Here is a 60,948-nt window from a genome sequence, read left to right as displayed (position 1 = left end):
GACCACACAGATCTCATTAAGTTCAATACAAAAGAGGCTGAAAACCATCAGCTCTGTGGTGGTAATTATTCAAAGTAACTATAGCATACATTCTTATGATAGGGTTATGAGCCATAGAAGATTGCAGGCTCATGACTGCATTGTAAACAAGCATGTTGTCTGCTAGTACTGGCCTCATCTCTATTCATGTACATTCATCATGAAGCATATCACTCTGTCTGGCACACATACAGTACAATAAAATAATCTGTACGAAGAAAAATATCAACAACAAAAAATCATTGACCAAGCATTTGTGGTGCTATATGTCTATTGGTCAGAAAAGGTTAAAACGTTAGAGTGAGAAATTACTTTGAGTATGCTCTTCTCCGTTCAACAACTCGGCCTATATGCAGGTCCAGCATTTGAAATCATGTCTGGCCACCAAAATCATATTTGAAGCTTCTGATGGAATAAACTACTGGCCTAGATTCTTAATTGTGCTTTTACCAAGTCGGACCAATTGGAAATGGAAGAACAGTAGAAAGAAGATGGAAACTTCCCTGAGACGATAACTATCTACAAGTTTCTATGAGCAGTCATCAAACATCAATCCATTTTGAAATCACATCACAAAACCATGCAGACGAGTGTTGCCCTCAACAGTGCAATAACAAAACTGCACTCATTTACAAATGTCAGTCAAAAGCCTGGAACTGAAGATACAAAACATTTAATTTCTCTCTTTTCTGAAAATAACAAAACTAAGCAAAAGACCAATGGAGTGCAAGCACTTGGTGACTAACTGATATCATGCAATGTTGGAATAAACAGACATAGTGGGTGAAATGTCACAGGATATTGTAAACAAACATAACCTGCTTCTTGTCACTGATGCTCCCTCAGTTGCTGCAGATATGAGTTACAATGTCTTCTATGGAAATAAATTAAAGCACTCCACTATCATGGGGTGACATTTGAAAGTCAGGTACAGTAAGAGCTATATATTTTTTATAAAAGCCCATTTGAAACACCTATATAGATATGAATGTGTGAATAGCATGACAGTAATAATGAAAGTAAATGGATAGTCTGATGGCAGTTTGAGTAAGCTGGGTGATCTGTTGTTCAATAACAGTACAAATGATTGGGTGACATTATAGCAGTCTGGCAAATCATTTTCATTATGACAAGAGCAATAAACTCCTTTTATTGGCAACATTTTTTGAGAGTTTATGAAGACCTGTATGAGAAATGTTGAGAGCAAAACTAACAAACAAGAAAATGACAACACACAGAAATTGTCTAAGGGGCAAAATTCCAAACCCAATCCATAACATCAACAGACTTCAAAAGGAACACCAAAAGGGTCAGTTTCAGCCTCCCTTCACACAATCAATACTTGAATTTCCTCCGTATATACAATAAACAGACATTTCTCCTTATGTACAACACATGACCTATCACCAATGAGATCATCTGTCAACATCCCTGACAGGGAAGGGGTTAAAACAGGTCTCATTCCTGAATCAAGGAAAAACGGTAAATGGGTGATTTGATTTGAACAATCTTAAATTTCAAAAGTAAAAATATTAATTTTCAATCGTGGATACGTCATAATTTGAGAGGTAGCAAATCAACCATTTACATGTAAATCCATTTTAGAAGGAAGAGTGGTGTGTTCCAATTCCCCACCCTTCTCCCCAAAGTGCACTTGGCTTGCTCCCTCTTACGGAATACATTTTAAAACATTAAAATATATTTCCTACACCAGTCGGTCCCTTCCTTTTTAATGATTGTGCGCAAAGAGCACACTTTGGGGAGAAGGCTTCAGAATAAGATTGAAGCTGGTAATAATTTCCAATAGTTGGGAAATTGACGGATCAATGTGAAGCCTTGCAAATCAGCTAGTTGCTTAAAGGGTTGATTTCAAATCTACCCCGACTGTCTGTTGAAGCTCATATCACAGCACTGGGTCATCATCAGCCTTCTCTTTTCTACTGATACATCCAACAGCATCTTTAATCAAGATCAATGCCAGTCCTCACAGAGGCATCATCCATATCATGTTCTGCTCTCTCCATACCCAACACTTCCCATTACAAGTGGTTCATTTCCCAATACACCACAAAACAAAACACATGTTTATCAACAATATGCACAGATGACTGATATATATGTTTATCAAATGTTTCTACTAGTTATATTGTGTACTCAATAATACTGGAATTCAGCAATATGCACCCCTCCTTCCTCAACAAGATATAAATGCTGTATTGAAAAATACATGAGAATACTGAGATATGGCAGTCAGTGTAGCTTGAGGAATATTTCAGTTCATATGAAAGCTTATGTTTATAGTCAGAATTCCTGAAATTAGATTAAAGGGAACGCTTGGCATTTAGTTACACATTGACATAACAATATGGGATGAAATATGACCCGCTAGGGACAAGTTACTATTTTGACAGGTTGGAATGCCTCTTTTATATAGGGCGCAACAGAAGGGTTTGTTGACATTTGAGCAGGGCAACTTGAATAACAACCCCATGACTGATGATATCATCTCCTGTCAAAATGCTCTGAGGAAACTCTAGATTTACAGGAGGGGGGGGGGGTCGACTATAATGTTGACTGTAATGTTAGGGTCTCTCTTTACAAGTCATTTCTGTTTCCTGAACTTTCAGGAAAAATGGGATTGAACTTGGATTGAGCTGTGATTCTAGTTAAGATGTTTAAAAACGTGCCACGTCATCACTGGTTACTGTCTGTTTAAAACTGTGACCAAATGGGCGTAGCAACACATGGCTACTGGGAGTGAACATGGTTTATTATGGGACATTTCAGAGGTGCACACTTTGGCTCAGGAGTGATCTATCCCAGCCATATAAAATAGATTAGACTGGTAACACTAGATGAGTCCATATGGTAAGATCAGCCTCACCAAGGCTGCCATGCCTTCTGCAATGGGGGTTAAAGGGAGCGGATATATAAAAAAAATACAGAACAGTCAAAAGACTAATGCATCTTCCCTTTACATATTAAATCATATATTAACTAAGAGTTATAATACAGAGATTATAATGGTAATCCAATGCGGTTATGAACAGTCAGAGTTAAGGAGAGGTGGTGTGTGGATAGCAGTTTGCTTCTTCTCCTCCTGGGCGAGTGGGTGGTCCCATGTCACTTCTTGGCCTGGGATTAGCTGGTCTGTGTTAGGGGAGGGAGGAGCCGAATTATTGCTTGGCCACCAGCCATGGGTCATTCTGCTGTCACCATGGAAACCCTGATGTGGCGCAGCCTTGGAGAATCTGAAATGGAGGAGGAGGTGACATGTTTGTCAGATTACAGCCAAAAGTCGATCTATAAACAAAGGATTTATTTCAACCAACTTTCAAATGGGAAATTTGCACATTCTGAAATTGCATTTTTGTCCCCCCCCAGTTTTATCATTTGGAATGTGATACAAAACAATGCAACGGTGTGCTTTAGGACCATGCGGATGCCTCAGAGCAGTCGGGTAGGCTGTGTGGAACATTTATACGACTGAAAAAAATAACTTATGTCCCACCCACTTCTAAAACCAAAGTTGTTTGATTAGAGCAGTTATAGTAGTTACACAGAGTAAAGCCATACAATTCCCAACAGGGAAGAACACAGGTTTTCACCATGACAACGGCTCCTTGTATGGCACATCATCTTCCTGAGTGTCTGATCTTCTGGGCTGGCCATCTTCTGGGCTTCCCTCCACATCCTCCAGGAGGTTGGCTGTAGAGTTGGCTATGCCCAGTCTTAGTGGGGATATGGTCGAGGAAAACACCTAAAGGACTGGATATGATACATAGAGTGCATTCGGAAAGTATTCAGACCCCTTGACCCTTTTCCACATTTGTTACGTTACAGCCTTGTTCTAAAACAGCAATCTATACAGAATACCCCATAATGACAAAGCGAAAACAGGTTTAGATTTTTTAAGAACATTTATATAAAATAAAATAAAAAACAGAAATACCTTATGTAATGAAGCTGATGTAATGAAGCTGAGGTGCATCCTGTTTCCATTGATCATCCTTATTAAGATGCTTCTACAACTTGATTATTTCTGCAGCATTGAAGGTCCCTGAGAACAGTGGCCTCAATCATTGTGTAACCTTTATTTAACTAGGCAAGTCATCATTCTTAAATGGAATAAGTTTGGAAGCCACTCCTCGGGAAAAAGCACACGACAGCCCGCTTAGAGTTTGCCAAAATGCACCTAAAGGACTCTCAGACCATGAGAAACAAGATCCTCTGGTCTGATGAAACCAAGATTGAACTCTTTGGCCTGAATGCCAAGCTTCACGTCTGGAGGAAACCTGGCACCATCCCTACGGTGAAGCATGGTGGTGGCAGCATCATGCTGTGGGGATGTTTTTCAGCGGCATGGACTGGGAGACTAGTCAGGATCGAGGCAAAGATGAACAGAGCAAAGTACAGTGAGATCTTTGATGAAAACCTGCTCCAGAGTGCTCAGGACCTCAGACTGGGGCGAAGGTTCACCTTCCAACAGGACAACGACACTAAGCACACAGCCAAGACAACGCAGGAGTGGCTTCGGGACAAGTCTCTGAATGTCCTTGAGTGTCCCAGCAAGAGCCCGGACTTGAACCCGATCCAACATCTTTGGAGACCTGAAAACACTCCAACCTCACAGAGCTTGAGGTTGGCAGAGAAGACTGGGAGAAACTCCCCAAATACAGGTGTGCCAAGCTTGTAGAGTCATTCCCAAGAAGACTCGAGGCTGTAATCACTGCCAAAGCTGCTTCAACACAGTACTGAGTAAAGGGTCTGAATACCTATGTAAATGCGATATTTCTGATGTTTATTTTTGATAAATTAAAAAATGTCTAAAAACTGTTTTTGCTTTGCCATTATGAGTTATTGTGTGTAGATTGATAAGGGAAAAAAACAATTTAATCAATTTTAGAATAAGGCTGTAACCTAACAAAAGGTGGAAACCTAACAAAAGGGGTCTAAAAACTTTACAAAGGCACTGGACATCTGTATTATACAGTATGTGGTACGTGATCATTGAGTTCTATAAAAAGCCAACACTGCTAAATGGAACCCATCCAATGTTTCTAATTGGAAATTAGAATCGACTGGCAATGAAGGATACGACTGGTGCTTCAGGAGCGTTCTTCTTTTTAACTTTCTTCTCTTTGTCTTGTCAGAGAATGATCTGGCGATTTCAAACAGCTTCTTTCTTGTTGCTAGGTGGGAGAGACAACAATAGTATCATCACAAAATAAATTACCAGAACAAAGGATTGTAAAAAGGGTTTGCCTAAGTATGCTGTTCTCTTGATTGAGTTAGTTAACAAGCCATTGCCAGAGAGACACGGGATGGTAATAATGTGTAGAGGTTGCCTTACATTTGCCCATATGTTTGAGTTTGTCTCTAAACATGGCGTCATCTGACACAGCAGTACAAGCCTCCATCGACCCTGACGCACAGTGCTCTCCTGGAAACAAAGAAAGAAGTTGTAAAAGACAAACATAAACATTTTATGCACACACACACACACACACACACACACACACACACACACACACACAGTGCCGACAACATGGATGGTAAATTGCTGAAGTTGATAAAGGAATAGATGTTTGCGCCTGTCTGCCACATCTTCAATTTAAGCCTAGAGGACAGTGTATGCCCTCAGGCCTGAAGGAAGGCAAATGTAATTCAATTGGCCAAGAATAGCAATCTCAAAATAAAAAACATAGTTTTTCGGACAAATCACCCATTCAACCTTATCTAGGATCTATTATTGAATAATGTGGCGATTGAGCAAGTTGAGGAGACTAAACTCCTCGGTGTAACCCTAGATAGCAAATTGTCATGGTCAAAACAATTAGACTCAAATGGTTTCTAAAATAGGAAGAGGTCTGTCAATGTTTTGTCGCACCTGAACTACTGCCCAGTTGTGTGGTCATGTGCGGCAAAGAAGGATATACAGTACCAGTCAAAAGTTTGGACACACCTACTCATGCAAGGGTTTTTCTTTATTTTTACTATTTTCTACACTGTAGAATAATAGTGAAGACATCAAAACTATGAAATAACACATATGGAATGATGTAGTAACCAACAAAAGTGTTGAACAAATCAAAATATACGTAATATTTGTAATTTTTCAAAGAACCACACTTTGCCTTGATGACAGCTTTGCACACTCTTGGCATTCTCTTAACCAGCTTCATGAAGTAGTCACCTATAATGCATTTCAATTAACAGGTGTGCATTGTTAAAAGTTAATTTGTGGAATTTCCTTCTTAATGTGTTTGAGCCAATCAGTTGTGTTGTGACAAGGTAGGGGTGGTATACAGAAGATGACCCTATTTGGTAAAAGACCAAGTCCATATTATGGCAAAAACAGCTCAAATAAGCAAAGAGAAACGACAGTCCATCATTACTTTAAGACATGAAGATCAGTCAATGCTGAAATCTTCAAGAACTTTGAAAGTTTCTTCAAGTGCAGTAGCAAAAACCATCCAGCGCTATGACGAAACTGACTCTCATGAGGACCGCCACAGGAAAGTAAGACCCAGAATTACTATTGCTGCAGAGGATAAGTTCATTAGAGTTACCAGCCTCAGACATTGCAGTCCAAATAAATGCTTCAGAGTTCAAGTAACAGAAACATCTCAACATAAACTGTTCAGAGGAGACTGATTCAATCAGGCCTTTATGGTCAAATTGCTGCAAAGTAAACACTACTAAAGGACACCAATAAGAAGAAGAGACTTGCTTGGGCCAAGAAACATGAGCAATGGACATTAGACCGGTAGAAATCTGTCCTTTGGTCTGATGAGTCCAAATTTGAGATTTTTGATTTTAACCTCCATGTCTTTGTGAGACGCAGAGTAGGTGAATGGATGATCTCCGCATGTGTAGTTCCCACCGTGAAGCATGGAGGAGGTGTGATGGTCTGGGGGTGCTTTGCTGGTGACACTATCAGTGATTTATTTAGAATTCACTTAACCAGCAAGGCTACCAAAGTATTCTACAGCGATATGCCATCCCATCTGGTTTGCGCTTAGTGGGACTATAATTTGTTTTTCAACAGGACAATGACCCGACACACCTCCAGGCTGTGTAAGAGCTATTTGACCAAGAAGGAGGGTGGTGGAGTCAGATGACCTGGGCTCCACAATCACCCGACCTCAACCCCATTGAGATGGTTTGGGATGAGTTGGATTGCAATTGGTTCCAGAACAGAGCAGCATGTATTCCATGAAGATATACATGGAGGGTGAATGTCAGTGGTACGCATGTCAAAGTTGAGGAGAGATTGACTGCATCACTATTGGTCTTTGTGGGAGGTGATGATGGGTTAAAAAGGTACTGAACTGTCTGTTCAAGCAGTTGGCACACCGTTAGGACACTCATCGGTACCAAACAAGACATTCAGCCAGAGGTCTCTTCACAGTCCCCAGGTCCAGAACAGAGGCTGGGAAATGCACAGTATTAAATACAGCCATGACCCAGGTAACTCAAGCTAGCAATACAACCAAATAAAAAAACAGATAAAAGAAAACCTTACGGAACGACGGGGACTGTGAAACGACAGACATTTTAAAAAATCTATTTAATATTATTATGTAATGTTATGTATATTACTGTTTCCTGGCAGTGGCTAATTGGGGATCCTAATAAAATACTAAATTAATCATTAATAATAGAAAGCTATTTATCGTGTCAACAACTACTTGGAGAAGATTTCACCAAACCCAGTCTTAGCAAGTAAAAAAAAGGATAGGTGGTTAGATATGGGATGTGATAAAGTGAAGTTATCAAAACAAACCAAGTCATTGAAATGTGTAGGCCTATTGTGTGTTTGAAAAAGAATGCGCACCCACACACACATTTACTGGTGAAGCTTATGAATGATATCTACCTGCTGTGGAATTCTCCATGTAAGTGGATGAATGATTGGACTTGGATTTCTTTGATTCATACTTCAAGCGATCTAAAACAGAGAGAGCTGGATGTTATGATGCAATACGGGACACTAAGAAACATTTATGAAGTGGGACATGGTTCCCAAATGTATACTATTGTAGGATAAAGCATCATAAGATACAAAAGGGACTTTGTAACTAGCATATCATGAAAGAGAGAGGAGCATTTTCAACAGTGGCTGACTTGCTCTGTAGAAAGCATAAACTTCACTACTGTACTAGCCTACTGTGTCCTGAACATGTATTCAGTGTGTTAAAGTATATCGTGCAGGTGACCATGTATGCATATCTGTGTGTGACACACACACACACACACCTCTCTCCAGGGCGACGAGGAACTCGCGGTTGCGCTGCAGCTCTCTCATGAACTCCTCGTTCTGGAGGAACAGGGCGATGCGCTCATCATCCAGGTACTGTTTCAGTTTACGCTCTTGCTCTGTGCCTGCCACCTCCATGCCCTCGGCACCACCTGGCCCTCCAGGGGCCCCTAGGGCTCCACCAGCCCCTGGCCTGGAGATACCTCCCTGGGCCGTCCGCTGGGCGACGGAGGACAGAGAGGAGGAGGAAGAAGGTTGGGACAGACTGCTCTGTGAGCCCAATAGGAGGAGAGATGGAGAAAGAGAGGTTTAATTTAGTTGCTATTGATTTCTGTAAGCAGGATGTCACTCTGCTGTTAATGATGATGTCATTATGGGTCGGCAGGTAGCCTAGTGGTTAGAGCGTTGGACTAGTAACCGGAATCCCCGAGCTGAAAAGGTAAAAATCTGTTGTTCTGCCCCTGAACAAGGCAGTTAACCACTGTTCCTAGGCCGTCATTGAGGTAAAATAAAAATAAATAGGGGCCTCCCGAGTGGTGCAGAGGTCTAGCTGTGCCACTAGAGATTCTGGGTTCTAGTCCAGGCTCTGTCGCAGCCGGCCACAACCGGGAGACCCATGGGGCGGCGCACAATTGGCCCAGCGTCGTCCGGGTTAGGGGAGGGTTTGACCAGCAGGGATGTCCTTGTCCCATTGCACACTAGCAACTCCTGTGGCGGGCCGGGCGCAGTGCACATTGGTGCGGCTGGCTTCAGGGTTAAGTGGGCATTGTGTCAAGAAGCAGTGCGGCTTGGTTGGGTTTCGGAGGACGCACGGCTCTCGACCTTCGCCTCTCCCGAGTCCGTACGGGAGTTGCAGCGATGAGACAAGACTGTAACTACCAATTGGGGAGAAAAAAGGGGGATTTTTTTTTTGTCATAGTGCTAATGTTTTTTTGTGTGTGGTTTTCTTCACATCTACTGTGTACCTGTATACTGTCCAGTTGCTGTGGTAGGATCCGCAGGAAATCATCTGGAAGGTTGCCAAGCAATGGCGGATTCCAGTTCCTGTAGCTGCGGACCTGCCGGTGACCTGGAGGTGGCTGAGCCTCGAACCTAGGTCAGACAAGGGTCAAAAAAAGGTTACGGTCAGACTAGATAGAGATTCATATGCCATGTCATACTAGATTTAAACTAAATGCACACATCATACATTGCGTACTGATGCTGTGAAAAGTAAGCAATGCATGAAAACACAAATAATTATTCATGTCTGTTTGTCTTTACAATAAAATTATCTTTGAGCAGCAGTCACCACATTTAACACATTACTTTGTACAGTCCAAGAAATAAATAACTGACTAAATAAATTCTAAATAATGCCACTTTAATATATTGTATTTTATACCATCTACTGCACCTTGCCTATGCCGCTCGGCCATCGCTCATCCATACACTTACATGTACATATTCTAATTCACCCCTTTAGATTTGTGAGTATTAGGTAGTTGTTGGGGAATTGTTAGATATTACTGCACTGTCGGAACTAGAAGCACAAGCATTTCGCTACACTCGCATTAACATCTGCTAACCATGTGTATGTGACAAATAAAATTTGATTTAATAACTGAATCTCTTAGCTGGTGGTGTGAAGCAGAAGAAATGTGGACATGATCTTGAATCATACTCTTGGGCTTGAAGCAAATTCAAATACATGGAGGTCCAGTGATACACAAGCACCAATTACACACACACACACACACACACACACACCAGCTGGAGACAGCATTGCAGTTCTTAAAACGGCCACCAGGCGGAGCATTGATTTACAATAAGAGCATGTGGTAAAGTGTGACATCAACAGACCCCTGCTCCTAATTCAGAGCATGTAAATCCCAGAGAACCACTTCCTCTGGGCTTTAAAAAGAGTACAGGCTAGGGGATTGCATGTGAACAAAGGGTCCTGTTGGGGTTTTTAAAACACGCTTCCTTCCTCCCTTTCATAAAGTAATCAGTGTTCATGTTTGAGATGCACATATTCTATAGAGGATTAAAGAATTACCACTCCGGGCAATGCTTAGATCTGTTGAATTGTATAGTATAGTACAAAGGAGGCTGGTGGGAGGATATATAGGAGGACAGGCTCATTGTATTGGCTGGAATGGAATAAATGAAATGGTACCAAACACATCAAACACATGGAAACAATGTGTTTGACACAATTCTTTCCATTCTAGTCATTACAATGAGCTTGACATCCTATAGCTCTTTCCCTCCAGCCTCTGATAGTATGACAATTTACCTTGGTGGAGGAGTGGGCGGGGCCTCTGGGTACTTCCTGTCATAGATGTGCATGTCATAAGTGGGCGGTGAGTAGACAGGAGGCGGTTCCTCGTCAGAACTGTCCGGTTCTAATGTCCTCTCCAGAACCTGGCCCGGGGAATGGAGGAGAGCAAGAGAAAGATAGAGCATGTCCCTGATCAATAACATTCATACACATTTATCCATTTAAAATCAGTCATGTCAGTAAGATAAATAATTTCAGATTTATGAAAGAAGCTGGTTGGGTTAGTGTCTGATACGGAAACTGGAGCACACAAACAGCACTACTTTTAGGCATTAGTGCTGCCTTTACTATTTATATTCTAGTGAGATGAGATGGGTTGCAGTTCCTTTCTTTTCTGTGTGTGGTAGTGGTACATAATGTATTTTTTATTATTGATTAATAGCTAGACTACAACAAGAACAGGAGGGAGGGAGAGAGGCCAGTAGGCCAGCAGAGGATGTGGACCAGCGGTCCCCAATTACATTCAGCCATTAGCCAATTTTTCCTTGAGCAGATGGTCGGAACATAACTATAAATAATTTGTAGACTGCAAATTAACCGCAAGAATCCCAAACAGATATAGTATTTAACAAAAACATAATCATTTCAAACCTTTATTACAGTTGGGATATGATCACATATGCCTTTCTATATATGCGTGGGAATACTTGGGAACATATTTCCTAAATAAAACAATTTTGCACTAAGCTTCGGTGATATACCGTATACCGGGGCATTTAGACATACAGATGGTATGATTTTCAATACCGAAAATCCTACCATCAGTGCGTGCTACGCCACTGCTTATAACTAACTATAAGTTAACTATCATAGATGTGCCAAATAAATTACATCCAGCTCAGGGCTCCAGCTTTGCAGTTGGTTTGCTAACTTGCTAGCTAAGTGGCTAGATGGCAAGATCAAGCTTCTTGGTTACAGCAGAAACAAATCCATCCCTTTCCTGGATCAAGATCCATGTTGCCCAATTTATTTTATTTAATATATAGTGTCCTTTTTGGGCACTTCCAGTAATACCGTATACCTCAGTATGTTACAGAAAGGATATGACCGTATGTTATGGTATAGACAGTATGGTACAGAAAGAGTATGATAGTATGGTATGGTACAGACAGTATTGTACAGAAAGGATATGAAAGTATGGTACAGACGGTATGGTAAAGAAAAGGTATGACAGTACGGTATGGTACAGACAGTATGGTAAAGAAAGGGTATGACAGTACGGTATGGTACATACAGTATGGTACAGAAAGGGTATGACAGTATGGTACAGTACAGAAAGGGTATGACAGTATGGTACAGAAAGAGTATGATAGTATGGTATGGTACAGACAGTATTGTACAGAAAGGATATGAAAGTATGGTACAGACGGTATGGTAAAGAAAGGGTATGACAGTACGGTATGGTACAGACAGTATGGTACAGAAAGGGTATGACAGTACGGTATGGTACAGACAGTATGGTACAGAAAGGGTATGACAGTATGGTATGGTACAGACAGTATGGTACAGAAAGGGTATGACAGTACGGTATGGTACAGACAGTATGGTAAAGAAAGGGTATGACAGTACGGTATGGTACAGACAGTATGGTACAGAAAGGGTATGACAGTATGGTATGGTACAGACAGTATGGTACGGCACAGAAAGGGTATGCCAGTATGGTACAGACAGTATGGTACAAAAAGGGTATGACGGTATGGTATGGTACAGTATGGCATGGTACAGACAGTATGGTACAGAAAGGGTATGACAGTACGGTATGGTACATACAGTATGGTAAAGAAAGGGTATGACAGTATGGTACAGAAAGGGTATGACAGTATGGTACAGTACAGAAAGGGTATGACAGTATGGTACAGAAAGAGTATGATAGTATGGTATGGTACAGACAGTATTGTACAGAAAGGATATGAAAGTATGGTACAGACGGTATGGTAAAGAAAGGGTATGACAGTACGGTATGGTACAGACAGTATGGTACAGAAAGGGTATGACAGTATGGTATGGTACAGACAGTATGGTACGGCACAGAAAGGGTATGCCAGTATGGTACAGACAGTATGGTACAAAAAGGGTATGACGGTATGGTATGGTACAGTATGGCATGGTACAGACAGTATGGTACAGAAAGGGTATGACAGTATGGTATGGTACAGACAATATGGTAAAGAAAGGGTATGACAGTATGGTACAGTATGGTATGGTACAGACAGTATGGTACAGAAAGAGTATGATAGTATGGTACAGTACAGAAAGGGTATGACAGTATGGTATGGTACATAAAGGGTATGACAGTATGGTACAGACAGTATGGTACAGCACAGAAAGGGTATGACAGTATGGTATGGTCCAGAAAGGGTATGACAGTATGGTACAGAAAGTATGGTACAGAAAGAGTATGACGGTATGGTATGGTACAGTATGACATGGTACAGACAGTATGGTACAGAAAGGGTATGACAGTATGGTACAGACAGTATGGTACGGCACAGAAAGGGTATGACAGTATGGTACAGAAAGGGTATGACAGTATGGTACAGTATAGTATGGTACAGAAAGAGTATGATGGTATGGTATGGTACAGTATGACATGGTACAGACAGTATGGTACAGAAAGGGTATGACAGTATGGTATGGTACAGACAATATGGTAAAGAAAGGGTATGACAGTATGGTACAGTATGGTATGGTACAGACAATATGGTACAGAAAGAGTATGATAGTATGGTACAGTACAGAAAGGGTATGACAGTATGGTATGATACAGAAAGGGTATGACAGTATGGTACAGTATAGTATGGTACAGACAGTATGGTACAGAAAGGGTATGACGGTATGGTATGGTACAGACAGTATGGTACAGAAAGGGTATGACAGTATGGTATGGTTCAGACAATATGGTACAGAAAGGGTATGACAGTATGGTACAGACAGTATGGTACAGCACAGAAAGGGTATGACAGTATGGTACAGACAGTACGGTACAGAAAGGGTATGACGGTATGGTATGGTACAGTATGGTATGGTACAGACAGTATGGTACAGAAAGGGTATGACAGTATGGTATGGTACAGACAGTATGGTACAGCACAGAAAGGGTATGACAGTATGGTACAGACAGTACGGTACAGAAAGGGTATGACGGTATGGTACAGTATGGTATGGTACAGACAGTATGGTAAAGAAAGGGTATGACAGTATGGTACAGTATGTTATGGTACAGAAAGAGTATGATAGTATGGTACAGTACAGAAAGGGTATGATAGTATGGTATGGTATGTTATGGTACAGAAAGAGTATGATAGTATGGTACAGTACAGAAAGGGTATGATAGTATGGTATGGTACATAAAGGGTATGTCAGTATGGTACAGTATGGTACAGACAGTATGGTACAGAAAGGGTATGACAGTATGGTATGGTACAGAAAGGGTATGACAGTATGGTACAGACAGTATGGTACATCACAGAAAGGGTATGACAGTATGGTACAGACAGTACGGTACAGAAAGGGTATGACGGTATGGTACAGTATGGTATGGTACAGACAGTATGGTACAGAAAGGGTATGACAGTATGGTATGGTACAGAAAGGGTATGACAGTATGGTACCGACAGTACAGTACAGAAAGCGTATGTCGGTATGGTACAGTATGGTATGGTACAGAAAGGATATGACAGTATGGTATGGTACAGAAAGGATATGACAGTATGGTACAGTATGGTATGGTACATACAGTATGGTACAGAAAGAGTATGATAGTATGGTACAGTACAGAAAGGGTATGTCAGTTTGGTACAGTATGGTACAGACAGTATGGTACAGAAAGGGTATGACAGTATGGTATGGTACAGAAAGGGTATGACAGTATGGTACAGACAGTATGGTACAGCACAGAAAGGGTATGACAGTATGGTACAGAAAGGGTATGACAGTATGGTACAGTATGGTACAGACAGTATGGTACAGAAAGGGTATGACAGTATGGTATGGTTCAGACAATATGGTACAGAAAGAGTATGACAGTATGGTACAGAAAGGTATGACAGTATGGTACAGTACAGACAATATGGTACAGAAAGGGTATGACAGTATGGTACAGTATGGTATGGTACAGGCAGTATGGTGTGGTACAGAAAGGGTATGACAGTATGGTATGGTACAGACAGTATGGTATATAAATGGTATGACAGTATGGTACAGAAAGGGTATGACAGTATGGTATGGTACAGGCAGTATGATGTGGTACAGAAAGAGTATGACAGTATGGTATGGTACAGACAGTATGGTACAGAAAGGATATGACAGTACGGTATGGTATGGTACAGTATGGTACAGAAAGGGTATGACAGTATGGTATGGTACAGACAGTATGGTACAGAAAGGGTATGACAGTATGGTACAGAAAGGGTATGACAGTATGGTACAGAAAGGGTATGACAGTATGAAAATGTGGATCCCGTCCAACCTTAATCTTTTCCTGGTGATTTTACAGTATTTTACATCCAACATGATAACAATGCAGTGGATAGCATCCGTCTTACGTGCTCCTGGCCAATTTCCTATTTCATGTGTTTTTTAAGCTGATCTTAACTTTTTTTGTACATAAGGTCTCTACCATCATTTCCTATGAATGAAAACTTTGGAACATCAGAACAGCAATCACTAACCTCGATTTGGACAAACATTTCTATGTTCTGCTTACTCCGGACCAGACCCTAATCCCCGGGACTCGAAAGGAAGCTGTAGCGAAAGAGAGGCAGGCGAGCCAGAACCCTGACGTGACTAGGTCGGCGAGCAAATAGACAACCACTGCCCTCTATTCAACTGGCAACACTGGAGAACAAACTGGATAAGATCCGCTCGAGACTATCCTATCAACAGGACCTGAAAAACGGTAAAATCCTACGTTTCCCAAAGTTGTGGCTGAATGAGGACATGAATGTACATCTTTCTGTTTTTTCTATTGTGGAGGATGAATCAGAATTAGTTGGGTAACATAGATAAATAAGATGTTTTATTTACATAATATGCTTATGTGAGATACTTGTCATTAGAATGTCTCCCTTTGGACTATACTGTTGGCAGTTGCACTTTCCCTTCTCAGCTAGGGAAAAGTAACTTGGAGCCCAGAGGGGAGAGGTCAGGCTTGTCTTTTACATGTCTCTGGTAATATGCAGAATATCAGAAAGGGAGAGGTCAGAATGGAACATTGTCTTCATATGTGAATGTATCTGTTAAACCATGTGAAGGGATGGCGTGATTAAGGGGGAACCAATTATCTCTTGGCTCCACAATGTCTGTGCGCAAGTCACTCCCCTCAGTGAGCTTGTCCAGGAGTCGGGAGAAGAGGGGGTTTACTTGAGATGGGAGAATATAGAGTTGACAATTGAGTTATGCCTTAGATGAGGTAATGTTTTGGTACTATGAAGTACCAGGAACGAGATTAGAACCCCGTCTTAGAGACCAAACTGAACGATAATTTATAGCTAATGCTATCTGGCTATGGGATACTCCTTTCTCAAGTAAAAGGCCCTTTGTGAAGTTTTCCTAAGATCTGTGGTTCGTCATGTAAGTTGAGAGGTGTATCTTGGCTATAAAAGATCTTTGTATTCTACTGTAGGGACTCTCAGAATTCATTATAGACACTGAATTGATCTGGGAGTCACAGGGCTATGGTGAAGCTCATATTATTATTAAATATTAAATTTAAGTATAACTCTGACTGGTGTGTGGTTTGTAACTCTCCTCATTTGGTAATACAGGAAATTGCCACGACACTATGCATCATCAAGACCGGACTGCAAACTCGGGTATGACGAAGGGATGATGGGTGTGTCGCTTTGTTAACAACAGCTGGTGGGTGAGCTCTAATGTTAAGAAAGTCTCAAGGTTTGCTTGGCTGAGTTAGAATACCTGCTAAACTGCAGACCATACTATTTACCAAAAGTGTTCTCATCCATATTTTTCGTAGCTGTCTATTTACCAACACAAACCGATGCTGGCATAAAGACCTCACTCAACAAGCTGCATAGGGCCATAAGCAAACAAGAAAATGCACATTCAGAGGCGGCATTTCTCATGGCCGGTGATTTTACTGCAGGGAAACTTAAATCTGTTTAACAATTTTTACCAGCATGTCACCTGTGCAACTAGAGGTAACAAAACTCTAGATCATCTTAATTCCACAAACAGAAATGCATACAAGGCCCTTCCTTGCACTCCCTTTGGCAAATCAGACCATAACTCTATCCTTCTGCTTCCTACTTACAAGCAAAAACTCAAACAGGAAGTGCCAGTGACTCGTTCAATATGGAAGTGGTCCGATGAAGCGGATTCTATGCTACAGGACTGTTTTGCTAGCACAGATTGGAATATGTTCCGGGATTCATCCGATAATATTGATGAGTTTACCACATCAGTTACCGACTTTATTAATAAGTACATTGAGGACCTTGTCCCCACAGTGACCGTACGTACACACCCCAACTAGAAGCTATGGATTACAGTCAACATCCGCACTGAGTTAAAACCTCTTGACGCTAGGGGTCAGATTTTTTATTTTATTTTTAAATAACGTTCCCAAGGTAAATGGACTATTTCTCAGGTCCAGATTGTAGAATATGCATATAATTTACAGATTAGGATAGAAAACAGTCCAAAGTTTCCAAAACTGTCAAAATATTGTCTGTGAGTATAACAAAACTGATTCTGCAGGCGAAAACCTGAGAAAATCTAACCCGGAAGTGATGATTTAAAAAAAAAAAAATCTGTGTTTCCTGGCCCGTCTTTCTTCCATTTAAAGGGGTATCAACCAGATTCCTTTTCCAATGGCTTCCTCAGGCTGTGACCAGGCTTTAGACATAGTTTCAGGCTTTTATTTTGAAAAATGAGCGAGATTTTTCAAAACTAGTCAGGTGTCCTCTGATTAGTTCCTGCGCGCGAGAGGGTAGCTCTCCATTTTCTTTTTCTCTCTTATTGAATAGGTTACGGTCCGTTTGAAATATTATCGATTATGTTTGTTAAAAACAACCTGAGGATTGATTATAAAAAATATTTGACATGTTTCTAACGTTTCTACGTTATAAAAGTAATATTTATCGAACAAAAATAACATTTGTTGTGTAACTGGGAGTCTCGTGAGTGCAAACATCCGAAGATTATCAAAGGTAAGCGATTAATTTTATTGCTTTTCTGACTTTCGTGACCATGCTAATTTGGGGCTAGCTGTTCTAGCATTGATTGATACACTCACAAAAGCTTGGATTTCTTTCTCTTTAAAGCATATTTTCAAAATCTGACACGATAGGTGGATTAACAACAAGCTAAGCTGTGTTTTGGTATATTTCACTTGTGAATGCATGATTATAAATATTTTTAGTAATATTTTGCGCCCTGCAATTCAGCGGTTGTTTCGGAAAATGATCCCGTAAAAGGGATCCGTAGCGCAGAGAAGTTAAAGGATAGAGCGGTCGCTTTCAAGGAGCGTGACACTAATCTGGACATATAAGAAATCCAGCTACGACCTCCGACAAGTATTCAAAACAGGCAAAGCATCAATACAGGACTTAGATCGAATCTTACTATGCTGGCTCTGACGCGCGACTGATGTGTCAGGGCTTGCAAACTATCGTAGATTACACCGGGAAACCCAGCCGCGAGCTGCCCAGCGACATGAGCCTAACAGACAAGGTAAATGTCTTCTACGCTCGCTTCGAGGCAAGCAACATTGAGCCATGCATAAGAGCACCAGCTGTTCTGGACGATTGTGTGATCTCGCTCTCCGTAGCCGATGTGAGGATGACCTTTAAACAGGTTAACTTTCGCAAGGCCGCGGGGCCAGACGAAATACCAGGATGCATACTCGGAGCATGTGCTGACCAGCTGGCAAGGATCTTCACTGCAGCGTCTCAAGATGGACAAACAGTACTATTGCCATTTGTATTTGTATTTTTTAAGTGAAGAGAGTCAGTGACCCTGCACTGACTGACCTCTGGTGGGATGCTATCATCGGAGTCAGAGCTGTCATCTGATCCCTCTCCGTCGATACTCATCTGGAGGAGCTGGTCGATGGTGGCGTCCACCGCCCCGTTGTTGGAACGCAGGACGCACTCGATGACCTCGTAATCCATGGTGGGGAACATGATCTTGAAGTCCTCCATGGCCTGGTTGAACTCCAGGCGCCGGACTTGTCGGTTAGGCCGGCTGTTGTTGAGATCTCCTGGGGTGGAACCACCACTGCCTCCCCCTCCTCCTCCACCTCCCCTGGAGCCTCCATTACTGCTGCTGCGCCTGAACAGGCTGGTCATCTTGCTGCCCTGACTGGTGCTATCACCTAGGGGTTAGGAGGGCACCTAGACACTCACCTCGCACCCTTAATCCTCCACCTTTCTTGCCTTTCTTTCTTTCTCTCCCTTTATCACTCCGCTCCCGTCTGATTGTGTTTCTCCTGACTCACAGTCTCATCATACCACCACATGGATGGCAGTCCTCTGAATGGAGCGGAAGAATCGAATGCTCTTTCTTTTTCTCCTCCTCAGCTTGTTATTCAGCTGCATCCAACACGGCTGGCTGTAGAGAAGGGGTTCTTTGGTTTGTGTCCACTCCTCAGTCCCGTCACCAGTTTCAGGTCCGGGGAGCGCCAAATTGGGGAACCTGCATCTCTGGTCTAAAACAGTCAGCACCTGAGAGGGAGATAAGGAGGGTGGGGGGGGGGGGGGGGGGGGTATGAACGAGTTAGCAAAGCTACCATGTTTCTGTAATACGCACAGTTAATTGCTCCTTTAATTAACAGGCACCTAGGCTCTACACAGAAGCAATCACCTAGGCTCTACTGAGAAGAAGTCACCTAGGCTCCAATCCCAATAAAGCACCTAGGCTCAATACAACTACTGGCTAAAAGGCTACAGCCCCAGAGCCATTGAAATAGAATAGGGAAAACTGACATGGTTCCACAAGATTTGACATGGCCTTGTCCAAGAGGGTGTCTCATGGGGAAAGATGGACTGTGTCCCCACTCCGCCTTTCTGCTCAACCTTGCCAGGCATTACCATGGCAACCCAGACAACGTCTGTAGACTAAACAGTTGGCATTTGAATGAAAAGGTGAAACTTTACATGGCCAGCACTGTAGGAGAATATCATATTTTGAATCACGTTATACGCCCATAATCCAACAAGGCTAGGATATACAGTTGCAGTCTCACTTTCCAGTTTCTAAAACAAAGCCTGTTTCTTTCTCCCAGATACAAATAAGAGCCATAGAGGAACAAACGTTCTGCCAACCAGGCCTGAAGGAGGAACCCAAACATTGGCCTACACACATCCAGTCCAGAGAAAGTAGGATGGATGGCCAAGCTGCTGCTAACAGACGCCATGAATTTGTGTGCCAAGCAGTGGGGGGGACGAGCAACACACACACTAATCTATACAACAAGCACAAACTGGTGCCCAGATTAACCTCCAGCTTACTTTGGACGACATCAGGCCATGGCAGATTAGTCTAATGGACGTCTATGAGACCAACTAGATCACTGACTGACTGACTGAGATGCTACTGGAACGGCTGGGTAAGGGCATGGAGGGAGTGACAGCTGCAGCAGAAAATCAACCAGAACCAGCCAGCCACCACAAACCAGGACAAGCGCTCGAGAGCAGTAAAAAAAAACATGCAACAAGAGCAAAGCAAGGTGCCATTGGTGAATGAGGATTACCCACATGAAGATCTGTGATGCATTTAGCATGGGCTTGCTTAGCTGTCCCTTTTTTTCTCTCTGACACAATTGAAGGACCTTGCGAGAATTAAGCCTGGTGACAGAGGGGTCAATGTGTCTGGATGACCTTGGACTACTCAACTGATGGACTGGTTTTTCATAACCAGCAAACAATACATGGATATAAGTGAATGGATTTTTTACTGGGGATTCACTTGACATTGACACAAACAGATATTCCTTTCATGGCATTCAAACCACTGTGAAATTCTTTCCATTTAACCACTAAAAGCAAATGCGGACAGTTTTTCAAAAAGGCACCACAGAAATGTGTCAGATGAATATCAAGGAAAACTCCAAACAGTCCGTTTCAAAATGTTTTGAGCTTAGACCCATTCTAAACCAATGGCTCGAACATTAAGTGTCATGCAACATACTAGTCTGTGACCTATTGACCTTCCGACTGGCCATCTACCAGCTCTCTGGATGTTGAGCATTGGCTGACATGCACTCCAAGGTCTGTCATGCACTCCATGGTGTCATGCTTGACGGAGCTTACAAAAATGCCCCATTCCACAACTGTTAGCCTGGTTTAAGCCTACATTCAGTTGCAGACCTTCTGTCAGATTCTCAGAGGCTAGGCAGGGATTTCAAATTCATTTTTCCCTGGGGGCTACCTTTGGCCTCCAACGAGGTCTGTAGGGCCGCACTGAAAACTAGTTATATTTCCTTGCCATCAACATCAGCAAAAAATGTGCAAACAAATTGTCCTCTATCATTTTTGCTCCCTAACTGTCGAGCTTTCATTTAGGTGATTATTAGCAAGCTGGACACATTTGTTTAAAACCCCTTGGCTAAGGGTAATGTCAAATTCTGAACCTTTGAGTTGTTATGGGAGCTCACACCTAGGCTACACGTTAACATGGGTTCTCAATAACCAAACATCTGGTTGTTGCCTGGAGTCAAACTTGATACATACACTACATGGCCAAAAGTATGTGGGCACCCCTTCAAATTAGTGGATTCAGCTATTTCAGCCACACCGTTGCTGACAGGTGTATAAAATTAGGCACACAGCCATGCAATCTCCATAGACAACCATTGGCAGTAGAATGGCCCGTACTGAAGAGCTCAGTGACTTTCAACGTGGAACTGTCATAGGATGCCACCTATCCAACAAGTCAGGTCAGAACATTTCTGCACTGTTAGAGCAGCCCTGGTCAACTTTAAGTGCTGTTAATGTGAAGTGGAAACGTCTAGGAGCAACAATGGCTCAGCCATGAAGTGGTGGGCCACACAAGCTCACAGAACGGGACCACCGAGTGCTGAATCATGTAGCTCGTAAAAATTGTCTGTCCTCGGTTGCAACACTCACTGCCGAGTTCCAAACTGCCTCTGGAAGCAAAGTCAGCACAAGAACTGTTTGTCTAGAGCTTCATGAAATGGCTTTCCACAGCCAAGCAGCCGCACGCACACAAGCCTAAGATCACTATGCACAATGTCAAGCATTGGCTGGAGTGCTGTAAAGCTCACCGCCATTGGACTCTGGGGCAGTGGAAACGCAGTAAGTGGAGTGATGAATCACGCTTCACCATCTGGCATTCCGATGGCAGAATGTGGGTTTGGCGGATGCCAGGAGAACGCTACCTGCCCCAATGCATTGTGCCAACTGTAAAGTTTCGTGGATAATGGTCTGGGGCTGTTCTTCATGGTTCGGGCTAGGCCCCTTAGTTCCAGTGAAGGGAAATCTTAACTCTACAGCTTACAATGACATTCTAGACGATTCTGTGCTTCCAACTTTGTGGCAACAGTTTGGGGAAGGCCCTTTCCTGTTTCAGTATGACAATACCCCAGTGCACAAAGCGAGATCCATACAGAAATGGTTTGTCGAGATCGGTGTGGAAGAACTTGACTGGGCTGCACAGAGCCCTAACCTCAACCCCATCGAACACCTTTGGGATGAATTGGAATGCCAACCACGAGCTAGGACTAATCGCCCAACATCAGTTCCCGACCTCACTAACACGCTGTGGCTGAATGGAAGCAAGTCCCCGCAGCAATGATCCAACATCTAGTGGAAAGCCTTCCCAGTAGAGTGGTGGCTGTTATAGAAGCAAAGGGGGGACCAACTCCATATTAATGCTCATGATTTTGGAATGAGATGTTCAACGAGCAGCCATGTAGTGTATTTACATTGCTAGTTATAAAAGTTTATGCTATGCAGAGTAAACACTAGAATAGGAAACAAGATCCTTTACCTTCGGGTTACCTCTCCACAGCTGAAACAGAGAGCAGAGTTGCAGTGACGGTTTAGTTCACAGAATCCCTGACAAGTGCCAGAATTCCTGACTAGGACTATAGAATCCCTGACTAGGACTATAGCTAGGAGTCATCTCTGGGTCCAAGTACCTGGATTTTCCTCATCCTGGTTTCCATTACAAGAAAGAGGCCAGGGGGGAAGAATTTAAAAAATGTAAGGGTCCTCTGAGAGGAACTGGAGTGTCCTTTCGATGCTCTGGTTAACAGCTATCACTACTCTCCCCCTCGCCCTCCCTCCCTCTTCTCTGTCCCTGTAGTGCTGGGAAGAGAAATCCCTGGCTACGATGGGGGAACAATGCATCCAGTGCCAGCCCAACCCACATGGTAGTGCCAGGCCCCGTCCAGCAGCACAGACAGAGTCCGTCACTTCGCCCTCCTCTCTTTTACATGGAGACCGGCTCTGATGTAAACAGGGTCATCTCGCCTTGGCACTGATGATAGTGTGTGCGTGTGAGACTGAGACAGCGGGTCTTCTCACGGTTGTGGAAACTTTGCTGTAAAGTGGATTATCCCAAGGAAGGTACCTAATCTCAAAAGACATTGTTCAAGAGGACTATTGAAACCAGTGCTGCACATGACTATGTTTCACCTGGTGTCCTGTGCATCCTCTCTGCAGTAGACAGTCAGTGGGAAGGCAGGTCATTTCCATGTAAAAGGACTGTTACATTCCCCAGCAAGAAAACCAAAAAATGTTGCTCATACAGAAAGAGGAAATAACAAAAAGTCACTGACAACAACCCAACAAAGGGGGTTCTGAAAGACACCCATGGGAGTGTCCACTGAAAGTTGACTAGCAACAACAACTGGAAACTAAAAAGACACCCACCATGACTGCCCAGTACATTTGATCAAGAAGAGGTAAACAAAAGAAACACCCACACCAAACTTGAAGACAGGAAACAAACCAAAAAGGCGGAGCAAAACAAAAATCTGTGAAATCAGACAAAGGAAATCAGATAGGGAGAGTCAACTAAAGGTGTTGACCCTCTACTTATCTCAAGACAACTGGAGCACTAAGCCAGCCACTCTTAAATAGCACCTGGGCCACCACAGGTGAAACACCTTCCCACCAAGGAGATGGCAACCAGCACAGATGTAACACATACTGACCAACGAGGTGACACAAATCGGTGTGTCCTACGTGCTAACAAGCTATACTTGCTAAAGTCCAAGCTCAAAACATAAATGGTAAATCCAAAGCCTGTAACAGGACCCATGAGCACCAACGTCAAGTTTATAGGAGCCAGGGGTTGGAACCGGTTCAGGGAACAGAACCAAAAAAACTGAAAATGATTAGATAAACCGAATCAGAACCGGAAACGAAAGTGATCTATACTGTTCCGGAAGATAACCTTTATTTGAAGAGCATGGGAACCGGTTAATAACGTTATTTTATGTTCCAGGCATTTTTTTCTTGTCCCACAAAAATGGCAACAAAGTGCATATGCAAAGCCCTCATCTGTCACTCAGAAACGTATTACTGCGTCTGCATGCCAGCTGAAAATCTTTGGCAGTGTGTGCGCACGTGGTTGTGTATGCTTCCTAGGTAGCCTAGTGGTTAGAGTGCTGGGCCAGTAACTGAAAAGTTGCATGAACGAAACCTCGAGCTGACAAGGTAAAAATCGTTCTGCCCCTGAGCAAGGCAGTTTACCCACTGTTCCCCGGGCGCCGAAGACATGGATGTCGATTATGGCAGCCTCCCGCACCTCTCTGATTCAGAGCGGTTGGGTTAAATGCGGAAGACACATTTCAGATGAACGCATTCAGTTGTACAACTGACTAGGTATCCCCCTTACCTGCCCCTCCCCCTCTGAAACATAGGTTACTGTAGCCTACTGACAACGTTACAAGTGTGATTCAGAAATTAAAGAGAGAGATGTTTAATTAGAGAAGAATGTATTAACTTTTTTAATGCTAGTTAAGGACACTACACAATTTATTAACTACAAAAAGGTAAGACGTCTTTTTAACTAGTGCTGCTCTGCACACACAAGCTTGTTAGCTAGCTAGCTAGGAAATTAGAAAGTGTTTCACTTTGACCTACATTATCCATCAACTCTTTAAGCCTGTAGATGTCAATGGGAGATGTCAGTCATAATGCCAGTTAAGCAGAACTTATTAAAGTGGGTTTCTGCCCATAGTTGTTTCTACCATGTTACCCTCTGTAGCTTGTGTGGTCTGGTCTGTTGAGGTCACATTCGAACGTACAGAGTACGTGCTGCTGAAAGGGCGAGTTACCTTCCCGCCGGCAGCTTGGGACACTGGGCTCCCCAGGCAAGGACGTCACTGGCCAGCCAGGAAACAGGATGTCAGACAATATGATAAAGCGCTTTATGACAGAACACCTTGTCATGTCTTCACATTATCATGCCAGAAACATCATAATTCTTCCTTATGACTACTAAACGCTTGGATACAATCAGTGATGACTACAAAGGCTCAATCCCCCAACTTTCCAGTAAAGAATGCTGATAATATTATAAATTATGCATCTGATCCATCTCCGGGCTATATAAATACATGTAGAATAACTGTCAGCATTATGGGACCAAAATCACCCCCTACTTGTAAACATTTCCCTATCGAAAATACATATTATAGCTTCCTTCTTTTGGGCTCAAAATCCCTATTTTTGTACCAGCAGCCCAAGATGATGGAAAACTGCATATTTTTTGCAGAAAGTTGATTATGTATGTCAAGGCCTAAGCGTGCGCATCTCAGCAAAGAACCCAGGCCCAGCCACAGACTCCTCTCTCCTTCACACACAGACCTCTTCACATCAACAAGACCATATTCATCTGCACCTAAGAACCTGCTATATTTAGCATGGAATCCATTGTTCTTCATCCTCCTGGGCCTGTATGTGTGGTGGTGGCTGTCTCCCAACACACAGTGAACAAAAAGGAAACAGCAGCGCAACCCTGGTCACCGGAGCTGGGCTTACCTTCCATCCATCATATTCATTGTGCGAGAGCAGGTAAGAAGAACAAATACATTACCCTTCAAAAGAGTACTAGGAAGTCACCATCTGATAGTTACTTTAGATGAGTGTAATCTATGTGGAGCAACATACTCTGAATGACTAAATGTAGCCAGTCATTCACTTTGATGCTGGAGCCCTTTAAACTGGCCTACATTAACACAGTTAAGCAGAAAATGGAGGAGGGGATGATCATGAATTAATCTGGGTTTCAATATGTAGGAACATGATGACAACAGAAAAATACATTAAAAAAATTACAAAATTCATCTCCTCTCTAAATAGCCTACCTATGTAGTGGAGAACAGATCTCATTACTCAAGGGTTACAGTCTTCTCAGATGGTAGGCTCCATCTCCCAACACGGTTACGAGTCCCAGGCTTGTCTGTCCCCATGACAACCAGACCCTTGCATTCCATCTGGGGCCATCCTACTGTAGGTGGGACATTCTAATCTCCTGTGTTGACCACTGCTGCTAGACTATCACATTATTTAGGGCCAGAAAGCTCCATTTATACATCTCTAATTTACAGGAGAAAATATAATTTAAGCTATGATAAATCCATACTCAAGTGGCTGTAAAACACAAGAATTAAAATCTTCTCTGTAGTTCCTTACTAAATCTCCCACAGAATTGGTAAGACTGTCCGTGTCAATACTCTATAGGCCTACATCTTCACAGACACGTGACTGAAAGTCCATTGAGTCTTGGCTAGTCTAACTATAGTCTCTTCCCTCCATCTATGCTCTGCCATTCATTCTCCCAACAAGACCAGCTAGTTCACAGTCCTGCCCTGCGCCTTTCACATGTGTTCAACAGCCATTTGAAGAGAGTGAGGCCCACTTTTCTTCAGAGGGGCAGAAAGACTAAGGCAGAAATGGAAATCCCCCTCCCCCACTCTCAAGGCCCAACAATAACGACAATAAACTCACCCTTATTAGCTCTCAGGATGCAACGGCTGTTATGCCAGCCATCTGCATGAGAGAGCCAGATAGATCCAAGACACCCACTTAGACTACAGCTAGTGCCAGACCCAGCTAGTGCCAGACCCAGCTCCAAGAAGACATGCCTAAAATTGATTCAGAGCCCAAATAACACAAAGATAGATTGGTCCTACTACTGTTCAAAAGTACAAAAATATCCTGAAATGTAGCCGTACACATCAAACAACCGTCGCTTTACACAAGATATGCGCCCCACTACTGCATGTGTATCCAAAATGCAGCCGTAGCTACAATTCATTTGAGCCTACCAAACACGCCACAGATCAGCGCGACAGGATTCTTCCAGGCTTCATTGCTTAAACTACAATAATAACTATATAGGCTACATTTCTGTCCAATTTGTGACACTACACAATGAGCATAACCAAGCCGCCACTCCTCCAGGTGCGCAATATTTTCATAAAAGCAAATTATTGTGCACAATGACATCACTTTTACAGTAGCCCATCATACAATGACTGTGTAATGCAAATTAATGATAGAGGGAAAGTTTGCCTCCTTGTTTTAGTAGGCTACACACAGTATTGGTCATACATACAAAATGGAGGTCTGTCGGAAATGCAGCCATATACACGTGTAATGTTGAAGAGAAGCCCCACGAAGACTGGTAGCCCAAGATATGCACATTAAAAACGTCTTATTGCTGCAATCCCGTTAACGGGATCGATATGACAACAGCCAGTGAAAGTGCAGGGCGCCAAATTCAAACAACAGAAATCTCATAATTAAAATTCCTCAAGCATACAAGTATTTCACACCATTTTAAAGATACACTTCTTGTTAATCCCACCACAGTGTCTGATTTCAAAAAGGCTTTACAGCGAAAGCACAACAAACGATTATGTTAGGTCACCGCAAAATCACAGAAAAACACAGCCATTTTCCAGCCAAAGACAGGAGTCACAAAAAGCAGAAATAGAGATAAAATGAATCACTAACCTTTGATGATCTTCATCAGATGACACTCATAAGACTTCATGTTACACAATACATATATGTTTTGTTCGATAAAGTTTATATTTATATCCAAAAACCTCAGTTTACATTGGTTCAGAAATGTTCAGAAATGCCCCCAAAATATCCGGAGAAATTGCAGAGAGCCACTTCAAATAACAGAAATACTCATCATAAACTTTGATGAAAGATACATGTTTTACATAGAATTAAAGATACACTTGTTCTTAATGCAACCGCTGTGTCAGATTTCAAAAAGCTTTACGGCAAAAGCACAATATTCAATAATCTAAGAACAGCGTTCAGCCACAAAAGCAAGCCATACAGTTACCCGCCAAATTGTGCAGTCAACAAAACTCATAAATAGCATTATAAATCTTCACTTACCTTTGCTGATCTTCATTGGAATGCACTCCCAGGACTCCCACTTCCACAAGAAACGTTTGTTTTGTTCGGTAATGTCCATCATTTATGTCCAAATAGCTATTTTTGTTAGCGTGTTTGGTAAACAAATCCAAAGTCAGGAAGCGCGTTCACTAAAAGCAGACGAAATGTCAAAAAGTTCCGTAACAGTCAGTAGAAACATGTCAAACGATGTATTGAATCAATCTTTAGGATGTTTTTAACATAAATCTTCAATAACGTTCCAACCGGAGAATTCCATAAACTTCAAATGTGCGATGGAACAGAGCTCCCTCTCATGTGAACGCGCATGGTCAGAGCATGGTCAGGTCATGGCAGACCTGACTCATTCCTGTCTCCTTCGGCCCCACTTCACAGTAGAGGCAACAGACAAGGTTCTACAGACTGTTGACATCTAGTGGAAGCTGTAGGAAGTGCAAACTGATCCATATCCCACTGTGTATTCGATAGGCGATGAGTTGAAAATCGACCAACTTCAGATTTCCCACTTCCTGTTTGGATTTCTTCTCAGGTTTTTGCCTGCTATATGAGTTCTGTTATACTCACAGACATCATTCAAACAGTTTTAGAAACTTCAGAGTGTTTTCTATCCAATACTAATAATAATATGCATATATTAGCAACTGGGACTGAGGAGCAGGCAGTTTACTCTGGGCACCTTTCATTCAAGCTACTCAATACTGCCCATGCAGCCATAAGAAGTTAAAACAGCACACACCGTAATCATTGATTCAGAACCATGGACAGAACGAGTCAGCACAATGAAAAGATAACGTTAGATGCTCTGTCAATTTTAGAGCACAACTAATGGTCATTGTCCCTATACCCGTCAAATAACGCAAAGCTCTATATCTATCAAAAGCAATTAGATCCGCAAAAGCAAGAAATGACATTACGAATCACAGATAAATCTAAAAGATGCATTGAAGTAAAAAGCAAAATGCCTAAACTATACATTACATTTAAAAATCAGCCAAACAACCAGTGAGGGAAAACCAATAAATGTATAATTCTGGCATGGTGGCCAGAGCCATAAAGGTTGTAGCTTACTATTTAGACGAGTTGCAGCCTCCTCCATGCGGTGTTGAACCTCATGAGAAGTTTGATTCCATTCAACTTCCAGACGAAATGTATTTGTTAGGTCGCTCTCAAATGCCAGCTGGACAATTTGGGCTTTTCGTTGATGTAACATGCTGCATCTGTGTTCACTGCTATATGTTCTTCCAAGTGAAGGAATTTTCGAACAAATCCAAATCTTTTCGCACAAATCCATGTTTCAGTGCCAACAGCACAGTCGGCATTGCTGACAAAGACCTGCCGTATCTTTGAAGAACACTGAGCGAAGTCCATTTGTTGTTGCTAGCTGTGGTTCGATTTCACTTTGCAAGAACCAATAAACTCTGCTTCCCCTGGTAAGTTTTGGTTAGATCCAACATGTCGTCAGGTACTAGTGGCTGGGGTAACGGAGGTGCAGGTGCTTGTTGTGATGTTACCCTCGTACTGTTGGTGCTAAGCCCTGGCTCGTCTAGATCTTGTTGGTCAACAGGCAGCGTGGGCTGCTAGGATCCTCAACCTCGGTGGTTGGGCCAGCAGGCTGCTATGTGAGCTCGGCATCGCACTCGACATGGTGGTCCTCTGTTGCTCTTGGCAGTGCCCAGACATTTTTGATATCCATGCTGATTAACCAGCTATAATTATTCAGCTAGCCGCTACCAACACTTAACGAAGCTAGTAGCTAGCCTATTATTAGCTGTAGCTGTCTGGAAAAGTGAATAACTTTTTCCCTCTGAGAAAAACCCCCCTCCATTTTTAACTACTAAATATGACATTATTTCATCCCCCCTCCTCAGATCATGAGCGCACACCCAGCATAGACTCTGTCCCGGTCTGCGCTACTGTCAGGCCTGACAATGTTTTCTACATTGGCAAAACTGTAATTCATATATCATTTGTTATGTTCATGAGGGAACAAAACTGTGTGTGTGTGTGGGGGGCACAAATTCTATCTGGGGGGGGGGGGGGGTCCATGCCCAGCATTGCCATCCCTTAGAGCCGGCTGGCTAGGGTTGTGACGGTCATGGAATTTTGGATGACGGTTAATGGTCAGCCAAATGACCGCGGTCACCATAAAAAACACATTTTCTCCTCTCCCCCGCTCCTGCCTGTTCTGCTGCTGCAGGGAGGGGGGTGTTGCCTAAGCAACCAAAGATGTGTTTGTTACAACACCTTGCTTGTTTCAGCAAGGAGCAACAAAGTTTCATCACCTTGTAGAGTCCATGTAACAGCAGAAACAAACTCATCCACACGAATGCCTGGCAGTTCCGTCTTCAGTCAGCTGTTCGTCCCACAAAAAAATGTAATGGTTATAATGGGTAGTTTTATTTTCATGACAGTCTTCACCCAGAACCACCGGTTAGGCTACACAGTTATACATTAATAGCGCCAGCCCTAGCTACAGCCATGTCAGAGGGCAAAAGCTGCACACAGGCACACATACATTGCTATTTTGAGAATTTAAAAACATACACACGGCATGCACACATTAGTTTCTCTTTACTGTGTCTAAGGTAAAGCAAGTGTTCTCAGATTGTGCACATGATGTGAATTAAAAAAGGGATCATATTCTGCCAGCGGGCCAAGCACGACAGCCAGAAGCTGCAGCTCTTAAAAACAACATTTTGAGAAGCAGGCTTTGAATCCAGTGGTTGGGGCAGTAGCGTCATCACCGACTCACTCACTAAAGCTGCTTATAAAGAAGCAGAAGATCAATGGTATACAATAATGTACGAATAAGAGTGAAGTCTGATTCAAATAATTCATTGATCGTTCAAAACATCTGTAGATATTAAAGAAGCATGAGGACCACAGGGAATATATCCAAGTACCAAGTAAAACAATATGGTGGCCCTCACTCTCAAATCCGTCCAAGTCTACGTTTAGTTTGTGTATTAACTTAGCCTCACACAATGAACTCACAGTGGCGCCAAGCCCAGTGGCCCCCAGACTTCCAATAGGGGTGATTCCATGGGACAGGGAGTGGACTCTGTGCCCCTCTGCAAACAAGACCTCTTCCCATCTCATCTTGTTTTCACAGCTGACAAAGGAGCCCAAAAGCAACCAGAAAGGGTCTATTTCAACAGAGCCTGACCCAGACATTATCCCTATCTACATTAGCACAACAGAGCATCGTGTAGCATTACAATAGGAGCATCCGGCCATGGCCTGACTGTACTGAAGACTAATCCATAAACATAACATTTATTCAGTCATGTGGCTTTGAAGTACAAGTTTCAGGCCTTTCAGTGTAATCATATTTTCACTGTGATCTGTTATGCACACCATCCCTGCATTCATCTATTTACCTGGCTATTAGGTTTGTAGCATTATTATTTTTCAATAACTCTTATATGGCATAGTCTAAATCAAATCTCATCCATCCCTTAAAAGGGTAAAAGCTACAAGTCATTGCATGTGATGCAATCAATAAAAAAACAATATAAGGCCTGTTATCTATTGTGAAACCTAATAACATTTTTTGGAAACAATTGGCCACCATTGATTTGGTGAGGCTTTGGTGCCACAAAGAGAGGGCTTCAATCACTGTGAGGAAATGGGAAACAGGAAGTTGTCAGATGAGATAACCCTTCCACAACAGAAGCAGAAGACAGATACGCCTTTAGCGAGGAGGGGGCGAGATGCTGTCGAGAGAAAGGTCATTGCTTAACACTCTGAGACAATCACCTGGGGTCTTGATATGGGATCAAATCAAATGTTATTGGTCACGTACACATATTTTGCAGATGTTATCGCAGGTGCAGTGAATTGCTTATGTTTTTAGCTCTAGCTCTAATAGTACAGTAATACCTAACAATACACACAAATCCCCAAAATAAAAATAAAGAAATATCAGAACGAGCAATGTCAGAGTGCGGAATATAAATATGTATGTATATAATGGTGTGTATAGACAGTATTGACAGTATGCCACAGACGTTCAGTCAATACATTATTGAGTGAGACATTCACAAGAGACTTCTAGACACGTTGTCCCGTTTGCCAAAATTTCACCCATGCACACCGTAACACATAACTCTAAATTCCGTAGAAGTATCAAACAGGTAGAGTTCATTTAACAGGATTCTAAAGTTTTTTTTGACGCTTTGTCATTATTCAGAGGACCTAAAAAGAGGTTTCCGGAATAAAAACGGAAATGTTCCATTCAACAACGCTGCATAATTTGCACATTGCTCCTGCAGCCCTGGCCAACCACAACATCTTGGCGACAGGATGACAGAAGTGATAGGGAAGAGGAGCCAAGACCAAGTGATAGCGAGGTGGTGTGTAATAAATCACAGTCTGACATGTCTGGCTCCAACTGCCTCCTCCACATCAGAAGCACAAAGGCTTTCAGCAGTCACAGTAAGCAGTGGGACCTGAGAAATATGGAGTTTTAATGGACAAGGAGGAACCAGAACGGCAAATGTCTTTGATGACACATTTATTTTGAATGAAGTGCAGCTCCTGTGGAGTTGAACCCCTATTAGGCCCCAGTTCTCTTTCCCAACTCTTGCCTTTGGCATACACTGCTGATCCATAATTTACATACCACATACACACGTTCCATTAACATGTCAAGTGATAGGCCAGAGTGTAGGCCTAGGCCACTTAGAGGGTACAATAACATTCTAATATTTCTTAACTTCTTCATTTTTATGTGTATTGTTAGGTACAGTTGAAGTCGGAAGTTTACATACACTTTAGCCAACTACATTTAAACTAAGTTTTTCACTATTCCTGACATTTAATCAGAGTAAAAATTCCATGTCTTAGGTCAGTTAGGATCACCACTTTATTTTAAGAATGTGAAATGTCAGAATAATAGGAGAGAATGATTTATTTCAGCTTTTACTTCTTTCACCACATTCCCAGTGGGTCAGAAGTTTACATACACTCAATTAGTATTTGGTAGCATTGCCTTTAAATTGTTTAACTTGGGTCAAATGTTTTGAGTAGCCTTCCACAAGCTTCCCACAATAAGTTGGGTGAATTTTGGCCCATTCCTCCTGACAGAGCTGGTGTAACTGAGTCAGGTTTGTAGGCCTCCTTGCTCGCACATGCTCTTTCAGTTCTGCCCACAAATGTTCTATAGGATTGAGGTCAGGGCTATGTGATGGCCACTCCAATACCTTGACTTTGTTGTCCTTAAGCCATTTTGCCACAACTTTGGAAGTATGCTTGGGGTCATTGTCCATTTGGGAGACCCATTTGCGACCAAGCTTTAACTTCCTGACTGAAGTCTTGAGATGTTGCATCAATATATCCACATCATTTTCCTACCATCTATTTTGTGAAGTGCACCAGTCCCTCCTGCAGCAAAGCACCCCCACAACATGATGCTGCCACCCCCGTGCTTCACGGTTGGGATGGTGTTCTAACGGCTTGCAAGCCTCCCCCTTTTTCCTCCAAACATAACGATGGTCATTATGGCCAAACAGTTCTATTTTTGTTTCATCAGACCAGAGAACATTTCTCCAAAAAGTACGATCTTTGTCCCCATGTGCAGCTGCAAACTGTAGTCGTGCTTTTTTTATGGCAGTTTTGGAGCAGTGGCTTCTTCCTTGCTGAGCGGCCTTTCAGGTTATGTCGATATAGGACTCGTTTTACTGTGGATATAGATATTTTTGTACCCGTTTCCTCCAGCATCTTCACAAGGTCCTTTGCTGTTGTTCTAGGATTGATTTGCACATTTCGCACCAAAGTACATTCATCTCTAGGAGACAGAACGCGACTCCTTCCTGAGTGGTATGGCGGGTCCATGGTCCCATGGTGTTTATACTTGCATACTATTGTTTGTACATATGAACGTGGTACCTTCAGGCATTTGGAAATTGCTCCCAAGGATGAACCAGACTTGTGGAGGTCTACAATTTGTTTCTGAGATCTTGGCTGATTTCTTTTGATTTTCGCATGATGTCAAGCAAAGAGGCACTGAGTTTGATGGTAGGCCTTGAAATACATCCACAGGTACACCTCCAATTGACTCAAATTATGTCAATTAGCCCATCAGAAGCTTCTAAAGTCATGACATCATTTTCTGGAATTTTCCAAGCTGTTTAAAAGGCACAGTCAACTTAGTGTATGTAAAGTTCTGACCCACTGGAAATGTGATACAGTGAATTATAAGTGAAATAATCTGTCTGTAAACAATTGTTGGAAAACTTACTTGTGTCATGAACACCGTATATGTCCTAACCGACTTGCCAAAACTATGGTTTGTTAACAAGAAATTTGTGGAGTGGTTGAAAAACTAGTTTTTATGACTCCAACCTAAGTGAATGTAAACTTCCGACTTCAACTCTACATATAGTAATGGCGCCGGAGGGGATGCCTGCCATTTTACGGGCTCCTAACCAACTGTGCTATTTTGTTAATTTTTATGCATAGTTTGTAACTCATTTTGTACATAATGTTGCTGCTACTGTCTCTTGTAACCGAAAAGAGCTGATGGACATGAGAACAGCGATTACTCACCTCGAACTGGACAATGTCTTTTTCTTTAATGAGTACTGCTTTTATATTTGTATTTATTATGGATCCCCATGTAGCGGGGTGCATAATTGGTGCAGAGAAGTCAGGCGCAGGAGAGCAGAACTGGGTAATAACCAGAGATTTATTAAGCAAAACCATAGGCATCCAGAACAAGATAACAAGATAAATGGGCACAAAAACAAGATAAATGGGCACAAAAATAACCCGTCGTGCGCTCACGGGGAACGTGCACAAGCACTACAATAAACAATCCCACACAAAGACATGGGGGGAACAGAGCGTTAAATACACAACAAGAAAATTAGGGAATTGTAACCAGGTGTGGAAAAACAAGACAAAACAAATGGAAAATGAAAAGTGGATCGACGATGGCTAGAAGACCGGCGATGCCGACCAGCGCCCGAACAAGTAGAGGACCCGACTTCGGCGGAAATTGTGACAGTACCCCCCCCTTGACGAACAGAGGGTTAAATACACAACAAGAAAATTAGGGAATTGAAAAAGCAGCAGCTACTCTTCCTGGGGTCTAGCAAAATTAACTTCTACTTCATCACAATCCCGGATCCGGGAGCACCCCCATCAGTAAAAAAGCTGACTAGCATAGCCTAGCATAGCGTCACAAGTAAATACTAGCATCTAAATATCATTAAATCACAAGTCCAAGACACCAGATGAAAGATACACATCTTGTGAATCCAGCCATCATTTCTGATTTTTAAAATGTTTTACAGGGAAGACACAATATGTAAATCTATTAGCTAACCACGTTAGCAAAAGACACCACTTTTTTTACTCCACCATTTTTTTCCTGCATAGGTAGCTATCACAAATTCGACCAAATAAAGATATAAATAGCCACTAACCAAGAAACAACTTCATCAGATGACAGTCTGATAACATATTTATTGTATAGCATATGTTTTGTTAGAAAAATGTGCATATTTCAGGTATAAATCATAGTTTACCATTGCAGCCACCATCACAACTCTCACCAAAGCGACTAGAATAACTACAGAGAGCAACGTGAATTACCTAAATACTCATCATAAAACATTTCTGAAAAATACACAGCGTACAGCCAATATTTCAGATTTTTTAAGTGTTTTACAGCGAAAACACAATATAGCATTATATTAGCTTACTACAATAGCCAATCACACAACAGCATTGATTCAAGCCAACAATAGCGATAACGAATAAACCAGCAAAATATATAAATTGTTTCACTAACCTTCTCAAACTTCTTCAGATGACAGTCCTATAACATCATATTACACAATACATATAGAGTTTGTTCGAAAATGTGCATATTTAGCGGCACAAATCGTGGTTATACAATATGAATAGTAGCCAAAATGCAAACAAAATGTCGGGAGAAATCTTGGGAGAGGCACCTATTCTAATCGATAACTAATCATAAACTTGACTAAAAAATACAGGTTGGACAGCAAATGAAAGATACATTAGTTCTTAATGTAATCGCTGTGTCACATTTTTAAAATTAACGTTACTACGACATACAGCGTGCGTTAAAGCGAGACCGCACGGAAATTAATGGCGGAATATGCATTTTACATTTTTCAACAGAACAACGAATTAACAGCATAAATAGTTCTTACTTTTTGATGTGCTTGCATCAGAATCTTGGGAAAGTTGTCCTTTGTCCAAAAGAATCGTTGCTCGGTTGTAGAATGTAGTCTTCAACGTTGCAATTAGCAGTAAACATTAGCCATGTGAGCCAGAGATACCCAACTCCCTAGAACGCCACACAAATAAATACCCGAAAATCGCAATATACTGACATAAACTGATATAACTCGGTTTAAAATAACAACATTATGATATCTTTAACGCCTATATCGAATAAAAACACAGCCGGATATATCTAAGAGCTATAACCGGAGCTTCTAGTACGATATGCCAAGGTCCTTCCTGCGTCAGAGCGAAGAGGGCAAAGACCGGACCTTTCCTTCCCAAGCCATTTATAACCTTTCAGATCTGCCTAGAGACTCCATTTCAAGTCTCACTATTCGCTGACATCCAGGGGAAGGTGTATGCAGTGCATCTCAACCAATAGAAGACAGGCAAATTAATAAACTGATCTGGGAACAGCTTGCAGAATTCTGCATTCTCACATCCACATAGGAAAATTGCTCTAAGTCCAGTTCTGTTTCACTCACAGATATAATTCAAACGGTTTTAGAAACTAGAGAGTGTTTTCTATCCAATAGTAATAATAATATGCATATTGTACGAGCAAGAATTGAGTACGAGGCAGTTTAATTTGGGAACGAAATTATTACAAAGTGCAAACAGCACCCCCTATTGAGAAGAAAAGGCAGTTTATACCATTTTAAAACATTACAATACATTCACAGATTTCACAACACACTGTGTGCCCTCAGGCCCCTACTCCACCACTACCACATATCTACATTATTAAATCCATGTGTATGTATTGTGCATGTTAGTGTGTGTGTGTGTGTGCCAATGTTTGTGTTGCTTCACAGTCCCAGCTGTTCCATAAGGTGTTTTTTTAATCTGTTTTTAAAATCTAATTTTACTGCTTGCGTCAGTTACTTGATGTGGATTAGAGTTCCATGTAGTCATGGCTCTATGTAGTACTGTGTGCCTCCCATAGTCTGTTCTGGACTCGGGGACTGTGAAGAGACCTGTTGTGGCATGTCTTGTGGAGTAAGCATGGGTGTCTGAGCTATGTGCCAGTAGTTTAAACAGACAGCTCAGTGCATTCAACATGTCAATACCTCTCATAAATAAAAGGAGTGATGAAGTCAATCTCTCCTCCACTTTCAGCCAGGAGAGATTGACATGCATATTATTAATATTAGCTCTCTGTGTACATCCAAGGGCTAGCCGTGCTGCCCTGTTCTGAGCCAATTGCAATTTTCCTATGTCCTTTTTTGTGGCACCTGACCACACAACTGAACAGTAGTCAAGGTGCGACAAAACTAGGGCCTGCAGGACCTGCCTTGTTGATAGTGTTGTTAAGAAGGCAGAGCATCGCTTTATTATAGACAGACTTCTCCCCATCTTAGCTTCTACTGCGTCAATATTTTTTGACCATGACAGTTTACAATCTAGTGTTACTCCAAGCAGTTTAGTCATGTCAGCTTGCTCAATTTCCACATTATTTATTACAATATTAAGGTGAGGTTTAGGGTTTAGTTACAAATACAATGCTTTTAATTTTAGAAATATTTAGGGCTAACTTATTTCTTGCCACCCACTCAAACTAACTGCAGCTCTTTATTGAGTGTTGCATTAATTTCAGTCGCTGTAGTAGCTGACGTGTATAGTGTTGAGTCATCCGCATACATAGAAACTCTGGCTTTACTCAAAGTCAGTGGCATGTCGTTAGTAAAAATGTAAAAAAGCAAGGGGCCTAAACAGCTACCCTGGGGAATTCCTGATTCTAACTGGATTATATTTGAGAGGCTTCCATTAAAGAACACCATCTGTGTTCTGTTAGACAAGTAACTCTTTATCCACATTATAGCTGGGGGTGTAAAGCCATAACACATACATTATTCCAGCAGCAGACTTATGATCAATAATGTCAAAGGCTGCACTGAAGTCTAACAAGACAGCCCCCACAACCATTTTAACATCAATTTCTCTCAGCCAATCATCAGTCATTTGTGTAAGTAAGTGCTGTGCTTGTTGAGTGTCCTTCCCTATAATCATGCTGAAATTTTGTTGTCAATTTGTTTACCGTAAAATAGATTTGAATCTGGTCAAACACATTTTCCCCCCGAAGTTCATCTCGGGGGGAAAACTAAGGGTTGGTAACAGGCTGATTGGTCGGCTATTTGAGCCAGTAAAGGGGTCTTTACTATTCTTGGGTAGCGGAATGACTTAACTTCCCTCCAGGCCTGAGGGCACACGCTCTCTAGTAGGCTTAAATTGAAGATGTGGCAAATAGGAGTGGCAATATCATCTGCTATTACCCTCAGTAATTTTCCATCTAGATTGTCAGACCCTGGTGGCTTGTCATTGTAGATAGACAACAATAATTGTTTCACCTCTTCCACACTGACTTTACGGATTTCAAAAGTACAATTCTTGTCTTTCATAATTTGGTCCGATATGTGTAGTGTCAGCGTTTGTTGCTGGCATGTCATCCCTAAGTTTGCTTATCTTGCCAATCAAGAAGTCAGTAAAGTAGTTTGCTATATCAGTGGGCTTTGTGATGAATGAGCCATCTGATTCAATAAATGAAGGAGCCAAGTTGGCCTTTTTTCCCAAAATTTCATTTAAGGTGCCCCAAAGCTTTTTACTATCATTCTTTATATAAATTATCTTTGTTTCATAGTGTAGTTTCTTTTTATTTTCATTTAGTCACATGATTTCTTAATTTGCAGTACGTCTGCCAATCAGTTGGGCTGCCAGACTTAATTGCCATACCTTTTGCCAAATCCCTCTCAACCATACAATTTTTCAATTCCTCATCAATCCAAGGGGATTAAACAGTTTTACAGTCATTTTCTTAATGGGTGCGTGCTTATTAGTAACTGGAATAAGTAGTTTCATAAATGCGGCGTCTGGTTGCTCCTCATTAACCACAGACCAGCAAATATTATTTACATAATCAACATATGAATCACTACAAAACGTATTGTATGACCTCTTATACACTATATTAGGCCCAGCCTTTGGAACTTTGGTTTTTCTAGATATGGCTTTTATATTGTAATCACTACATCCTATGGATTTGGATACTGCTCTAATGCAAATATCTGCAGTAAAAAATGTGATCAATACATGTTGATGATTTAATTCCTGTGCTGTTTGGAACTACCCTGGTAGGTTGACTGACAACCTGATCCAGGTTGCAGGCACTGGTTACAGTTTGAAGTTTCTCCTGAGTGGGCAGCTTGATGATAGCCAGTCAGACAATATTTAAATCACCCAGAAAATCTACTTCTCTGTTGATATCACATACATTATCAAGCATTTCACACATATTATCCAGATACTGACTGTTAACACTTGGTGGTCTATAGCAGCTTCCCACAAGAATGGGCTTTAGGTGAGGCAGATGAACCTGTAGCCATATTACTTCAACAGTATTTAACATTAGATCGTCTCTAAGCTTTACAGGAATGTGGTTCGGAAAATAGGCCGCAACACCGCCTCCGTTGGCATTTCTGTCTTTTCGGTAGATGTTATAACCATGTATTGCTACACTGTATCAAAGGTATTATCTAAGTGAGTTTCAGAGATAGTCAGAATATGAATGTCATCTGTTACAAGCAAGTTATTGACTTCATGGACCTTGTTTCTTAGGCTACATATGTTAATATGGGCTTGTTTTTAATGCTTTACTGGGAAGCTTATCAGAGGTAGACTTACTTGTGGTATTTACATTGGAACTGATAGTGCAGGGTGAGCTGCATAAAGTGGTCTTCCTACTATTGCACACCGCCTCAGTGCTAACAGTGTAATTCTTGTTTATAGGCATGATTACTGCTTACAATAGCTGTAGGATAAACAGATGTATTCAGTGCAATTAGGGGTACATAAATTAAATTACTTACATTATGTTTGCCAGTGCCCCTAAAATCATGTGCATTTGATGCAGCATTATGACGACTCATTGTCACAATGGTAGGGATTAACTGAGCTGGTCTTGGATCATGTACCAGTCATTGTTTCAACGCAGCCTTGAAATGCGTGGACAGAGTCCACGCATGTAGAGTATCTTCTGGAAACAGAAGATACTCTACAAGAATGACAGAGTCCATCCAAATCATCCTGGTGTCAAAGTTATCAATAAAAGTGACTCCAGCAGAGCTACAGTAGTATTTTAGCCAGATAGTATTTTTGCCAGCAGTCTGCTGAATCTTTCACACCCGCGGCCCAACGATGGTACTGGCCCTGAAATTATTGGCCATTTTTTGGAGTCTTTTAATGCTAAAATCAGTTCTTTAAAATCAATTTTCAAATGTTCAGAGCTAGCCTTCCTGATGTCGTTTGACCCCACATGGACTACGACAGTGTCAGCTCTCGGCATCTGTGGTAGAACAGTCGGAAACAGCCTTGTTATGTCCTGTGCACCTGGGTAGCACAGGGTTTTTGCATTGGGAACCGAGATGTTACACGCCTATGATGACAGCTGGTGATGTTTTATGGGCCGGTCTCTCAGGCAGCCTCACGGTCTGGTGAGGCTGGGAGCTCCGAGGATCTGAACCCGAGGTAGAAGCTACCAGTGAGGGAGACAGAGCCGAGGACGAAGACGCAGGTACCTCCGGATCCGATCTTGATTGGAAAGCCACCACGGACGAAGGCGCCGGAACTTCTGGATCCAGGGCGGCAAAGCTGTTTCTGGTCTGTCAGTTCCAGGCTCAACATCTCCATGGAGACGCCCGTTGCCAGAGGACGCCTTCTTCGACTTCCACGGCGAGTGGCGTACCTCCAAGGCTGGTTGGGTTGAGACCAGCTCCGTTCTCCAGGGAAGGGGGAGACACCTTCGGGGATGGAACCCTGCCTAGCACCGGCCAGTCGGCTGTGGAGAGCCCTGCCTAGCACGGCAGCGAAACTTCCACCAGCCCAGAGCAGCATCTGTCTACTTGGGTGGAAGAAAAATAAAAAGTAGGTGGGCGTGGGTTCCCCAGTAGCTTATGTAGGTTTGCTACTTGCTTGCTAAGAGTAGCTACTTCGCTCCTGTAGTTCTCCGCAAGCAAGCAATTGCTACATTGAAAGTCAATGCGGTCTACATTGTCCCGGAACAAAGCAAAGTAAACGCAGCTCCTGCAACGTTGGAAACATTCAATAGGGGCCTCCATTTGAGACCGCCGAGCCAGCTAGGCTAGCTGGGCTTTCGCGTAGCTCCCCCTATACAGAATCTGGCAGGGGAATCTGTCCCGGGACAGATAGGCTAAATTGCTGTGAGTGCTGCTAACAGAGCCGCAAGATTCAAAATAAAATAAAATAATATAAAAACACTGTCAGCTTTTAAACCGAGGTCTTTAGTTCAGTTTTCAGCATTTGACAGGTTTGCTTGGTGGTGCCCCTTCCTTAGTGTTGTTGCAGACTCAAGACAAAGCCCAAATCCCTGTCATCAGCGTGAAGAAAAGACGGAGTAAAAGAGGGAGGAGGGTGGGGTGCCTTGTAAGAATTCGCAGACAAGTAGGTAAACCACCACTTCCCTCCAACGTGCAATCATTGGAAAACAAACTGGACGATCTACGATTAAGACGATCCTACCAAAGGGACATTAAAAACTGTAATATCTTATGTTTCATCGAGACGTGGCTGAACGACGACACCGATAAAATAGAGCTGGCTGACTTCTCCGTGCATTTTCAGGATAGAGCAGCTTCATCTGGTAAGACGAGGGGTGGGGTGTGTGTCTATTTGTCAATAACTGCTCGTGTGCGATGTCTAATATTAAAGAAGTCTCGAGGTATTGCTCACCTGAGGTAGAATACCTCATGATAAGCTATAGACCACACTATCTACCAAGAGAGTTCTCATCTATATTATTCGTAGCCGTCTATTTACCACCACAAACCGATGCTGGCACAAAGACTGCACTCAAATAGCTGTGTAAGGCCATAAGCAAACAAGAAAATGCTCATCCAGAAGCGGCACTCATAGTGGTCGGGGACTTTAATGCAGGCAAACTTAAATCCGGTTTACCTCATTTCTACCAGCATGTCACATGTGCAACCAGTGGGAAAAACAACTCTAGACCACCTTTACTCCACACACAGAGACATACAAAGCTTTCCCTCTCCCTCCATTTGGCAAATCGGACCATAATTCTATCCTCCTGATTCCTGCTTACAAGCAAAAACTAAAGCAGGAAGTACCAGTGATCAGATGTGGTCAGATGACGCGGATGCTACGCTACAGGACTGTTTTGCTAGCACATACTGGAATATGTTCCGGGATTCATCCAATGGCATTGAAGTAGGAGGAGGAGTATACCACCTCAGTCATCGGCTTCATCAGTAAGTGCATCGACAACGTTGTCCCCACAGTGACCGTACGTACATATCCCAACCAGAAGCCATGGATTACAGGCAACATCCGCACTTAGCTAAAGGCTAGAGCTGCTGCTTTCAAGGAGTGGGACACTAATCCGGACACTTATAAGAAATCCTGCTAAGCCCTCAGACGAACCATCAAACAAGCAAAGCATCAATACAGGACTAAGATTGAATCCTAAAACACCGGCTCTAGCGCTCGTCGGATGTGTCAGGGCTTGAAAAATATTACGGACTACAAAAGGAAACACAGCCGCGAGCTGTCCAGTGACGCGAGCCTACCAGACGAATCTAAATGCCTTTTATGCTCGCTTCGAGGCACATCTGTGTCAGTAAAAACATTAATGGATTTTTTTTTTTTTAAACAACTTCACTGACATTTTCAACCTATCCCTGACCGAGTCTGTATTACCTACATGTTTCAAACTGACCACCATAGTTCCTGTGCCCAAGAAAGCGAAGGTAACCTGCCTAAATGATTACCGCCCTGTAGCACTCAGGTTGGTAGCCATGAACTGCTTTGAAAGGCTGGTCATGGCTCAAATCAACACCATCATGCCGGAAACTCTCGACCTACTACAATTCGCATACCACCCCAACAAATCCACAGACGACGCAATCTCAATCGCACTCCACTCTGCCCTTTCCCACCTGAAGAAAAGGAACACCTATGTGAGAATGCTGTTCATTCACTACAGCTCAACATTCAACATCATAGTGCCCACAAAAATCATCACTAAGCTAAGGATCCTGGGACTAAACGCCCCCCTCTGCAACTGGATCCTGGACTTCCTGACAGGCCACCCCCAGGTGATAAGGGTTGGAAACAACACATCTGCCACGCTGATCCTCAACACTGGGGCCCCTCAGGGGTGCGTGCTTAGTCCCACTCCTGTACTCCCTATTCACCCACAACTGTGTGGCCAAACACGACTCCAACACCATCATTAAGTTTGCTGAGGACACAACAGTGGTAGGCCTGATCAACGACAACGATGAGACAGCCTATAAGGAGGAGGTCAGAGACCTGGCAGTGTGGTGCCAGGACAACAACCTCTCCCTCCATGTGAGCAAGACAAAGGAGCTGATTGTGGACTACAGGAAAAGGAGGGCCGAACAGGCCCCCATTAACATTGACGGGGCTGAAGTGGAGCGGGTCGAGAGTTTCAAGTTCCGTGGTGTCCACATCACCAACAAACTATCATGGTCCAAACACACCAAGACAGTTGTGAAGAGGGCACGACAACACCTTTTCCAGGAGACTGAAAAGATTTGACATGGGTCCCCAGATCCTCAAAAAGTTCTACAGCTGCACCATCGAGAGTATCCTGACCAGTAGCATCACTGCCTGGTATGGCAACTGCTCTGCATTTGACCGTAAGGCACTACAGAGAGTAGTGCGTACGACCCTGTACATCACTGGGGCCAAGCTCTCTGACATCCAGGACCCATATAGACCAAAAGGCTCCTTAACAGCTTCTACCCCCAAGCTATAAGACTGCTGAACAATTAATCAAATGGCCACCCGGACTATTTAAATTAACACCCCTCCCCCATTGTTTTTACACTGCTGCTACTCGCTGTTTATTATCTACGCATAGTCACTTTATAAATTACCTAGATTAACCTGTATCTCCGCACATTGACTCGGTACCGGTAACACCTGTATATTTTCTTGTTATTGTTATGTAATTATCTTGTGTTACTTTGATTATTTTTATAATTTTTTTAACTTTTATTTATTTAGTAAATATTATTTTACTTTATTTCTTAAACTGCATTGTTGGTTAAGGGCTTGTAAGTTAGCATTTCACGGTAAAGTCTACACCTGTGGTATTCGGCGCATGTGACAAATAAAATTTGATTTGACACTGAGTGTACAAAACATTAGTAACACCTGTTCTTTCCATGACAGACTGACCCTGTGAATCCAGATGAATCCATTATTGAAGTCACTTGCTAAATCCACTTCAATCAGTGTAGATCAGTGGTTCCTAAACTTTTTATAGTCCGTACCCCTTCAAACATTCAACCTCCAGCTGCGTACCCCCTCTAGCACCAGGGTCAGCGCACTCTCAAATGTTTTTGCCATCATTGTAAGCTTCCCACACACACTATATGATACATTTATTAAACATAAGAATGAGTGTGAGTTTTTGTCACAACCCAGCTCGCGGGAAGTGACAAAGAGCTCTTATAGGACAAGGGCACAAATAATAATATAATACAATAATTTTGCTCTTTACTTAGCCATCTTACATATAAAACCTTATTAGTTCATAAAAAATTATGAGAAGGGTGTGCTTGAAAGGATGCACATAACTCTGCAATGTTGGGTTGTATTGGAGAGAGTCTCAGTTTTAAATAGTTTTCCACACACAGTCTGTGCCTGTATTTAGTTTTCATGCTAGTGAGGGCCGAGAATCCACTCTCACATAGGTACGTGGTTGCAAAGGGCATCAGTGTCTTAACAGCGCGATTTTCCAAGGCAAGAAACTCTGAGCGTAGGCCCCATCCAGAAATCTGGCAGTGGCTTCTGATTCAATTCAAATTTCACAGAATCGCTTGTTGCAATTTTGATGAGGCTCTCTTGTTCAGATATTGGTAAGTGGACTGGAGGCAGGGCATGAAAAGGATAACGAATCCAGTTGTTTGTGTCGTCCATTTTGGGGAAGTACTTGCGTTATTGCGCACCCAGCTCACTCAGGTGCTTCGCTATATCACATTTGACATTGTCCATAAGTTTGAGTTCATTTGCACACAAAAAAAATCATACGATGATGGAAAGACCTGTATGTTGTACTATCTGTGTGTTGTTAATGCAGACAGAAAAGAGCTCCAACTTCTTAATAATAGCCTCAATTTTGTCCCGCACATTGACTATATTGCGGAGAGTCCCTGTAATCCTAGATTCAGATCATTCAGGCAAGAAAAAACATCACCCAGAAAGGCCAGTCGTGTGAGAAACTCAACATGCAAGCGGTCAGACAAGTGAAAATGATGGTCAGTAAAGAAAACTAAGCTTGTCTCTCAATTTAAAAAAACATGTCAATACTTTGCCCCTTGATGACCAGCGCACTTCTGTATGTTGTAAAAGTGTTACATGGTCGCTACCCATATTATTGCATTGTACAGAAAATACACAAGAGTATATTAACAAAGTTAACCATTCCCTTGGCAGCAAGATCCTCTCTGTGGATGCTGCAGTGTATCCAAGTGCCATCGGGAGCAACTGCTTGCACGCGTGTTACCACTCCATTATGTCTCCCTGTCATGGCTTTTGCACCATCAGTACAGATACCAACACATCTTGACCACCAAAGTCCATTTGATGTCACAAAGCTGTCCAGTACTTTAAAAATATCCTCTCATGTTGTCCTGGTTTCCAGAAGAGGATGTCTTCCTTAATTGACCCCCCATAAACATAACGGACATATACCAGGAGCTGTGCCAGGCCTGCCACATCTGTTGACTCATCCAGCTGTAACGCATATAATTCACTGGCTTGTATGCGAAGCAGTAATTGTTTCAAAACATCTCCTGCCATGTCACTGATGCATCATGAAACAGTGTTGTTTGATGAAGGCATTGTCTGTATAGTTTTTTGGGCCTTTTCCCCCAGCATTGTCCCAGCCATATCCACGGCAGCAGGAAGAATAAAGTCCTACACAATAGTATGGGGCTTGCCTGTCCTAGCCACTCAGTAGCTCACCATATAAGATGCTTCTAGCCCCTTCTTATTAATGGTATCTGTTGCTTTTATACATGTCTTACTACTCTAAAGTCGTCTTTATTCTCGCTCAAAAAACTCCTGTGGCTTATTTTTCAAATTGTCATGTTTCGTTTCTAAATGTCTGCGCAAGAGTGAAGGTTTCCTGCGAGAGAGTAACGGTTAATGTGATTGGATGTTAATTATTTGACTAGGCTACCAGTATTTGACATTGTGTTGTTATTTCGCTGAATATTAGATGGTTTAATTTTACTTTTGGCAGTGAAACAAGGCTACTCAGGCGAGAAAAAACAAACAAATGTATAGCCCTGTTGCAAAATATAAATGTACTGTTTGAAAATGTGAAGAAATGTATTTATTTAAAAAATATGTATAAATATTTTTTTCTATGTGAATCACATTTTTATTTGGCGTACCCCCGACGGCATTGTACCTCAGTTTGGGAATACCTGGTTGTAGATGAAGGGGAGGAGAGATGTTAATTTAAAGAAGGAATTTTAAGCCTTGAGAAATGGATTGTGTATGTGTGCCATTCAGAGGGTGGATGGGAAAAACAAAAGACGTAAGTGCCTTTGAACGGGGTATGGTAATAGGCGCCAGGCACAATAATTTGAGTGTGTCAAGAACTGCAATGCTGCTGGGTTTTTCATGCTCAACAGTGTCCCGTGTATCAAGAATGGTCCACCACCCAAAGGACATCCAGCCAACTTCACACAACTGTTGGAAGCAATGGAGTCAACATAGGCCAGCATCCCTATGGAACGCTTTTTAACACCTTGTAGAGTCCATGCCCTGACCAATTGAAGCTGTTCTGAGGGCAAAAGGGGATGCATCTCAATATTAGGAAGGTGTTCCTAAGGTTTTATATAATCAGTGTATACTGCACTGTTGGAGCTAGAAACATAAGCATTTCACTGCACCTGTGATAGCATCTGCAAAATACATGTACACGACCAATAACATTTTTTGAACAGCAGCGTAGGATTGGTGAATTCTTTCAACTTCCAGGTCAGAGGTAAAAATAAAAACGTAGGAAAAGAAGAAAAAGCGCTGCCTGCCTCCCTGAACCAATTACAGTAATCATTTGTGACCCATAAGCATGATGGGAGTGGGACAGACAAAGCAGAGACAACAGAGCACTGAACCAAAACCTAGTGACTACTGTGACAGTGACAACCCATAATCCTCCTGTTCAATGACCTGGTTCTGGGAACAGAGGAGGAAGAGAGTGAGTGAATGAGGGAGCAGAGCGAGAGATAGAATGTTAGAGAGCGCTTGACTGAGTGAGTGAGTGAGTGAGTGAGTGGAGGGCACATCGGTGTCAGTAAAAGTGTTATTGGCAATTTCAACCAACCCTCCCTCTCCCATTTGTCGTCCTCCTCTTCCTGTCTTCCTGCAAGCCTTAAATGTGTGTGCCTGCTACATCTGTCAGAACGCACGTTATAAAACTAATGACAATAATGGTAATAGCAGGCCCTTTCTGGGCCATCTGTCAGTTTTTACCTCCTACTACCCCAGGGAGGGAGTTGAACAACTCACTGAGATGATTCATGGATCTAATTTCACCCAACACAACCCAGGGAAGAGTGCGCTTGAGATACCCTTTAATGAAATGGCAAATAAATGGCTTGTGTATTTTTTACTGTCAAAGCAGAAAGCACCTTTATATTAAGTTGTTTTAAACACAGAAGAAAGTGGTAGAACAAAACTTTCCACAGTCAAAAAGTTGGATGCTAATACCATGGTTACTAAGACTCACTGAAAGATTTCATGATAAAACAGAGAGATTAAATCAATGTAGGGCTACAGCAGGTAGTGAAAACAGCCCATAGACCGACCATACTAGTCAATGGGTCCCCGCCCAACCCTTTCATCCCCTTATCCACACAGAACTCTGGGATAGAGGAGAACGTTCCCATGTGGCATCACATGACCACTAACGATTACCGTGGGGTGACATAAGAGGGGGACAACAGGGGAGAAGGGGGGTTATTCAGATGGACCTCACTCTGGCCCGTCTGCCTGCCTTTCCCAGCATCCCCTGGGAGGGCCAAACAGAGGGCCAGGACTCAGGAGCCATATGCAAACTGGGGACACTGTGAGGGGGGAAGGGAGTGGCAGCAGCTGTCTGGAACAAGCAGACGTAAATGAGAAGATGGGGTCAGGTTTTTTGAACATGCCTCCTCCTCCATCAGTCTTTATCTCTGATCATCCCATGGATGGACAGACCATTGGCCTTGTGGGAGACAGAGATCCAGGGGTTATGGGGGTTTCAATGGAGATAGAAATAAACATTTAAATAACTGACACAAACCACTCAACTTCATTAGTATGCAATAACAGTGTAATTACTAAAGCACTATATAGCAATGTAATAACAGTGTAATTACTAAAGCACTATATAGCAATGTAATAACAGTGTAATTACTAAAGCACTATATAGCAATGTAATAACAGTGTAATTACTAAAGTACTATATAGCAATGTAATAACAGTGTAATTACTAAAGTACTATATAGGAATGTAATAACAGTGTAATTACTAAAGCACTATATAGCAATGTAATAACAGTGTAATTACTAAAGCACTATATAGCAATGTAATAACAGTGTAATTACTAAAGTACTATATAGCAATGTAATAACAGTGTAATTACTAAAGTACTATAAAGCAATGTAATAACAGTGCTACTACGCAGCAGGGTATCTGTTAGTAAAATGTGGCGCCAGACAACGTGACCGGGAATATTTTTTATTTACCGGCCATTTGAGAAATTTACCAGACCCAAATGCATTGGGGGCATAACCAATTAGGGCATCCACCCACTCTACTCAGAATGACAGAAATCACTTTTAGATTCTGGTAATGCATCTTAACAGAACATGCAACTGATGTAATGAAGCAGCCAATAAAACGTCACTTTCAAACATTTGCCAAAATGCAATTCGCGGGAAAGCACCAATCTAAACAGAGCAACGGATATCGGTTCCATACGTGACAGAGATGAAAATCTCTGTTAGAAATTTAGAAAGAGGGGGAATCTAAAAATGCAACAATTAGGATGGGTTGCTAATATGACTAGGATTATGCCTTTGGCTTCGTGGCAATAGGCCTAGCTGATTATTGAGTTACAGATGTCAGTGAAAACCATCTAAAATGTGTGAAGATAATGTGTCTTGAGTATGATAAAAAAATGTTTGAGACAATGGCCTCCCGAGTGGTGCAGAGGTCTAAGGCACTGCAACTACATGCGTCACTACAGACCCGGGTTCGATCCCAGGCTGGCCCAGCGTCGTCCGGGTTAGGGCAGGGTTTGGCCCATCGCGCTCTAGCGACTCGTGGCGGGCCAGGCGCACACACGCTTACTTCATTTGCCAGTTCTACAGTGTTTCCTCCGACATACTGGGTTAAGTGTCAAAAAACAGTGTGGCTTGGCAGGGTCGTGTTTTGGAGGACGCATGGCTCTCGACCTTCGCCTTTCGCAACAATATCACGAAAACGGGGTAAAAAGTACACAAAAAATAAATAAAGTTGAGACGGGGAGTGGTGTGTGGCGAAGATGAGTGTCTTTCCAGAATGGCTCAACTGTCTCAATAGTGAATTGTTTGCTATTTTTTATTTATTTAATAAAAAATAAAAAAATCTATTCCCAATTATATATATATGTCATCGTTATTTGGTTACATACATTTCTGTTAATGCATGTCATTTACTGTTCTCATTCTTGGAGAGAAAATGTTGCGCACTACACTTGTGAGAAACAAGTTTTGGTTTATTTCATAACCATAATTTATGAGATTTGTAAATTTTTGAATTGTCTTTTGTTTGGAGCGCTCCATGTGAGCATGTGTCTGTCTGGTTTCTCTGTCCTGATCATGTTGAGGGAGCAATTTAGCACCACTACTTTCCACAGTTATGGTAGGAAAGTGTTTTATCATCCATTGTGAATGATAATACACTGCTCAAAAAAATAAAGGGAACACTAAAATAACACATCCTAGATCTGAATGAATGAAATATTCTTATTAAATACTTTTTTCTTTACATAGTTGAATGTGCTGACAACAAAATCAAAGAAAAATTATCAATGGAAATCAAATGTATCAACCCATGGAGGTCTGGATTTGGAGTCACTCAAAATTAAAGTGGAAAACCACACAACAGGCTGATCCAACTTTGATGTAATGTCCTTAAAACAAGTCAAAATGAGGCTCAGTAGTGTGTGTGGCCTCCACGTGCCTGTATGACCTCCCTACAACGCCTGAGCATGCTCCTGATGAGGTGGCGGATGGTCTCCTGAGGGATCTCCTCCCAGACCTGGACTAAAGCATCCGCCAACTCCTGGACAGTCTGTGGTGCAATGTGGCGTTGGTGGATGGAGCGAGACATGATGTCCCAGATGTGCTCAATTGGATTCAGGTCTGGGGAACAGGCGGGCCAGTCCATAGCATCAATGCCTTCCTCTTGCAGGAACTGCTGACACACTCCAGCCACATGAGGTCTAGCATTGTCTTGCATTAGGAGGAACCCAGGGCCAACCCCACCAGCATATGGTCTCACAAGGGGTCTGAGGATCTCATCTCGGTACCTAATGGCAGTCAGGCTACCTCTGGCGAGCACATGGAGGGCTGTGCGGCCCCCCAAAGAAATGCCACCCCACACCATGACTGACCCACCGCCAAACCGGTCATGCTGGAAGATGTTGCAGGCAGCAGAACGTTCTCCACGGCATCTCCAAACTCTGTCACATGTGCTCAGTGTGAACCTGCTTTCATCTGTGAAGAGCACAGGGCGCCAGTGGCGAATTTGCCAATCTTGGTCTACTCTGGCAAATGCCAAACGTCCTGCACGTGTTGGGCTGTAAGCACAACCCCCACCTGTGGATGCCGGGCCCTCATACCACCCTCATGGAGTCTGTTTCTGACCGTTTGAGCAGACACATGCACATTTGTGGCCTGCTGGAGGTCATTTTGCAGGGCTCTGGCAGTGCTCCTCCTGCTCCTCCTTGCACAAAGGCGGAGGTAGCGGTCCTGCTGCTGGGTTGTTGCCCTCCTACGGCCTCCTCCACGTCTCCTGATGTACTGGCCTGTCTCCTGGTAGCGCCTCCATGCTCTGGACACTACGCTGACAGACACAGCAAACCTTCTTGCCACAGCTCGCATTGATGTGCCATCCTGGATGAGCTGCACTACCTGAGCCACTTGTGTGGGTTGTAGGCTCCGTCTCATGCTACCACTAGAGTGAAAGCACCGCCAGCAATCAAAAGTGACCAAAACATCAGCCAGGAAGCATAGGAACTGAGAAGTGGTCTGTGGTCACCACCTGCAGAACCACTCCTTTATTGGGGGTGTCTTGCTAATTGCCTATAATTTCCACCTGTTGTCTATTCCATTTGCACAACAGCATGTGACATTTATTGTCAATCAGTGTTGCTTCCTAAGTGGACAGTTTGATTTCACAGAAGTGTGATTGACTTGGAGTTACATTGTGTTGTTTAAGTGTTCCCTTTATTTTTTTGAGCAGTGTATATTAAAACTATAGTTCCTCACAGTAAGATATTCTAAAAATCTTTCCAACAATCTCCCCCTCGATAATAACTGATCCTTGGTGTGAAAGAGCAATGGAAATTATAAGCCTTCTGCAGCATTGGCCTATTAGCTAAGTGTTTCATGCACTCATTTCTTAAGCCGCCAACAGATCTTGTGTCCATAAAACAGAGGCTGGTGATCTCGCATTAGTTGACTTAACTTTTAGAATATATCATTTTAATTCAGATTTTTTGATTAACCACTTGACAATTTTGAGAAACGAAAACGTTATTATTGAAATAAAACTTTTCCATGAAAGTGTGCATATGAAAATCATAACTGGCACGCAGAACAGTAGAAATGGTAGGATAAATATAACCAAGGAGCGCCTTCGGGACAAGTCTCTGAAAGTCCTTGAGTAGCCCAGTCAGAGCCCGGACTTGAACCCAATCGAACATTTCTGGAGAGACCTGAAAACATCTGTGTTTCGCTCCCCAGTCAACCTGACAGAGCTTGAGAGGATCTGCAGAGAAGAATGGAAGACACTCCCCAAATACAGGTGTGCCAAGCCTGTAGCGTCATACCCAAGAAGACTCAAGGCAGTAATCGCTGCCAACGGTGCTTCAACAAAGTACTCACTAAAGGGTCTGAATACTTACGTAAATGTAATATTTCCGTTTTTTTATTATACATTTGGAGAGATTTTTTTTTTGCTTTGTGTGTAGATTGATGGTGGGGAACAAAAAACAATTCAATCAATTTTAGAATAAGGCTGTAAAGTAACAAAATGTGGAAAAAGTCAAGGGGTCTGAATACTTTCCAAATGCACTGTACATCGACTGGTATTTCCATCCATGAATAAACAGCATTATTTTTCAATTTATGTTTTTTCTGCCGGTCATTTTGGCCAGCAACAGTTTAATCTGCTTTTCATATTATTATTATTATTTTTGGGGGGGGAGGGCAAAAGCCTGCAATTGGCAGCTAACATAACGCTGCTACACAGGTAACACTTTACGTAAAGTAGGCCCATTACCGAACATATACTAATTTGAAATTGTTGATCCATCCACATGATTGGCTTCACAGTATTGATAAATGTGCACATTTTCAAAAGATGTGGGAGCATTTTAACCACAACATTCAGTTCACTTTGGCACGCTCTGGGACATCATGAGAGTAGGATGGAGAGAGCGAGGCCAACTGAAGTGCAAACCTTCAGAATACCATCACTGATCTCTCAAGCCATAGGCAGTGGTCCAAAACATTTCTATTGAACGATAAGCGCATCTGCCACTCATCTGGAAACATGGTTGTGAGTTCTGTTCAGCCTCACCGGCCAATTCACGGGCTGTCGTCTGAAACTGTTCTATGGAAAGCTTTGTGAAAGCTTTGTTGGCACATGTGAACTTTCATAATATACTATGTGAGATAATGTAAGTCTCTGCATCTTATTGATGGTAAATACATCTTTACAGTGTGGCGTTATTAAACATCACAACATTGCTCTAGCAGCTTTCTTGGTTTGTGTTGCTGACTAAAATCAGGCACGTGCTGCTAGATGGCTTTATGAACAAATTCCTGTCAACTGCAGATAACTGCCAAAATAAAGGAAACACCAACATAAATCAAATGGTGTAAAGTGTCTTGATTGGGTGTTGGGCCACCACGAGCCACCAGAACAACTTCAATGCAGCTTGGCATTGATTCTACAAGTGTCTGGAATTCTATTGGAGGGCTGCAACACCCTTCTTCCACGAGAAATTACATAATTTGGTATTTTGTTGATAGTGGTGGAAAACGCTCTCAGACACAGCTCCATAATCTAAATAAGTGTTCAATTGGGTTGAGATCGGGTGACTGACTGACACACACTTTAAACCCCCTATGCTCCTTTGAGACCCCTCTTTCAAAGTCACTGAGATCTCTTCTTCTAGCCATGGTAGCCCCCCAAAAATGGGGAACTGGGCATTGTTATACTTGACCATAAACATGATGGGATGTTAAATGCTTAATTAACTCAGGAACCACACCTGTGTTTAAGCAAATACTTTCATAATACCTTGTATCACTCATTTACCCAAGTGTTTCCTTTATTTTGGCAGTTACCTTTATATGATGTTTGTTTAGGATTTGAGTTTATGATATTAAAACATTCTCTAACATTTACTGCTCATGAGGACAGCTAACGTTAGTCAGCTAAATCAGTGAATGCAAACTAACGTTAGTTAGCTTAATGAAGTGGATTGTGTGAAGGGAATGGAAACTGTAGATGTCGGCATTGCAATAAATTAGCTGGCTGCAATACTGTAGTGCACATAAAAAGTATGATGCGAATACGATAGCATTTAGTTAAGACAAGCAAGTACATCTCTGTTCACTAGCTAGATAACTAACGGTAACGTTAACTACTCGGGACACAACAAAATATGTTTATAACTAACCCTTGTTCTATCTGTGACAAAGGTGCCATGGTGCAATCCTGGGACGCTTCTGTTCTTAGGGCCTCGCTGACTCCCAATTCCACCATGAAAAAATCCATCAAGGTTCACCTTACGCAGTGTCCTTTAGATATTCATAATCTTCGTAAACTGTGAACACTTAAAACGTTCGTTCGTTGTCTGTTTTAAATCACTTAGCAACTAAAACAAATTGGCATCTAGCTGGCGTTAGCTAATGTGGTTATTCCTGATAGCATAACTTGCTAGCTAGCTGGAAAACAACAAATGTAGCTAATGTTACTTACTAATTGAAAAGCAGACAAATGGTTTCCGAAGGGGAACTACGACGGTGATTTCTCCTGTGAATGTTTTTTTTATTGACAAAAACAGATTGTCCGTGACTCCCTTTAGTGCCTGTGTTTTGATAGTCCGAATTATTGCAACAGAGAACTGTCCACAAAACTGTCCTTATGTTGGCTGATAATAGTAGTAAACCAGAGCAATGGAGAGAAAAATGTCTGTCAGTCGGAGGCACAGACCCTGCATCGTGTTGTCCCAGAAACAAAGAACAACACAGCTTCCTAGCGGAGAAATGGGAGAAATACAGCAGTGAGCGCATGAGAAAGGGTAGCCTATTAACGTTACTGTTACACGGAACCCAGACCGGCTGCGCGCGTGCGCCATCGTGCATAAATGTATTTTGTCCCCCTACACCAAACGCGATCACGACACACAGGTTAAAATATCAAAACAAACTCTGAACCAATGACATTAATTTGGGAACAGGTCGAAAAGCATTAAACATGTATGGCAATTTAGCTAGTTAGCTTGAACCTGCTAGCTAATTTGTCCTATTTAGCTAGCTTGCTGCTGCTAGATTATTTTTTCCTGGGATATAAACATTGAGTTGTTATTTTACCTGAACTGCACACGGTCCTCTACTCCGACAGTCGGAGTAGAGGACCTTGTGCAGTAAAGGTAAAATAACAACTCAATGTTTATATACCAGGACAAATTAGCTAGCAACAGCAAGCTAGCTAAATAGGACAAATTAGCTAGCAAGTGCAAGCTAACTAGCTAAATTGCCATACATGTTTAATGCTTTTCGACCTGTCCCCAAATTAATGTCATTGGTTCCGGCGCGCTATCGACTGTGCCACACGAGCATGCTTTTGCGGCACAGTCGATAGCGCGCCGGACCTCTCCCTGCTGTTTCATTACAGTATTATAAAATGTTGTTTAAAAAGTTGGTTGTTTGAGCCCTGAATGCTGATTGGCTGACAGTCGTGGTATATTTAAGCAATAATGCCAGAAGGGGTATGGTATATGGCCAATACACCACTGTTAAGGGCTGGTCTTAAGCACGACGCAACGTGGTATATTGGCCATATATCACACAGGAGTCGATTTCCGAGCTTATAAACCCAGGGTCGTTACAATACTGTACACCACTGGTATGACAAAACATTTATTTTTACTGTTCTAATTACGTTGATAAACAGTTTATAATAGCAATAAGGCACCTCGGGGGTTTGTGATATATGGACAATATACCACGGCTAAGGGCTGTATCCAGGCACTCCGCGTTGCGTCATGAACAGCCCTTAGTCGTGGTATATTTGCCATATACCGCACCTCCTCGGGCATTATTGCTTAAATCACTATCAATATCCAAGTTCAACCAATATGTAACCATAATACACAATACAGAATTATGAAAATATCTGGGGAAACTGTGTTTCTGAATGAGAAGTTAGTGACAAATGCGATGTGTTTCTTAGGACTTGAATGGTAATGAATGGATCCATTATACTGCCACATGCCAGGGCCACAACACAGGCTGCAGAAGGACAGACACACAGCAGCTGCCAGGCTGCCACATGCCCAGGAGCAGAAGCCCAGTGATGGCACAGATGATGTATGTGTGGTGATGGCGGGAGTGGAACGAGAGTGCAAATGTACACTCACTGGCCAGTTTTAGGTACAACCATCTAGTGCCGGGTCGACCCCCTCTTTGCCTCCCGAACAGCCTGAATTCGTCTGGGCATGGATTCTACAAGTCGAAAACATTCCACAGGGATGTTGGTCCATGCTGACACGACAGCATCACGCAGTTGATGCAGATTGGACGGCTGTACACCACCGCCACCAGCCTGTACTATTGATACCAGGCAGGATGTGTCAATGGATCGCGTGCCCACTGGAGTCGCTTCTTTTTGTTTTTAGCTGATACAAATTAAACCCTGTGTGGTCTTCTGCTTCAGTAGCCCATCCGTGACAAGGATCAATGAGTTGTGCGTTCTGCACACCACTGTTGTACTGTGCAGTTATTTGTCTGTTTTGGCCCACCTGTTGTTAGCTTGCACAATTCTTGCCATTCTCCTTCCAACTCTCATCAACAAGCTATTTTCGTCCACAGGACTGCCGCTGACTGGATGTTTTTTTGTTTGTCGCACCATTTACGGTAAACTCTAGACACTGTCGTGAATGCTTGAAAAGCCCAGGAGGTGCAGACGTTTCTGAAAAACTGGATCTGGCCTGCCTGGCACCAACGATCATACCACGCACAAAGTCGCTTAGGTCACGCGTTGTGCCCATTTGAACGTTCAGTCGAACAGTATTTTTTATTTTATTTAACTAGACAAGTCAGTTAAGAAAAAAATATTATTTACAATGACGGCCTATCAAAAGGCCTCCTGCTGGAATGGGGGCTGGGATTAAAAATATAGGACAAAACACACATTATGACAAGAGAGACAACACTACATAAAGAGAGACCTACAACACAGCAAGCATGGTAGCAACACCACATGGCAACAACACAATAGCAACACAGCATGGCAGCAGCACAACATGATAACAGCACAAAACATGTTACAAACATTATTGGGCACAGACAACAGCACAAAGGGCAAGAAGATAGAGACAACAATACATCACCTAAAGCAGCCACAAGTGTCAGTAAGAATGTCCATGATTGAGTCTTGAATGAAGAGCATTCAAAACGGAAAACCAGTCCATCGCATTTAACCATGGCAAAGTGACAGGGAATATGGCCGAAAACAAACAGTGTAGTTATTATTCCCTCCGTAAGGCAATCAAACCGGCAAAACATCAGTATAGAGACAAAGTGGAGTCGCAATTCAACGGCTCAGACACGAGACACACAGTGGTAAGAAAAAGTTTGTGAACCCGTTGGAAATACCTGGATTTCTACATAAATTGGTCATAAAGTATAATCTGACCTTCATCTAAATCACAACAATAGACAAACACAGTCTGCTTAAACTAATAACATTCACACTGCAGGGTGGGGAAAGTATGTGAACCCTTGGATTTAATAACTGCTTGACCCTCCTTTGGCAGCAATAATCTCAACCAAACATTTTCTGTAGTTGCGGATCAGACCTGCACAATGGTCTGGAATAATTTTGGACCATTCCTCTTTACAAAACTGTTTCAGTTCAGCAATATTCTTGGGATGCCTGGTGTGAACTGCTCTCGAGGTCATGCCACAGCATCTCAATCAAGTCGAGGTCAGGACTCTGACTGGGCCACTCCAGAAAGCGTATTTTCTTCTGTTGAAGCCATTCTGTTGTTGATTTACTTTTGTGTTTTGGGTCGTTGTCCTTTTGCATCACCTAACTTCTGTTGAGCTTCAATTAGCGGACAGATAGCCTAACATTCTCCTGCAAAATGTCTTGATAAACTTGCAAATTCATTTTTCCATTGATGATAGTGTAACAGTATAACTTTAGTCCGTCCCCTCGACCCGGGCGCGAACCAGGGACCTTCTGCACACATCAACAACAGTCACCCACGAAGCATCGTTACCCATCGCTCCACAAAAGCCGCAGCCCTTGCAGAGCAAGGAGAACCACTACTTCAAGGTCTCAAAGCGAGTGACCGATTGAAACGCTATTAGTGTTAGGGTTGCGAAAGTTCAACTGAGATAGGAACAATATCACACCTGAACTTGGTTAAAATAATTGTTTAATTCAAAAGTTAATAAATGGCAAATACAATTTCTGTATATACGGGTTCAATGTTTCATCACGCAGGATAAGACAGAGAACTGATTTGTTCCTGACAAAGATAGTATATTATACTCGTGACAGAGATTAGTTCCCGCTTCCGAGCCGGCCTGTCAGAGTAGAGACTGGGCGTGGTTTAGACTTACCCAGCCTATCGTTGATGTTGGCGCATAAGCTAGTCCTAGCCCCTTTGCGCTCTCTGTTGTCCCGTCGCTGTTGCTGTGTAGATTACGCTCCTTCACCCCAGAGACTGGGGTCAGACAGTTTTATAACATTGTCTGAGATATCTGCACCTGTATACATTGTCCACTGTTCTCGCTCAAGGCTAACTACAGCTTCCCAGCTTCTTATCTGAGCTAACTGTTACTTCCAGCACACACACACAGACATCCAGGCGCCCAGGCCAACAGGTTGTCAATATCAAATCACGTTTGTTATAGTATTCAATCACATATAATACAGTTGCTAATATTCAATCACGTTTGTTATAGTATTACTCAGAACCTCACATATGTTCTTCGTGTGTATAGCTTATCTGTTATTGTCCATTGTACACCTCAGTCAGCAGTCTCCTGATTCACCCCCCTCCTGTGTCTCTCTAAGATTAGCACAGTCTCGGCCACACAGTACAGCTTCACAGCGCCCTTTTTAACACACACATTTCAGACTGATACATTTGTGGCATACACACACATATTTCACACAGTACAGCGCTCTCTTTAACACACACATATTTCAGACTGATATTCATGGTTAGGCCCTGAGCACTGGTAAAAGTGAGAACAATGGAAAATGCAGGTTCACAAGAGTCAGCAATTCAAACTTTAATGCATAAGAAGCCCTACTAGCTTATAGTTAGTTAAGCATGTCAAAAAACCTTATAAAAACCCCACATTAGCGCGCACCACCGCTAACTAGCTAGCCATTTCACATCGGTTACACTAGCAAGCTGTCCAGGTCCTGAGGTAGCAAAGCAGCCCCAAACCATGATGCTCCCTCCACCATACTTTACAGTTGGGATGAAGTTTTGATGTTGGTGTGCTGTGCCCTTTTTTCTCCACACATAGTGTTGTGTGTTCCTTCCTTCCAAACAACTCAACTGTTGTTACATCTGTCCACAGAATATTTTGCCAGTAGCGCTGTGGAACATCCAGGTGCACTTTTGCAAACTTCAGATGTGCAGCAATGTTTTTTTGGACAGCAGTGGCTTCTTCCGTGGTGTCCTCCCATGAATAACATTTATTGTTTAGTGTTTTACGTATCGTAGACTCGTCAACAGAGATGTTAGCATGTTCCAGAGATTTCTGTAAGTCTTCAGCTGACACTCTAGGATTCTTCTCAACCTCATTGAGCATTCTGAGCTGTGCTCTTGCGGTCATCTTTGCAGGACGGCCACTCCTAGGGAGAGTAGCAACAGTGCTGAACTTTCTCCATTTATAGGCAATTTGTCTTACCGTGGACTAATGAACATAAAGGCTTTTAGAGATACTTTTGTAACCCTTTCCAGCTTTATGCAAGTCAACAATTCTTAATCTTAGGTCTTTTGAGATCTCGTTTGTTTGAGGCGTGGTTCACATCAGGCAATGCTTCTTGTGAATAGCAAACTCAAATTTTGTGAATGTTTTTCATAGGGCAGGGCAGCTCTAACCAACATCTCCAATCTCGTCTCATTGATTGGACTCCAGGTTAGCTGACTCCTGACTCCAATTAGCTTTTGGAGAAGTCATTAGCCTAGGGGTTCACATACTTTTTCCAACCTACACTGTGAATGTTTAAATGATGTATTCAATATAGACAAGAAAAATACAATAATTCGTGTGTTATTAGTTTAAGCACACTATGTTTGTCTATTGTTATGACTTAGATGAAGATCAGATCAAATTTATGCAGAAATCCAGGTCATTTCAAAGGGTTCACATACTTTTTCTCGCCACTGTATGTGGCAGGGTCTACAGACAATCACAGACTACAAAGGGAAAACCAGACACGTCGCGGACCCCGACGTCTTGTTTCCGGACCAGCTTAACACCTTCTTTGCCTGCTTTGAGGATAACATAGTGCCACCGACATGACCCGCTACCAAGGACTGTGGGCACTCCATCTCCATGGCCGACGTGAGTAAGACATTTAAGCGTGTTAACCCTCGCAAGGCTGCCAGCCCAGACGGCCTCAGAGCATGCGAAGACCAGTTGGCTGGAGTGTTTACGGACATATTCAATCTCTCGCTATCCAGTCTGTTGTCCCCATCATTTCTCCTGTAACCAAGAAAGAAAATGTAACTGAACTAAATGACTATCGCCCCGTAGCACTCACTTCTGTCATCATGAAGTGCTTTAAGAGACTAGTCAGGATCATATCACCTCTACGTTACCTGACACACTAGACCCACTTCAATTTGCTTACCGCCCCAATATAGCTTGACTATAGCTCAGCATTCAACACCATAGTACCCTCCAAGCTCATCATTTAGCTTGAGGCCTTGGGTCTGAGCCCCGCCCTCTGCAACTGGGTCCTGGACTTTCTGACTGGCACCCCCAGGTGGTAAGGGTTGACAACAACACGTCTGCCACGCTGATCCTCAACACTGGGGCCCCTCAGGGGTGTGTGCTTTGTCCCCTCCTGTACTCCCTGTTCAC

General features: G+C 42.5%; 1 protein-coding gene across 2 annotated transcripts; it reads right to left on the bottom strand.

Moving 5' to 3' along the window:
* Window positions 1-2,589: 2,589 nt before the first annotated feature.
* On the bottom strand, window positions 2,590-54,822 carry LOC120018120 (CUE domain-containing protein 1-like). 2 transcript variants are annotated; one of them, XM_038961120.1, is made up of 10 exons: window positions 54,584-54,822; window positions 18,617-19,309; window positions 10,581-10,708; window positions 9,268-9,394; window positions 8,302-8,572; window positions 7,922-7,993; window positions 5,393-5,482; window positions 5,138-5,231; window positions 3,616-3,770; window positions 2,590-3,290 (listed from the first exon to the last, which is right to left on the bottom strand). In XM_038961120.1, exons 2-9 carry the CDS (start codon window positions 18,932-18,934, stop codon window positions 3,644-3,646), a joined length of 1,227 nt encoding a protein of 408 aa, XP_038817048.1. In that variant the 5' UTR covers window positions 18,935-19,309; window positions 54,584-54,822; the 3' UTR covers window positions 2,590-3,290; window positions 3,616-3,643. The 2 variants fall into 2 exon arrangements, with proteins under 2 accessions (XP_038817048.1, XP_038817049.1); XM_038961121.1 differs by having other exon boundaries at window positions 3,648-3,770; window positions 54,584-54,819.
* Between the last annotated feature and the right edge of the window lie 6,126 nt (window positions 54,823-60,948).

This window comes from Salvelinus namaycush, chromosome 23 (genome assembly GCF_016432855.1).
Source record: "Salvelinus namaycush isolate Seneca chromosome 23, SaNama_1.0, whole genome shotgun sequence".
In the NCBI taxonomy this organism is placed as follows: domain Eukaryota; kingdom Metazoa; phylum Chordata; class Actinopteri; order Salmoniformes; family Salmonidae; genus Salvelinus; species Salvelinus namaycush.
The sequence above is the reverse complement of the archived record's forward strand: the minus strand, read 5'-3'. Positions and strand labels throughout refer to the sequence as shown.

What these genes read in the sequence shown, in the direction of transcription:
- LOC120018120 (XM_038961120.1), bottom strand. Translation starts at nt 18,934, where the DNA reads ATGACCAGCCTGTTCAGGCGCAGCAGCAGTAATGGAGGCTCCAGGGGA. An exon ending in ATGATAGCATCCCACCAGAG is followed by an intron (nt 10,709 to 18,616) that starts GTCAGTCAGTGC and finishes TCCCCGGGCCAG; the next exon opens with GTTCTGGAGAGGACATTAGA. An exon ending in CCTCGTCGCCCTGGAGAGAG is followed by an intron (nt 7,994 to 8,301) that starts GTGTGTGTGTGT and finishes TCTCTGTTTTAG; the next exon opens with ATCGCTTGAAGTATGAATCA.